The sequence below is a fragment of the Calliopsis andreniformis genome, unplaced genomic scaffold, assembly GCF_051401765.1.
Source record: "Calliopsis andreniformis isolate RMS-2024a unplaced genomic scaffold, iyCalAndr_principal scaffold0015, whole genome shotgun sequence".
NCBI lineage: Eukaryota > Metazoa > Arthropoda > Insecta > Hymenoptera > Andrenidae > Calliopsis > Calliopsis andreniformis.
The window spans coordinates 5,551,391-5,623,479 of record NW_027480428.1 but is presented as its reverse complement, the minus strand read 5'-3'; positions in this window follow the sequence as shown (position 1 = coordinate 5,623,479).

Genomic DNA, 72,089 nt, shown 5'->3' with positions numbered 1-72,089 from the left:
CCACCAGTTCAAACAGTTAGGGCCTTAGAAGCCAACGCCCGAGGCATAAAATACAAAATAAATAGAACAGTTTTTCCATTGTATAAAACGAATAATTGCTACCAGTGTAAACGCTATGGTCAATTCTACGTTCCGGGCAACCTAGGCTTCACCCTAGGGCGTTGTTCCAGCAGATTGAATAGTTCGGGCCTAAGAAGTGAACGCCAGAAGAATAAAATACAATATAAATATAACAGTTTTTCCATCGTATAAAACGAATAATAGCAACCAGTGCGAAAGTTGTGGTCATTGCTACGTTCCGGGCAACCTAGGTTTCACTCTAGGGCGTCGCTCCACCAGATCAAACTGTTAGGGCCCTAGAAGCCAACGCCCGAAGCATTAAATACAAAATAAGTAGAACAGTTTTTCCATTCTATAAAACGAATAATTGCTACCAGTGTAAAAGTTATGGTCATTTCTACGTTCCGGGCAACCTAGGCTTCACCCTAGGCCGTTGTTCTACCAGATCGAATAGTTAGGGCCTAAGAAGTGAACGCCAGAAGCATAAAATACAATATAAATACAACAGTTTTTCGATCATATAAAACGAATAATTGCAACCAGTATGAAAGTTATGGTCATTTCTACTTTCCGGGCAACCTAGGCTTCACCCTAGGGCGTTGCTCCACCAGATTGAATAGTTAGGGCCTTAGAAGTCAATGCCCGAAGCATAAAATGCAATATAAATACAACTGTTTTTCCATCGTATAACAGGATTAATTGCAACCAGTTTGAAAGTGACGGTCATTTCTACGTTCCGGGCAACCTAGGCTTCACTCTAGGGCGTTGCTCCACCAGATCGAATAGTTAGGGCCTAAGAAGTGAACGCCAGAAGCATAAAATACAATATAAATGCAACAGTTTTTCCATCGTATAAAACGAATAATTGCAACCAGTGTGAAAGTAATGGTCATTTCTACGTTCCGAGCACCCTAGGGGTCACTCTAGGGCGTTGCTCCACCACATCTAATAGCTACGGCCTTAGAAGTCAATGCCAGAGGCATAAAATACAGTATAAATACAACAGCTTTTCCATCGTATAAAACGAATGATTGCAACCAGTGTGAAGGTAATGGTCATTTCTACATTCCGAGCAACCTAGGCTTCACGCTAGGGCGCTGTTGCACCAGATCGAATAGTTAGGTCCTTAGATGTCAACGCCAGAAGCATAAAGTACGATATAAATACAACAGCTTTTCCATTGTATAAAAGGAGTAATTGCAAACAGTGTGAAAGTAATGGTTATTTCTACGTTCCGGGCAACCTAGGCTTCACTCTACGGTGTTGTTCCACCAGATCGAATAGTTAGGGCCTAAGAAGTGAACGCCAGAAGCATAAAATACAATATAAATCTAACAGTTTTTCCATCGTATAAAACGAATAATAGCAACCAGTGTTAATGTTATGGTCATCTCTACGTTCCGGGCAAGCTAGGCTTCACCCTAGGGCGTTGCTCCACCAGATCAAACAGTTAGGGCCTTAGAAGTCAACGCCCGAACCATAAAATACAGAATAAATAGAACAGTTTTTCCATTGTATAAAACGAATAATTGCTGCCAGTGTGAAAGTTATGGTCATTTCTACTTTCCGGGCAACCTAGGCTTCATCCTAGGGCATTGCTCCAACAGATTGAATAGTTAGGGCCTTAGAAGTCAATGCCCGAAGCATAAAATACAATATAAATACAACAGTTTTTCCATCATAAAAAACGAATAATTGCAACCAGTATGAAGGTTATGGTCATTTCTACTTACCGGGCAACGTACGCGTCACTCGAGGGCGTTGCTCCACCAGATCGAATAGTTAGGGCTTTAGAAGTCAAAGCCCGAAGCATAAAATACAAGATAAATAGAACAGTTTTTCCATCGTATAAAACGAATAATTGCTACCAGTGTAAAAGTTATGGTCATTTCTACGTTCCGGGCGACCTAGGCTTCTCCCTAGGCCGTTGTTCCACCAGATCGAATAGTTAGGGCCTAAGAAGTGAACGCCAGAAGCATAAAATACAATATAAATACAACAGTTTTTCCATCATATAAAACGAATAATTGCAACCAGTATGAAAGCTTTGGTCATTTCTACTTTCCGGGCAACCTAGGCTTCACCCTAGGGCGCTGCTCCAACAGATTGTATAGTTAGGGCCTTAGAAGTCAATGCCCGAAGCATAAAATGCAATAAAAATACAACAGTTTTTCCATCATATAACAGGAATAATTGCAACCAATTTGAAAGTGATGGTCATTTATACGTACCGGGCAACCTAGGCTTCACTCGAGGGCATTGCTGCACCAGATCGAATAGTTAGGGCCTTAGAAGTCAACGCCCGAAGCATAAAATACAGAATAAATAGAACAGTTTTTCCATTGCATAGAACGAATAATTGCTACCAGTGTGAAAGTTATGGTCATTTCTACTTTCCGGGCAACCTAGGCTTCACCCTAGGGCGTTGCTCCAACAGATTGAATAGTTAGGGCCTTAGAAGTCAATGCCCAAAGCATAAAATACAATATAAATACAACAGTTTTTCCATCATATAAAACGAATAATTGCAACCAGTATGAAGGTTATGGTCATTTCTACTTGTCGGGCAACCAAGGCTTCACCCTAGGGCGTTGCTCCAACAGATTGCGTAGATAGGGCCTTAGAAGTCAATGCCCGAGGCATAAAATGCAATAAAAATACAACAGTTTTTCCATCGTATAACACGGTTAATTGCAACCAGTTTGAAAGTTATGGTTATTTCTACCTTCCGGGCAACCCAGGCTTCACACTAGGTCGTTGCTCCACTAGATCGAATAGCTAGGGCCTTAGAAGTCAACGCCAGAAGCATAAAATACAATATAAATACAACACATTTTCCATCGTATAAAGCGAATAATTGCAACCAGTATGAAACTTACGGTCATTTCTACTTTCCGAGCAACCTACACTTCACCCTAGGGCGATGCTCCAACAGATTGAATAGTTAGGGCCTTAGAAGTCAACGCCCGAAGCATAAAATGCAATAAAAATACAACCGTGTTTCCATCATATAACAGGAATAATTGCAACCAGTTTGAATGTGATGGCCAATTCCACGTTCCGGGCAACCTAGGCTTCACTCTAGGGCGTTGCTCCACCAGATCGGATAGTTAGGGCCTTAGAAGTCAACGCCCGAAGCATAAAATACAGAATAAATAGAACAGTTTTTCCATCGTATAAAACGAATAATTGCTACCAGTGTGAAAGTTATGGTCATTTCTACTTTCCGGGCAAGCTAGGCTCCACTCTAGGGCGTTGCTCCACCAAACCGAATAGCTAGGTCCTTAGAAGTCAACGAAAGAAGCATAAAATACAATAAAGATGCAAAAGTTTTTCCATCGTATAACAGGAATAACTGCAAACAGTATGAAAGTACTGGTCATTTCTACGTTCTGGGTAACCTAGGTTTCACGCTAGGGCGTTGCTCCACCAGATCGAATAGCTAGGGACTTAGAATTCAACGCCTTAAGAATAAAATACAATATAAGTACAACAGTTTTTCCATCGTATGAAATGAATAATTGCAACCAGTGTGAAAGTTATGGTCATTTGCACATTTCGAGCGACCTAGGCTTCACTCTAGGGCGTTGTTCCACCAGATCGAATAGGTAGGGCCTAAGAAGTGAACGCCAGAAGCATAAAATACAATATAAATACAACAGTTTTTCCATCGTTTAAAACGAATAATTGCAACCACAATGAAACTTATGGTCATTTCTACGTTCCGGGCAACCTAGGCTTCACTCTACGGCGTTCTTCCACCACATCGAATAGCTACGGCCTCAGATGTCAACACCTGAAGTCTAAAATACAATAAAAATACAACAGTCTTTCCATCCTATAACAGGAATAATTGCAACCAGTTTGAAAGTGATGGTCATTTCTACGTACCGGGCAACCTAGGCTTCACGCTAGGGCGTTGTTCCACCAGATCGAATAGTTAGGGCCTAAGAAGTCAACGCCAGAAGCATAAAATACGATATAAATACAACAACTTTTCCATCGTATAAAACGAATAATTGCAACCAGTTTGAAAGTGATGGTCATTTCTACGTACCGGGCAACCTAGGCTTCACTATAGGGCGTTGCTCCACCAGGTCAAACAGTTAGGGCCTTAGAAGCCAACGCCCGAAGCATTAAATACAAAATAAATAGAACAGTTTTTCCATTGTATAAAACGAATAATCGCTACCAGTGTAAAAGTTATGGTCATTTCTACGTTCCGGGCAACCTAGGCTTCACCCTAGGCCGTTGTTCCACCAGGTCGAATAGTTAGGGCCTAAGAAGTGAACGCCAGAAGCATAAAATACAATATAAATACAACAGTTTTCCATCATATAAAACGAATAATTGGAACCAGTATGAAAGTAATGGTCATTTCTACGTTCCGAGCACCCTAGGCGTCACTCTAGGGCGTTGCTCCACCAGATCGAATAGATACGTCCTTAGAAGTCAACGCCAGAAGCATAAAATACGATATAAATACAACAGCTTTTCCATCGTATAAAACGAATAATTGCTACCAGAGTGAAAGTTATGGTCATTTCTACTTTCCGGGCAACCTAGGCTTCACCCTAGGGCGTTGTTCCACCTGATGGAATAGTTAGGGCCCAAGAAGTCAACGCCAGAAGCATAAAATACGATATAAACACAACAGCTTTTCCATCGTATAAAACGAATAATTGCAACCAGTTTGAAAGTGATGGTCATTTCTACGTACCGGGCAACCTAGGCTTCACTATAGGGCGTTGCTCCACCAGTTCAAACAGTTAGGGCCTTAGAAGCCAACGCCCGAAGCATTAAATACAAAATAAATAGAACAGTTTTTCCATTGTATAAGACGAATAATTGCTACCAGTGTAAAAGTTATGGTCATTTCTACGTTCCGGGCGACCTAGGCTTCACCCTAGGCCGCTCTTCCACCAGATCGAATAGTTAGGGCCTAAGAAGTGAACGCCAGAAGCATAAAATACAAAATAAATACAACAGTTTTTCCATCATATAAAACGAATAATTGCAACCAGTATGAAAGTTATGGTCATTTCTACTTTCCGGGCAAGCTAGGCTTCACCCTAGGGCGCTGCTCCAACAGATTGAATAGTTAGGGCCTTAGAAGTCAACGCCCGAAGCATAAAATGCAATAAAAATACAACAGTGTTTCTATCATATAACAGGAATAATTGCAACCAGTTTGAAAGTGATGGCCAATTCTACATTCCGGGCGACCTAGGCTTCACTCTAGGGCGTTGTTCCACCAGGTCGGATAGTTAGGGCCTTAGAAGTCAACGCCCGAAGCATAAAATACAGAATAAATAGAACAGTTTTTCCATCGTATAAAACGAATAATTGCAACCAGTATGAAACTTATGGTCATTTCTACTTTCCGAGCAACCTACGCTTCACCCTAGGGCGATGCTCCAACAGATTGAATTGTTAGGGCCTTAGAAGTCAATGCCCGAAGCATAAAATACGATATAAATAAAACAGTTTTTCCATCGTATAAAACGAATAATTGCTACCAGTGTGAAAGTTATGGTCATTTCTACGTTCCGCGCAACCTGGGCTTTACCCCAGGGCGTTATTCCACCAGACGGAATAGTTAGGGTTTGGAAGAAGTCAACGCCAGAAGCATAAAATACGATATAAATACAACAGCTTTTCCATCGTATATAATGTATATTTGCAAACAGTGTCAAAGTAATGGTCATTTCTACGTACCTGGCAAGCTAGGCTCCACTCTAGGGCGTTGCTCCAACAGATTGAGTAGTTAGGGCCTTAGAAGTCAATGCACGAAGCATAAACTACAATATAAATACAACAGTTCTTCCATCATATATAACGAATAATTGCAACCAGTATGAAGGTTATGGTCATTTCTACTTGCCGGGCAACCTAGGCTTCACCCTAGGGCGCTGCTCCAACAGATTGTATAGTTAGGGCCTTAGAAGTCAATGCCCGAAGCATAAAATGCAATAAAAATACAACAGTTTTTCCATCATATAACAGGAATAATTGCAACCAATTTGAAAGTGATGGTCATTTATACGTACCGGGCAACCTAGGCTTCACTCGAGGGCGTTGCTCCACCAGATCGAATAGTTAGGGCTTTAGAAGTCACTGCCCGAAGCATAAAATACAAGATAAATAGAACAGTTTTTCCATCGTATAAAACGAATAATTGCTGCCAGTGTGAAAGTTATGGTCATTTCTACTTGCCGGGCAGCCTAGGCTTCACGCTAGGGCGTTGTTCCGCCTGATGGAATAGTTAGGGCCTAAGAAGTCAACGCCAGAAGCATAAAATACGATATAAATACAACAGTTTTTCCATCGTATAAAACGAATAATTGCAACCAGTGTGAAAGTAATGGTCATTTCTACGTTCCGAGCACCCTAGGCGTCACTCTAGGTCGTTGCTCCACCACATCTAATAGCTACGGCCTTAGAAGTCAACGCCAGAGGCATAAAATGCAGTATAAATACAACAGCTTTTCCATCGTATAAAACGAATGATTGCAACCAGTGTGAAAGTAATGGTCATTTCTACATTCCGAGCAACCTAGGCTTCACGCTAGGGCGCTGCTGCACCAGATCGAATAGTTAGGGCCTTAGAAGTCAACGCCCGAGGCATAAAATACAAAATAAATAGAACAGTTTTTCCATTGTATAAAACGAATAATTGCTACCAGTGTAAACGCTATGGTCAATTCTACGTTCCGGGCAACCTAGGCTTCACCCTAGGGCGTTGTTCCAGCAGATTGAATAGTTCGGGCCTAAGAAGTGAACGCCAGAAGAATAAAATACAATATAAATATAACAGTTTTTCCATCGTATAAAACGAATAATAGCAACCAGTGCGAAAGTTGTGGTCATTGCTACGTTCCGGGCAACCTAGGTTTCATTCTAGGGCGTCGCTCCACCAGATCAAACTGTTAGGGCCCTAGAAGCCAACGCCCGAAGCATTAAATACAAAATAAGTAGAACAGTTTTTCCATTCTATAAAACGAATAATTGCTACCAGTGTAAAAGTTATGGTCATTTCTACGTTCCGGGCAACCTAGGCTTCACCCTAGGCCGTTGTTCTACCAGATCGAATAGTTAGGGCCTAAGAAGTGAACGCCAGAAGCATAAAATACAAAATAAGTAGAACAGTTTTTCCATTCTATAAAACGAATAATTGCTACCAGTGTAAAAGTTATGGTCATTTCTACTTTCCGGGCAACCTAGGCTTCACCCCAGGGCGTTGCTCCACCAGATTGAATAGTTAGGGCCTTAGAAGTCAATGCCCGAAGCATAAAATGCAATAAAAATACAACAGTTTTTCCATCGTATAACAGGATTAATTGCAACCAGTTTGAAAGTGACGGTCATTTCTACGTTCCGGGCAACCTAGGCTTCACTCTAGGGCGTTGCTCCACCAGATCGAATAGTTAGGGCCTAAGAAGTGAACGCCAGAAGCATAAAATACAATATAAATGCAACAGTTTTTCCATCGTATAAAACGAATAATTGCAACCAGTGTGAAAGTAATGGTCATTTCTACGTTCCGAGCACCCTAGGGGTCACTCTAGGGCGTTGCTCCACCACATCTAATAGCTACGGCCTTAGAAGTCAACGCCAGAGGCATAAAATACAGTATAAATACAACAGCTTTTCCATCGTATAAAACGAATGATTGCAACCAGTGTGAAGGTAATGGTCATTTCTACATTCCGAGCAACCTAGGCTTCACGCTAGGGCGCTGTTGCACCAGATCGAATAGTTAGGTCCTTAGATGTCAACGCCAGAAGCATAAAGTACGATATAAATACAACAGCTTTTCCATTGTATAAAAGGAGTAATTGCAAACAGTGTGAAAGTAATGGTTATTTCTACGTTCCGGGCAACCTAGGCTTCACTCTACGGTGTTGTTCCACCAGATCGAATAGTTAGGGCCTAAGAAGTGAACGCCAGAAGCATAAAATACAATATAAATCTAACAGTTTTTCCATCGTATAAAACGAATAATAGCAACCAGTGTTAATGTTATGGTCATCTCTACGTTCCGGGCAAGCTAGGCTTCACCCTAGGGCGTTGATCCACCAGATCAAACAGTTAGGGCCTTAGAAGTCAACGCCCGAACCATAAAATACAGAATAAATAGAACAGTTTTTCCATTGTATAAAACGAATAATTGCTGCCAGTGTGAAAGTTATGGTCATTTCTACTTTCCGGGCAACCTAGGCTTCATCCTAGGGCGTTGCTCCAACAGATTGAATAGTTAGGGCCTTAGAAGTCAATGCCCGAAGCATAAAATACAATATAAATACAACAGTTTTTCCATCATAAAAAACGAATAATTGCAACCAGTATGAAGGTTATGGTCATTTCTACTTACCGGGCAACGTACGCGTCACTCGAGGGCGTTGCTCCACCAGATCGAATAGTTAGGGCTTTAGAAGTCAAAGCCCGAAGCATAAAATACAAGATAAATAGAACAGTTTTTCCATCGTATAAAACGAATAATTGCTGCCGGTGTGAAAATTATGGTCAGTTCTATTTGCCGGGCAACCTAGGCTTCACCCTAGGGCGTTGCTCCAACAGATTGAATAGTTAGGGCCTTAGAAGTCAATGCCCAAAGCATAAAATACAATGTAAATACAACAGTTTTTCCATCATATAAAACGAATAATTGCAACCAGTATGAAGGTTATGGTCATTTCTACTTGTCGGGCAACCAAGGCTTCACCCTAGGGCGTTGCTCCACCAGGTCAAACAGTTAGGGCCTTAGAAGCCAACGCCCGAAGCATTAAATACAAAATAAATAGAACAGTTTTTCCATTGTATAAAACGAATAATTGCTACCAGTGTAAAAGTTATGGTCATTTCTACGTTCCGGGCGACCTAGGCTTCACCCTAGGCCGTTGTTCCGCCAGATCGAATAGTTAGGGCCTAAGAAGTGAACGCCAGAAGCATAAAATACAATATAAATACAACAGTTTTTCCATCATATAAAACGAATAATTGCAACCAGTATGAAAGCTTTGGTCATTTCTACTTTCCGGGCAACCTAGGCTTCACCCTAGGGCGCTGCTCCAACAGATTGTATAGTTAGGGCCTTAGAAGTCAATGCCCGAAGCATAAAATGCAATAAAAATACAACAGTTTTTCCATCATATAACAGGAATAATTGCAACCAATTTGAAAGTGATGGTCATTTATACGTACCGGGCAACCTAGGCTTCACTCGAGGGCATTGCTGCACCAGATCGAATAGTTAGGGCCTTAGAAGTCAACGCCCGAAGCATAAAATACAGAATAAATAGAACAGTTTTTCCATTGCATAGAACGAATAATTGCTACCAGTGTGAAAGTTATGGTCATTTCTACTTTCCGGGCAACCTAGGCTTCACCCTAGGGCGTTGCTCCAACAGATTGAATAGTTAGGGCCTTAGAAGTCAATGCCCAAAGCATAAAATACAATATAAATACAACAGTTTTTCCATCATATAAAACGAATAATTGCAACCAGTATGAAGGTTATGGTCATTTCTACTTGTCGGGCAACCAAGGCTTCACCCTAGGGCGTTGCTCCAACAGATTGCGTAGATAGGGCCTTAGAAGTCAATGCCCGAGGCATAAAATGCAATAAAAATACAACAGTTTTTCCATCGTATAACACGGTTAATTGCAACCTGTTTGAAAGTTATGGTCATTTCTACCTTCCGGGCAACCCAGGCTTCACACTAGGTCGTTGCTCCACTAGATCGAATAGCTAGGGCCTTAGAAGTCAACGCCAGAAGCATAAAATACAATATAAATACAACACATTTTCCATCGTATAAAGCGAATAATTGCAACCAGTATGAAACTTACGGTCATTTCTACTTTCCGAGCAACCTACACTTCACCCTAGGGCGATGCTCCAACAGATTGAATAGTTAGGGCCTTAGAAGTCAACGCCCGAAGCATAAAATGCAATAAAAATACAACCGTGTTTCCATCATATAACAGGAATAATTGCAACCAGTTTGAATGTGATGGCCAATTCCACGTTCCGGGCAACCTAGGCTTCACTCTAGGGCGTTGCTCCACCAGATCGGATAGTTAGGGCCTTAGAAGTCAACGCCCGAAGCATAAAATACAGAATAAATAGAACAGTTTTTCCATCGTATAAAACGAATAATTGCTACCAGTGTGAAAGTTATGGTCATTTCTACTTTCCGGGCAAGCTAGGCTCCACTCTAGGGCGTTGCTCCACCAAACCGAATAGCTAGGTCCTTAGAAGTCAACGAAAGAAGCATAAAATACAATAAAGATGCAAAAGTTTTCCCATGGTATAACAGGAATAACTGCAAACAGTATGAAAGTACTGGTCATTTCTACGTTCTGGGTAACCTAGGTTTCACGCTAGGGCGTTGCTCCACCAGATCGAATAGCTAGGGACTTAGAATTCAACGCCTTAAGAATAAAATACAATATAAGTACAACAGTTTTTCCATCGTATGAAATGAATAATTGCAACCAGTGTGAAAGTTATGGTCATTTGCACATTTCGAGCGACCTAGGCTTCACTCTAGGGCGTTGTTCCACCAGATCGAATAGGTAGGGCCTAAGAAGTGAACGCCAGAAGCATAAAATACAATATAAATACAACAGTTTTTCCATCGTTTAAAACGAATAATTGCAACCACAATGAAACTTATGGTCATTTCTACGTTCCGGGCAACCTAGGCTTCACTCTACGGCGTTCTTCCACCACATCGAATAGCTACGGCCTCAGATGTCAACACCTGAAGTCTAAAATACAACAAAAATACAACAGTCTTTCCATCCTATAACAGGAATAATTGCAACCAGTTTGAAAGTGATGGTCATTTCTACGTACCGGGCAACCTAGGCTTCACGCTAGGGCGTTGTTCCACCAGATCGAATAGTTAGGGCCTAAGAAGTCAACGCCAGAAGCATAAAATACGATATAAGTACAACAGTTTTTCCATCGTATGAAATGAATAATTGCAACCAGTGTAAAAGTTATGGTCATTTCTACGTTCCGGGCAACCTAGGCTTCACCCTAGGCCGTTGTTCCACCAGGTCGAATAGTTAGGGCCTAAGAAGTGAACGCCAGAAGCATAAAATACAATATAAATACAACAGTTTTCCATCATATAAAACGAATAATTGGAACCAGTATGAAAGTAATGGTCATTTCTACGTTCCGAGCACCCTAGGCGTCACTCTAGGGCGTTGCTCCACCAGATCGAATAGATACGTCCTTAGAAGTCAACGCCAGAAGCATAAAATACGATATAAATACAACAGCTTTTCCATCGTATAAAACGAATAATTGCTACCAGAGTGAAAGTTATGGTCATTTCTACTTTCCGGGCAACCTAGGCTTCACCCTAGGGCGTTGTTCCACCTGATGGAATAGTTAGGGCCCAAGAAGTCAACGCCAGAAGCATAAAATACGATATAAACACAACAGCTTTTCCATCGTATAAAACGAATAATTGCAACCAGTTTGAAAGTGATGGTCATTTCTACGTACCGGGCAACCTAGGCTTCACTATAGGGCGTTGCTCCACCAGTTCAAACAGTTAGGGCCTTAGAAGCCAACGCCCGAAGCATTAAATACAAAATAAATAGAACAGTTTTTCCATTGTATAAAACGAATAATTGCTACCAGTGTGAAAGTTATGGTCATTTCTACGTTCCGCGCAACCTGGGCTTTACCCCAGGGCGTTATTCCACCAGACGGAATAGTTAGGGTTTGGAAGAAGTCAACGCCAGAAGCATAAAATACGATATAAATACAACAGCTTTTCCATCGTATATAATGTATATTTGCAAACAGTGTCAAAGTAATGGTCATTTCTACGTACCTGGCAAGCTAGGCTCCACTCTAGGGCGTTGCTCCAACAGATTGAGTAGTTAGGGCCTTAGAAGTCAATGCACGAAGCATAAACTACAATATAAATACAACAGTTCTTCCATCATATATAACGAATAATTGCAACCAGTATGAAGGTTATGGTCATTTCTACTTGCCGGGCAACCTAGGCTTCACCCTAGGGCGCTGCTCCAACAGATTGTATAGTTAGGGCCTTAGAAGTCAATGCCCGAAGCATAAAATGCAATAAAAATACAACAGTTTTTCCATCATATAACAGGAATAATTGCAACCAATTTGAAAGTGATGGTCATTTATACGTACCGGGCAACCTAGGCTTCACTCGAGGGCGTTGCTCCACCAGATCGAATAGTTAGGGCTTTAGAAGTCACTGCCCGAAGCATAAAATACAAGATAAATAGAACAGTTTTTCCATCGTATAAAACGAATAATTGCTGCCAGTGTGAAAGTTATGGTCATTTCTACATGCCGGGCAACCTAGGCTTCACGCTAGGGCGCTGCTGCACCAGATCGAATAGTTAGGGCCTTAGAAGTCAACGCCCGAGGCATAAAATACAAAATAAATAGAACAGTTTTTCCATTGTATAAAACGAATAATTGCTACCAGTGTAAACGTTATGGTCAATTCTACGTTCCGGGCAACCTAGGCTTCACCCTAGGGCGTTGTTCCAGCAGATTGAATAGTTCGGGCCTAAGAAGTGAACGGCAGAAGAATAAAATACAATATAAATATAACAGTTTTTCCATCGTATAAAACGAATAATAGCAACCAGTGCGAAAGTTGTGGTCATTGCTACGTTCCGGGCAACCTAGGTTTCACTCTAGGGCGTCGCTCCACCAGATCAAACTGTTAGGGCCCTAGAAGCCAACGCCCGAAGCATTAAATACAAAATAAGTAGAACAGTTTTTCCATTCTATAAAACGAATAATTGCTACCAGTGTAAAAGTTATGGTCATTTCTACGTTCCGGGCAACCTAGGCTTCACCCTAGGCCGTTGTTCTACCAGATCGAATAGTTAGGGCCTAAGAAGTGAACGCCAGAAGCATAAAATACAATATAAATACAACAGTTTTTCGATCATATAAAACGAATAATTGCAACCAGTATGAAAGTTATGGTCATTTCTACTTTCCGGGCAACCTAGGCTTCACCCTAGGGCGTTGCTCCACCAGATTGAATAGTTAGGGCCTTAGAAGTCAATGCCCGAAGCATAAAATGCAATAAAAATACAACAGTTTTTCCATCGTATAACAGGATTAATTGCAACCAGTTTGAAAGTGACGGTCATTTCTACGTTCCGGGCAACCTAGGCTTCACTCTAGGGCGTTGCTCCACCAGATCGAATAGTTAGGGCCTAAGAAGTGAACGCCAGAAGCATAAAATACAATATAAATGCAACAGTTTTTCCATCGTATAAAACGAATAATTGCAACCAGTGTGAAAGTAATGGTCATTTCTACGTTCCGAGCACCCTAGGGGTCACTCTAGGGCGTTGCTCCACCACATCTAATAGCTACGGCCTTAGAAGTCAACGCCAGAGGCATAAAATACAGTATAAGTACAACAGCTTTTCCATCGTATAAAACGAATGATTGCAACCAGTGTGAAGGTAATGGTCATTTCTACATTCCGAGCAACCTAGGCTTCACGCTAGGGCGCTGTTGCACCAGATCGAATAGTTAGGTCCTTAAATGTCAACGCCAGAAGCATAAAATACGATATAAATACAACAGCTTTTCCATTGTATAAAAGGAGTAATTGCAAACAGTGTGAAAGTAATGGTTATTTCTACGTTCCGGGCAAGCTAGGCTTCACCCTAGGGCGTTGCTCCACCAGATCAAACAGTTAGGGCCTTAGAAGTCAACGCCCGAACCATAAAATACAGAATAAATAGAACAGTTTTTCCATTGTATAAAAGGAGTAATTGCAAACAGTGTGAAAGTAATGGTTATTTCTACGTTCCGGGCAAGCTAGGCTTCACCCTAGGGCGTTGCTCCACCAGATCAAACAGTTAGGGCCTTAGAAGTCAACGCCCGAACCATAAAATACAGAATAAATAGAACAGTTTTTCCATTGTATAAAACGAATAATTGCTGCCAGTGTGAAAGTTATGGTCATTTCTACTTTCCGGGCAACCTAGGCTTCATCCTAGGGCGTTGCTCCAACAGATTGAATAGTTAGGGCCTTAGAAGTCAATGCCCGAAGCATAAAATACAATATAAATACAACAGTTTTTCCATCATAAAAAACGAATAATTGCAACCAGTATGAAGGTTATGGTCATTTCTACTTACCGGGCAACGTACGCGTCACTCGAGGGCGTTGCTCCACCAGATCGAATAGTTAGGGCTTTAGAAGTCAAAGCCCGAAGCATAAAATACAAGATAAATAGAACAGTTTTTCCATCGTATAAAACGAATAATTGCTGCCGGTGTGAAAATTATGGTCAGTTCTATTTGCCGGGCAACCTAGGCTTCACGCTAGGGCGTTGTTCCGCCTGATGGAATAGTTAGGGCCTAAGAAGTCAACGCCAGAAGCATAAAATACGATATAAATACAGCAGCTTTTCCATCGTATAAAACGAATAATTGCAACCAGTTTGAAAGTGATGGTCATTTCGACGTACCGGGCAACCTAGCCTTCACTCTAGGGCGTTGCTCCACCAGATCAAACAGTTAGGGCCTTAGAAGTCAACGCCCGAAGCATAAAATACAAAATAAATAGAACAGTTTTTCCATTGTATAAAACGAATAATTGCTACCAGTGTAAAAGTTATGGTCATTTCTACGTTCCGGGCAACCTAGGCTTCACCCCACGCCGTTGTTCCACCAGATCGAATAGTTAGGGCCTAAGAAGTGAACGCCAGAAGCATAAAATACAATATAAATACAACAGTTTTTCCATCATATAAAACGAATAATTGCAACCAGTATGAAAGTTATGGTCATTTCTACTTTCCGGGCAACCTAGGCTTCACTCTAGGGCGTTGCTCCACCAGATCGAATAGTTAGGGCCTAAGAAGTGAACGCCAGAAGCATAAAATACAATATAAATGCAACAGTTTTTCCATCGTATAAAACGAATAATTGCAACCAGTGTGAAAGTAATGGTCATTTCTACGTTCCGAGCACCCTAGGCGTCACTCTAGGGCGTTGCTCCACAACATCTAATAGCTACGGCCTTAGAAGTCAACGCCAGAGGCATAAAATACAGTATAAATACAACAGCTTTTCCATCGTATAAAACGAATGATTGCAACCAGTGTGAAAGTAATGATCATTTCTACATTCCGAGCAACCTAGGCTTCACGCTAGGGCGCTGCTGCACCAGATCGAATAGTTAGGTCCTTAGATGTCAACGCCAGAAGCATAAAATACGATATAAATACAACAGCTTTTCCATTGTATAAAAGGAGTAATTGCAAACAGTGTGAAAGTAATGGTTATTTCTACGTTCCGGGCAACCTAGGCTTCACTCTACGGTGTTGTTCCACCAGATCGAATAGTTAGGGCCTAAGAAGTGAACGCCAGAAGCATAAAATACTATATAAATATAACAGTTTTTCCATCGTATAAAACGAATAATAGAAACCAGTGTTAAAGTTATGGTCATTTCTACGTTCCGGGCAAGCTAGGCTTCACTCTAGGGCGTTGCTCCACCAGATCAAACAGTTAGGGCCTTAGAAGTCAACGCCCGAAGCATAAAATACAAAAAAAATGCAACAGTGTTTCCATCATATAACAGGAATAATTGCAACCAGTTTGAAAGTGATGGTCATTTCTCCTTTCCGGGCAACCTAGGCTTTACTCTAGGACGTTGCTCCACTAGATCGAATAGCTAGGGCCTTAGAAGTCAACGCCAGAAGCATAAAATACAATATAAATACAACATCTTTTCCATCGTATAAAACGAATAACTGCATCCAGTATGAAAGTTATGGTCATTTCTACTTTCCGGGAAACCTAGGCTTCACCCTAGGGCGTTGCTCCAACAGATTGAATAGTTAGGGCCTTAGAAGTCATGCCCGAAGCATAAAATGCAATAAAAATACAACAGTTTTTCCATCATATAACAGGAATAATTGCAACCAATTTGAAAGTGATGGTCATTTCTACGTACCGGGCAACCTAGGCTTCACTCGAGGGCGTTGCTCCACCAGATCGAATAGTTAGGGCCTTAGAAGTCAACGCCCGAAGCATAAAATACAGAATAAATAGAACACATTTCCATCGTATAAAACGAATAATTGCTGCCAGTGTGAAAGTTATGGTCATTTCTACTTTCCGGGCAACCTAGGCTTCACCCTAGGGCGTTGCACCACCAGATCAAACAGTTAGGGCATTAGAAGCCAACGCCCGAAGCATTAAATACAAAATAAATAGAACAGTTTTTCCATTGTATAAAACGAATAATTGCTACCAGTGTAAAAGTTATGGTCATTTCTACGGTCCGGGCAACCTAGGCTTCACCCTAGCCCGTTGTTCCACCAGATCGAATAGTTAGGGCCTTAGAAGTCATGCCCGAAGCATAAAATGCAATAAAAATACAACAGTTTTTCCATCATATAACAGGAATAATTGCAACCAGTTTGAAAGTGATGGCCAATTCTACGTTCCGGGCAACCTAGGTTTCACCCCAGGGCGTTGCTCCACCAGATCGAATATTTAGGGCCTAAGAAGTGAACGGCAGAAGCATAAAATACAATATAAATGCAACAGTTTTTCCATTGTATAAAACGAATAATTGCTACCAGTGTAAAAGTTATGGTCATTTCTACGGTCCGGGCAACCTAGGCTTCACCCTAGCCCGTTGTTCCACCAGATCGAATAGTTAGGGCCTTAGAAGTCATGCCCGAAGCATAAAATGCAATAAAAATACAACAGTTTTTCCATCATATAACAGGAATAATTGCAACCAGTTTGAAAGTGATGGCCAATTCTACGTTCCGGGCAACCTAGGTTTCACCCCAGGGCGTTGCTCCACCAGATCGAATATTTAGGGCCTAAGAAGTGAACGGCAGAAGCATAAAATACAATATAAATGCAACAGTTTTACCATCTTATAAAACGAATAATTGCAACCAGTGTGAAAGTAATGGTCATTTCTACGTTCCGAGCACCCTAGGCGTCACTCTAGGGCGTTGCTCCACCACATCTAATAGCTACGGCCTTAGAAGTCAACGCCAGAGGCATAAAATACAGTATAAATACAACAGCTTTTCCATCGTATAGAACGAATGATTGCAACCAGTGTGAAAGTAATGGTCATTTCTACATTCCGAGCAACCTAGGCTTCACGCTAGGGCGCTGCTGCACCAGATCGAATAGTTAGGTCCTTAGATGTCAACACCAGAAGCATAAAATACGATATAAATACAACAGTTTTTCCACCATATAACAGGAATAATTGCAACCAATTTGAAAGTGATGGTCAGTTCTACGTACCGGGCAACCTAGGCTTCACTCGATGTCGTTGCTCCACCAGATCGACTAGTTAGGGCCTTAGAAGTCAACACCAGACGAATAAAATACAAAATAAATACAACAGCCTTTACACCGTATAAAACGAATAATTGCAACCTGTGTGAAGGTTATGGTCATTTCTACGTTCCGGGCAACCTAGGTTTCACTCTAGGGCGTTGCTCCACCAGATCAGACAGTTAGGGACTTAGAAGTCAACGCCCGAAGCATAAAATACAAAATAAATAGAACAGTTTTTCCATCGTATAAAACGAATAATTGCTGCCAGTGTGAAAGTTATGGTCATTTCTACTTTCCGGGCAACCTAGGCTTCACACTAGGGCGTTGCTCCACCAGTTCAAACAGTTAGGGCATTAGAAGCCAACGCCCGAAGCATTAAATGCAAAATAGATAGAACAGTTTTTCCATTGTATAAAACGAATAATTGCTACCAGTGTAAAAGTTATGGTCATTTCTACGTTCCGGGCAACCTAGGCTTCACCCTAGGCCGTTGTTCCACCAGATCGAATAGTTAGGGCCTAAGAAGTGAACTCCAGAAGCATAAAATACAATATAAATACAACAGTTTTTCCATCATATAAAACGAATAATTGCAACCAGTATGAAAGTTATGGTCAATTCTACGTTCCGGGCAACCTAGGCTTCACCCTAGGGCGTTGTTCCAGCAGATTGAATAGTTCGGGCCTAAGAAGTGAACGGCAGAAGAATAAAATACAATATAAATATAACAGTTTTTCCATCGTATAAAACGAATAATAGCAACCAGTGCGAAAGTTGTGGTCATTGCTACGTTCCGGGCAACCTAGGTTTCACTCTAGGGCGTCGCTCCACCAGATCAAACTGTTAGGGCCCTAGAAGCCAACGCCCGAAGCATTAAATACAAAATAAGTAGAACAGTTTTTCCATTCTATAAAACGAATAATTGCTACCAGTGTAAAAGTTATGGTCATTTCTACGTTCCGGGCAACCTAGGCTTCACCCTAGGCCGTTGTTCTACCAGATCGAATAGTTAGGGCCTAAGAAGTGAACGCCAGAAGCATAAAATACAATATAAATACAACAGTTTTTCGATCATATAAAACGAATAATTGCAACCAGTATGAAAGTTATGGTCATTTCTACTTTCCGGGCAACCTAGGCTTCACCCTAGGGCGTTGCTCCACCAGATTGAATAGTTAGGGCCTTAGAAGTCAATGCCCGAAGCATAAAATGCAATAAAAATACAACAGTTTTTCCATCGTATAACAGGATTAATTGCAACCAGTTTGAAAGTGACGGTCATTTCTACGTTCCGGGCAACCTAGGCTTCACTCTAGGGCGTTGCTCCACCAGATCGAATAGTTAGGGCCTAAGAAGTGAACGCCAGAAGCATAAAATACAATATAAATGCAACAGTTTTTCCATCGTATAAAACGAATAATTGCAACCAGTGTGAAAGTAATGGTCATTTCTACGTTCCGAGCACCCTAGGGGTCACTCTAGGGCGTTGCTCCACCACATCTAATAGCTACGGCCTTAGAAGTCAACGCCAGAGGCATAAAATACAGTATAAGTACAACAGCTTTTCCATCGTATAAAACGAATGATTGCAACCAGTGTGAAGGTAATGGTCATTTCTACATTCCGAGCAACCTAGGCTTCACGCTAGGGCGCTGTTGCACCAGATCGAATAGTTAGGTCCTTAAATGTCAACGCCAGAAGCATAAAATACGATATAAATACAACAGCTTTTCCATTGTATAAAAGGAGTAATTGCAAACAGTGTGAAAGTAATGGTTATTTCTACGTTCCGGGCAAGCTAGGCTTCACCCTAGGGCGTTGCTCCACCAGATCAAACAGTTAGGGCCTTAGAAGTCAACGCCCGAACCATAAAATACAGAATAAATAGAACAGTTTTTCCATTGTATAAAAGGAGTAATTGCAAACAGTGTGAAAGTAATGGTTATTTCTACGTTCCGGGCAAGCTAGGCTTCACCCTAGGGCGTTGCTCCACCAGATCAAACAGTTAGGGCCTTAGAAGTCAACGCCCGAACCATAAAATACAGAATAAATAGAACAGTTTTTCCATTGTATAAAACGAATAATTGCTGCCAGTGTGAAAGTTATGGTCATTTCTACTTTCCGGGCAACCTAGGCTTCATCCTAGGGCGTTGCTCCAACAGATTGAATAGTTAGGGCCTTAGAAGTCAATGCCCGAAGCATAAAATACAATATAAATACAACAGTTTTTCCATCATAAAAAACGAATAATTGCAACCAGTATGAAGGTTATGGTCATTTCTACTTACCGGGCAACGTACGCGTCACTCGAGGGCGTTGCTCCACCAGATCGAATAGTTAGGGCTTTAGAAGTCAAAGCCCGAAGCATAAAATACAAGATAAATAGAACAGTTTTTCCATCGTATAAAACGAATAATTGCTGCCGGTGTGAAAATTATGGTCAGTTCTATTTGCCGGGCAACCTAGGCTTCACGCTAGGGCGTTGTTCCGCCTGATGGAATAGTTAGGGCCTAAGAAGTCAACGCCAGAAGCATAAAATACGATATAAATACAGCAGCTTTTCCATCGTATAAAACGAATAATTGCAACCAGTTTGAAAGTGATGGTCATTTCGACGTACCGGGCAACCTAGCCTTCACTCTAGGGCGTTGCTCCACCAGATCAAACAGTTAGGGCCTTAGAAGTCAACGCCCGAAGCATAAAATACAAAATAAATAGAACAGTTTTTCCATTGTATAAAACGAATAATTGCTACCAGTGTAAAAGTTATGGTCATTTCTACGTTCCGGGCAACCTAGGCTTCACCCCACGCCGTTGTTCCACCAGATCGAATAGTTAGGGCCTAAGAAGTGAACGCCAGAAGCATAAAATACAATATAAATACAACAGTTTTTCCATCATATAAAACGAATAATTGCAACCAGTATGAAAGTTATGGTCATTTCTACTTTCCGGGCAACCTAGGCTTCACTCTAGGGCGTTGCTCCACCAGATCGAATAGTTAGGGCCTAAGAAGTGAACGCCAGAAGCATAAAATACAATATAAATGCAACAGTTTTTCCATCGTATAAAACGAATAATTGCAACCAGTGTGAAAGTAATGGTCATTTCTACGTTCCGAGCACCCTAGGCGTCACTCTAGGGCGTTGCTCCACAACATCTAATAGCTACGGCCTTAGAAGTCAACGCCAGAGGCATAAAATACAGTATAAATACAACAGCTTTTCCATCGTATAAAACGAATGATTGCAACCAGTGTGAAAGTAATGATCATTTCTACATTCCGAGCAACCTAGGCTTCACGCTAGGGCGCTGCTGCACCAGATCGAATAGTTAGGTCCTTAGATGTCAACGCCAGAAGCATAAAATACGATATAAATACAACAGCTTTTCCATTGTATAAAAGGAGTAATTGCAAACAGTGTGAAAGTAATGGTTATTTCTACGTTCCGGGCAACCTAGGCTTCACTCTACGGTGTTGTTCCACCAGATCGAATAGTTAGGGCCTAAGAAGTGAACGCCAGAAGCATAAAATACTATATAAATATAACAGTTTTTCCATCGTATAAAACGAATAATAGAAACCAGTGTTAAAGTTATGGTCATTTCTACGTTCCGGGCAAGCTAGGCTTCACTCTAGGGCGTTGCTCCACCAGATCAAACAGTTAGGGCCTTAGAAGTCAACGCCCGAAGCATAAAATACAAAAAAAATGCAACAGTGTTTCCATCATATAACAGGAATAATTGCAACCAGTTTGAAAGTGATGGTCATTTCTCCTTTCCGGGCAACCTAGGCTTTACTCTAGGACGTTGCTCCACTAGATCGAATAGCTAGGGCCTTAGAAGTCAACGCCAGAAGCATAAAATACAATATAAATACAACATCTTTTCCATCGTATAAAACGAATAACTGCATCCAGTATGAAAGTTATGGTCATTTCTACTTTCCGGGAAACCTAGGCTTCACCCTAGGGCGTTGCTCCAACAGATTGAATAGTTAGGGCCTTAGAAGTCATGCCCGAAGCATAAAATGCAATAAAAATACAACAGTTTTTCCATCATATAACAGGAATAATTGCAACCAATTTGAAAGTGATGGTCATTTCTACGTACCGGGCAACCTAGGCTTCACTCGAGGGCGTTGCTCCACCAGATCGAATAGTTAGGGCCTTAGAAGTCAACGCCCGAAGCATAAAATACAGAATAAATAGAACACATTTCCATCGTATAAAACGAATAATTGCTGCCAGTGTGAAAGTTATGGTCATTTCTACTTTCCGGGCAACCTAGGCTTCACCCTAGGGCGTTGCACCACCAGATCAAACAGTTAGGGCATTAGAAGCCAACGCCCGAAGCATTAAATACAAAATAAATAGAACAGTTTTTCCATTGTATAAAACGAATAATTGCTACCAGTGTAAAAGTTATGGTCATTTCTACGGTCCGGGCAACCTAGGCTTCACCCTAGCCCGTTGTTCCACCAGATCGAATAGTTAGGGCCTTAGAAGTCATGCCCGAAGCATAAAATGCAATAAAAATACAACAGTTTTTCCATCATATAACAGGAATAATTGCAACCAGTTTGAAAGTGATGGCCAATTCTACGTTCCGGGCAACCTAGGTTTCACCCCAGGGCGTTGCTCCACCAGATCGAATATTTAGGGCCTAAGAAGTGAACGGCAGAAGCATAAAATACAATATAAATGCAACAGTTTTTCCATTGTATAAAACGAATAATTGCTACCAGTGTAAAAGTTATGGTCATTTCTACGGTCCGGGCAACCTAGGCTTCACCCTAGCCCGTTGTTCCACCAGATCGAATAGTTAGGGCCTTAGAAGTCATGCCCGAAGCATAAAATGCAATAAAAATACAACAGTTTTTCCATCATATAACAGGAATAATTGCAACCAGTTTGAAAGTGATGGCCAATTCTACGTTCCGGGCAACCTAGGTTTCACCCCAGGGCGTTGCTCCACCAGATCGAATATTTAGGGCCTAAGAAGTGAACGGCAGAAGCATAAAATACAATATAAATGCAACAGTTTTACCATCTTATAAAACGAATAATTGCAACCAGTGTGAAAGTAATGGTCATTTCTACGTTCCGAGCACCCTAGGCGTCACTCTAGGGCGTTGCTCCACCACATCTAATAGCTACGGCCTTAGAAGTCAACGCCAGAGGCATAAAATACAGTATAAATACAACAGCTTTTCCATCGTATAGAACGAATGATTGCAACCAGTGTGAAAGTAATGGTCATTTCTACATTCCGAGCAACCTAGGCTTCACGCTAGGGCGCTGCTGCACCAGATCGAATAGTTAGGTCCTTAGATGTCAACACCAGAAGCATAAAATACGATATAAATACAACAGTTTTTCCACCATATAACAGGAATAATTGCAACCAATTTGAAAGTGATGGTCAGTTCTACGTACCGGGCAACCTAGGCTTCACTCGATGTCGTTGCTCCACCAGATCGACTAGTTAGGGCCTTAGAAGTCAACACCAGACGAATAAAATACAAAATAAATACAACAGCCTTTACACCGTATAAAACGAATAATTGCAACCTGTGTGAAGGTTATGGTCATTTCTACGTTCCGGGCAACCTAGGTTTCACTCTAGGGCGTTGCTCCACCAGATCAGACAGTTAGGGACTTAGAAGTCAACGCCCGAAGCATAAAATACAAAATAAATAGAACAGTTTTTCCATCGTATAAAACGAATAATTGCTGCCAGTGTGAAAGTTATGGTCATTTCTACTTTCCGGGCAACCTAGGCTTCACACTAGGGCGTTGCTCCACCAGTTCAAACAGTTAGGGCATTAGAAGCCAACGCCCGAAGCATTAAATGCAAAATAGATAGAACAGTTTTTCCATTGTATAAAACGAATAATTGCTACCAGTGTAAAAGTTATGGTCATTTCTACGTTCCGGGCAACCTAGGCTTCACCCTAGGCCGTTGTTCCACCAGATCGAATAGTTAGGGCCTAAGAAGTGAACTCCAGAAGCATAAAATACAATATAAATACAACAGTTTTTCCATCATATAAAACGAATAATTGCAACCAGTATGAAAGTTATGGTCATTTCTACTTTCCGGGCAACCTAGGCTTCACCCTAGGGCGTTGCTCCAACAGATTGCATAGTTAGGGCCTTAGAAGTCAAGGCCCGAAGCATAAAATGCAATAAAAATACAACAGTTTTTCCATCGTATAACAGGATTAATTGCAACCAGTTTGAAAGTGATGGTCATTTCTACGTTCCGGGCAACCTAGGCTTCGCTTTAGGGCGTTGCTCCACCAGATCGAATAGTTAGGGCCTAAGAAGTGAACGCCAGAAGCTTAAAATACAATATAAATACAACAGTTTTTCCATCGTATAAAACGAATAATAGCAACCAGTGTGGAAGTTATGGTCATTTCTACTTTCCGGGCAACCTAGGCTTCACCCTTGGGCGTTGTTCCACCTGATGGAATAGCTAGGGCCCAAGAAGTCAACGCCAGAGGCATAAAATACGATATAAATACAACAGCTTTTCCATCGTATAAAACGAATAATTGCAGCCAGTTTGAAAGTGATGGTCATTTCTACGTCCCGGGCAACCTAGGCTTCACTATAGGGCGTTGCTCCACCAGGTCAAACAGTTAGGGCCTTAGAAGCCAACGCCCGAAGCATTAAATACAAAATAAATAGAACAGTTTTCCATTGTATAAAACGAATAATTGCTACCAGTGTAAAAGTTATGGTCATTTCTACGTACCGGGCGACCTAGGATTCACCCTAGGCCGTTGTTCCACCAGATTGAATAGTTAGGGCCTAAGAAGTGAACGCCAGAAGCATAAAATACAATATAAATACAACAGTTTTTCCATCATATAAATCGAATGATTGCAACCAGTATGAAGGTTATGGTCATTTCTACTTGCCGGGCAACCTAGGCTTCACTCGAGGGCGTTGCTCCACCAGATCGAATAGTTGGGGCCTTAGAAGTCAACGCCCGAAGCATAAAATACAGAATAAATAGAACAGTTTTTCCATTGTATAAAACGAATAATTGCTACCAGTGTGAAAGTTATGGTCATTTCTACTTTCCGGGCAACCTAGGCTTCATCCTAGGGCGTTGCTCCAACAGATGAAATAGTTAGGGCCTTAGAAGTCAATGCCCGAAGCATAAAATACAATATAAATACAACAGTTTTTCCATCATATAAAACGAATAATTGCAACCAGTATGAAGGTTATGGTCATTTCTACTTGCCGGGCAACCTAGGCTTCACCCAAGGGCGTTGCTCCAACAGACTGAATTGTTAGGGCCTTAGAAGTCAATGCCCGAAGCATAAAATGCAATAAAAATACAACAGTTTTTCCATCATATAACAGGAATAATTGCAACCACTTTGAAAGTGATGGTCATTTCTACGTACCGGGCAACCTACGCTTCACTCGAGGGCGTTGCTCCACCAGATCGAATAGTTAGGGCTTTAGCAGTCAACGCCCGAAGCATAAAATACAAGATAAATAGAACAGTTTTTTCATCGTATAAAACGTATAATTGCTGCCAGTGTGAAAGTTATGGTCATTTCTACTTGCTGGGCAACCTAGGCTTCACGCTAGGGCGTTGTTCCGCCTGATGGAATAGTTAGGGCCTAAGAAGTCAACGCCAGAAGCATAAAATACGATATAAATACAACAGCTTTTCCATCGTATAAAAGAATAATTGCAACCAGTTTGAAAGTGATGGTCATTTCTACGTACCGGGCAACCTAGGCTTCACTCGAGGGCGTTGCTCCACCAGATCGAATAGCTAGGGCCTTAGAAGTCAACGCCAGAAGCATAAAATACAATATAAATACAACATCTTTTCCATCGTATAAAACGAATAATTGCAACCAGTGTGAAAGTAATGGTCATTTCTACGTTCCGAGTACCCTAGGCGTCACTCTAGGGCGTTGCTCCACCACATCTAATAGATACGGCCTTAGAAGTCAACGCCAGAGACATAAAATACGATATAAATACAAGTGCTTTTCCATCGTATAAAACGAATAATTGCAACCAGTTTGAAAGTGATAGTCATTTCTACGTACCGGGCAACCTAGGCTTCACTCTAGGGCGTTGCTCCACCAGATCAAACAGTTAGGGCCTTAGAAGTCAACGCCCGAAGCATAAAATACAAGATAAATAGAAGAGTGTTTCCATTGTATAAAACGAATAATGGCTACCAGTGTAAATGTTATGGTCATTTCTACGTTCCGGGCTACCTAGGCTTCACCCCAGGGCGTTGTTCCACCAGATCGAAAAGTTCGGGCCTAAGATGTGAACGCCAGAAGAATAAAATACAATATAAATATAACAGTTTTTCCATCGTATAAAACGAATAATAGCAACCAGTGTGAAAGTTATGGTCATTACTACGTTCCGGGCAACCTAGGCTTCACTCTAGGGCGTTGCTCCACCAGATCAAACAGTTAGGGCCTTAGAAGTCAACGCCCGAAGCATAAAATACAAGATAAATAGAAGAGTTTTTCCATTGTATAAAACGAATAATTGCTACCAGTGTAAAAGTTATGGCCATTTCTACGTTCCGGGCTACCTACGCTTCACCCTAAGCCGTTGTTCCACCAGATCGAATAGTTAGGGCCTAAGGAGTGAACGCCAGAAGCATAAAATACAATATAAATACAACAGCTTTTCCATCATATAAAACGAATAATTGCAACCAGTACGAAAGTTATGGTCATTTCCACTTTTCGGGCAACCTAGGCTTCACCCTGGGGCGTTGCTCCAACAGATTGAATAGTTTGGGCCTTAGAAGTCAATGCCCGAAGCATAAAATGCAATAAAAATACAACAGTTTTTCCATCGTATAACAGGATTAATTGCAAACAGTGTGAAAGTAATGGTCATTTCTACGTTCCGGGCAACCTAGGCTTCACTCTACGGCGTTGTTCCACCAGATCGGATAGTTAGGGCCTAAGAAGTCAACACCAGAAGAATAAAGTACAAAATAAATACAACAGCCTTTACACCGTATAAAACGAATAATTGCAACCTGTGTGAAGGTTATGGTCATATCTACGTTCCGGGCAACCTAGGGTTCACTGTAGGGCGTTGCTGCACCTGATCGAAATGTTAGGGCCTAAGAAGTCTACGCCCGAAGCATAAAATACGATATAAATACAACAGCTTTTCCATCGTATTAAATGTATAATTGCAACCACTATGAAACTTATGGTCATTTCTGCGTTCCGGGCAACCTAGGCTTCACTCTATGGCGTTCTTCCACCACATCGAACAGCTACGGCCTCAGAAGTCAACACCTGAAGTCTAAAATACAATAAAAATACAACAGTCTTTCCATCCTATAACAGGAATAATTGCAACCCGTGTGAAGGTGATGGTCATATCTGCGTTCCAGGCAACCTACGCTTCACGCTAGGGCGTTGTTCCACCAGATCGAATAGTTAGGGCCTAAGAAGACAACGCCAGAAGCATAAAATACAATATAAATATAACAGTTTTTCCATCGTATAAAACGAATAATAGCAACCAGTGTGAAAGTGATGGTTATTTCTACGTATCGGGCAACCTAGACTTCACTCGGGGGCGTTGCTCCACCATATCGAATAGTTAGGGCCTTAGAAGTCAACGCCCGAAGCATAAAATACAGAATAAATAGAACAGTTTTTCCATCATATAAAACGAATAACTGCAACCAGTATGAAAGTTATGGTCATTTCTACTTTCCGGGCAACCTAGGCTTCACCCTAGGGCGTTGCTCCAACAGATTGAATAGTTAGGGACTTAGAAGTCAACGCCCGAAGCATAAAATACAAAATAAATAGAACAGTTTTTCCATCGTATAAAACGAATAATTGCTGCCAGTGTGAAAGTTATGGTCATTTCTACTTTCCGGGCAACCGAGGCTTCACCCTAGGGCGTTGCTCCACCAGATCAAACAGTTAGGGCATTAGAAGCCAACGCCCGAAGCATTAAATGCAAAATAGATAGAACAGTTTTTCCATTGTATAAAACGAATAATTGCTACCAGTGTAAAAGTTATGGTCATTTCTACGTTCCGGGCAACCTAGGCTTCACCCTAGGCCGTTGTTCCACCAGATCGAATAGTTAGGGCCTAAGAAGTGAACGCCAGAAGCATAAAATACAATATAAAAACAACAGTTTTTCCATCATATAAAACGAATAATTGCAACCAGTATCAAAGTTATGGTCATTTCTACTTTCCGGGCAACCTAGGCTTCACCCTAGGGCGTTGCTCCAACAGATTGAATAGTTAGGGCCTTAGAAGTCAAGGCCCGAAGCATAAAATGCAATAAAAATACAACAGCTTTTCCATCGTATAAAACGAATAATTGCAGCCAGTTTGAAAGTGATGGTCATTTCTACGTCCCGGGCAACCTAGGCTTCACTATAGGGCGTTGCTCCACCAGGTCAAACAGTTAGGGCCTTAGAAGCCAACGCCCGAAGCATTAAATACAAAATAAATAGAACAGTTTTCCATTGTATAAAACGAATAATTGCTACCAGTGTAAAAGTTATGGTCATTTCTACGTACCGGGCGACCTAGGATTCACCCTAGGCCGTTGTTCCACCAGATTGAATAGTTGGGGCCTAAGAAGTGAACGCCAGAAGCATAAAATACAATATAAATACAACAGTTTTTCCATCATATAAATCGAATGATTGCAACCAGTATGAAGGTTATGGTCATTTCTACTTGCCGGGCAACCTAGGCTTCACTCGAGGGCGTTGCTCCACCAGATCGAATAGTTGGGGCCTTAGAAGTCAACGCCCGAAGCATAAAATACAGAATAAATAGAACAGTTTTTCCATTGTATAAAACGAATAATTGCTACCAGTGTGAAAGTTATGGTCATTTCTACTTTCCGGGCAACCTAGGCTTCATCCTAGGGCGTTGCTCCAACAGATTGAATAGTTAGGGCCTTAGAAGTCAATGCCCGAAGCATAAAATACAATATAAATACAACAGTTTTTCCATCATATAAAACGAATAATTGCAACCAGTATGAAGGTTATGGTCATTTCTACTTGCCGGGCAACCTAGGCTTCACCCAAGGGCGTTGCTCCAACAGACTGAATTGTTAGGGCCTTAGAAGTCAATGCCCGAAGCATAAAATGCAATAAAAATACAACAGTTTTTCCATCATATAACAGGAATAATTGCAACCACTTTGAAAGTGATGGTCATTTCTACGTACCGGGCAACCTACGCTTCACTCGAGGGCGTTGCTCCACCAGATCGAATAGTTAGGGCTTTAGCAGTCAACGCCCGAAGCATAAAATACAATATAAATATAACAGTTTTTCCATCGTATAAAACGAATAATAGCAACCAGTGTGAAAGTGATGGTTATTTCTACGTACCGGGCAACCTAGACTTCACTCGGGGGCGTTGCTCCACCATATCGAATAGTTAGGGCCTTAGAAGTCAACGCCCGAAGCATAAAATACAGAATAAATAGAACAGTTTTTCCATCATATAAAACGAATAACTGCAACCAGTATGAAAGTTATGGTCATTTCTACTTTCCGGGCAACCTAGGCTTCACCCTAGGGCGTTGCTCCAACAGATTGAATAGTTAGGGACTTAGAAGTCAACGCCCGAAGCATAAAATACAAAATAAATAGAACAGTTTTTCCATCGTATAAAACGAATAATTGCTGCCAGTGTGAAAGTTATGGTCATTTCTACTTTCCGGGCAACCTAGGCTTCACCCTAGGGCGTTGCTCCACCAGATCAAACAGTTAGGGCATTAGAAGCCAACGCCCGAAGCATTAAATGCAAAATAGATAGAACAGTTTTTCCATTGTATAAAACGAATAATTGCTACCAGTGTAAAAGTTATGGTCATTTCTACGTTCCGGGCAACCTAGGCTTCACCCTAGGCCGTTGTTCCACCAGATCGAATAGTTACGGCCTAAGAAGTGAAAGCCAGACGCATAAAATACAATATAAATAGAACAGATTTTCCATTGTATAAAACGAATAATTGCTACCAGTGTAAAAGTTATGGTCATTTCAACGTTCCGGGCAACCTAGGCTTCACCCTAGGGCGTTGTTCCACCAGATCGAATAGTTCGGGCCTAGGAAGTGATCGCCAGAAGCATAAAATACAATATAAATACAACAGTTTTTCCATCGTATAAAACGTATAATTGCAACCACTATGAAACTTATGGTCATTTCTGCGTTCCGGGCAACCTAGGCTTCACTCTATGGCGTTCTTCCACCACATCGAACAGCTACGGCCTTAGAAGTCAACACCTGAAGTCTAAAATACAATAAAAATACAACAGTCTTTCCATCCTATAACAGGAATAATTGCAACCCGTGTGAAGGTGATGGTCATATCTGCGTTCCAGGCAACCTACGCTTCACGCTAGGGCGTTGTTCCACCAGATCGAATAGTTAGGGCCTAAGAAGACAACGCCAGAAGCATAAAATACAATATAAATATAACAGTTTTTCCATCGTATAAAACGAATAATAGCAACCAGTGTGAAAGTGATGGTTATTTCTACGTACCGGGCAACCTAGACTTCACTCGGGGGCGTTGCTCCACCAGATCGAATAGTTAGGGCCTTAGAAGTCAACGCCCGAAGCATAAAATACAGAATAAATAGAACAGTTTTTCCATCATATAAAACGAATAACTGCAACCAGTATGAAAGTTATGGTCATTTCTACTTTCCGGGCAACCTAGGCTTCACCCTAGGGCGTTGCTCCAACAGATTGAATAGTTAGGGACTTAGAAGTCAATGCCCGAAGCATAAAATACAAAATAAATAGAACAGTTTTTCCATCGTATAAAACGAATAATTGCTGCCAGTGTGAAAGTTATGGTCATTTCTACGTTCCGGGCAACCTAGGCTTCACCCTAGGGCGTTGCTCCACCAGATCAAACAGTTAGGGCATTAGAAGCCAACGCCCGAAGCATTAAATGCAAAATAGATAGAACAGTTTTTCCATTGTATAAAACGAATAATTGCTACCAGTGTAAAAGTTATGGTCATTTCTACGTTCCGGGCAACCTAGGCTTCACCCTAGGCCGTTGTTCCACCAGATCGAATAGTTAGGGCCTAAGAAGTGAACGCCAGAAGCATAAAATACAATATAAATACAACAGTTTTTCCATCATATAAAACGAATAATTGCAACCAGTATGAAAGTTATGGTCATTTCTACTTTCCGGGCAACCTAGGCTTCACCCTAGGGCGTTGCTCCAACAGATTGAATAGTTAGGGCCTTAGAAGTCAAGGCCCGAAGTATAAAATGCAATAAAAATACAACAGCTTTTCCATCGTATAAAACGAAAAATTGCAGCCAGTTTGAAAGTGATGGTCATTTCTACGTCCCGGGCAACCTAGGCTTCACTATAGGGCGTTGCTCCACCAGGTCAAACAGTTAGGGCCTTAGAAGCCAACGCCCGAAGCATTAAATACAAAATAAATAGAACAGTTTTCCATTGTATAAATCGAATAATTGCTACCAGTGTAAAAGTTATGGTCATTTCTACGTACCGGGCGACCTAGGATTCACCCTAGGCCGTTGTTCCACCAGATTGAATAGTTAGGGCCTAAGAAGTGAACGCCAGAAGCATAAAATACAATATAAATACAACAGTTTTTCCATCATATAAATCGAATGATTGCAACCAGTATGAAGGTTATGGTCATTTCTACTTGCCGGGCAACCTAGGCTTCACTCGAGGGCGTTGCTCCACCAGATCGAATAGTTGGGGCCTTAGAAGTCAACGCCCGAAGCATAAAATACAGAATAAATAGAACAGTTTTTCCATTGTATAAAACGAATAATTGCTACCAGTGTGAAAGTTATGGTCATTTCTACTTTCCGGGCAACCTAGGCTTCATCCTAGGGCGTTGCTCCAACAGATTGAATAGTTAGGGCCTTAGAAGTCAATGCCCGAAGCATAAAATACAATATAAATACAACAGTTTTTCCATCATATAAAACGAATAATTGCAACCAGTATGAAGGTTATGGTCATTTCTACTTGCCGGGCAACCTAGGCTTCACCCAAGGGCGTTGCTCCAACAGACTGAATTGTTAGGGCCTTAGAAGTCAATGCCCGAAGCATAAAATGCAATAAAAATACAACAGTTTTTCCATCATATAACAGGAATAATTGCAACCACTTTGAAAGTGATGGTCATTTCTACGTACCGGGCAACCTACGCTTCACTCGAGGGCGTTGCTCCACCAGATCGAATAGTTAGGGCTTTAGCAGTCAACGCCCGAAGCATAAAATACAAGATAAATAGAACAGTTTTTTCATCGTATAAAACGAATAATTGCTGCCAGTGTGAAAGTTATGGCCATTTCTACTTGCTGGGCAACCTAGGCTTCACGCTAGGGCGTTGTTCCGCCTGATGGAATAGTTAGGGCCTAAGAAGTCAACGCCAGAAGCATAAAATACGATATAAATACAACAGCTTTTCCATCGTATAAAAGAATAATTGCAACCAGTTTGAAAGTGATGGTCATTTCTACGTACCGGGCAACCTAGCCTACACTCTAGGGCGTTGCGCCACCAGATCAAACAGTTAGGGCCTTAGAAGTCAACGCCCGAAGCATAAAATACAAAATAAATAGAACTGTTTTTCCATTGTATAAAACGAATAATTGCTACCAGTTTAAACGTTATGGTCAATTCTACGTTCCGGGCAACCTAGGCTTCACCCTAGGGCGTTGTTCCACCAGATCGAATAGTTCGGGCCTAAGAAGTGAACGCCAGAAGAATAAAATACAATATAAATATAACAGTTTTTCCATCGTATAAAACGAATAATACCAACCTGTGTGAAAGTTGTGGTCATTGCTACGTTCCGGGCAACCTAGGTTTCACTCTAGGGCGTGCTCCACCAGATCAGACAGTTAGGGCCTTAGAAGTCAACGCCCGAAGCATAAAATTCAAAATAAATAGAACAGTTTTTCCATTGTATAAAACGAATAATTGCAACCAGTTTGAAAGTGATGGTCATTTCTACGTACCGGGCAACCTAGGCTTCACTCTAGGTCGTTGCTCCACCAGATCAAAAAGTTAGGGCCTTAGAAGTCAACGCCCGAAGCATAAAATACAAAATAAATAGAACAGATTTTCCATTGTATAAAACGAATAATTGCTACCAGTGTAAAAGTTATGGTCATTTCAACGTTCCGGGCAACCTAGGCTTCACCCTAGGGCGTTGTTCCACCAGATCGAATAGTTCGGGCCTAAGAAGTGAACGCCAGAAGAATAAAATACAATATAAATATAACAGTTTTTCCATCGTATAAAACGAATAATACCAACCTGTGTGAAAGTTGTGGTCATTGCTACGTTCCGGGCAACCTAGGTTTCACTCTAGGGCGTGCTCCACCAGATCAGACAGTTAGGGCCTTAGAAGTCAACGCCCGAAGCATAAAATGCAAAATAAATAGAACAGTTTTTCCATTGTATAAAACGAATAATTGCAGCCAGTTTGAAAGTGATGGTCATTTCTACGTACCGGGCAACCTAGGCTTCACTCTAGGGCGTTGCTCCACCAGATCAAACAGTTAGGGCCTTAGAAGTCAACGCCCGAAGCATAAAATACAAAATAAATAGAACAGATTTTCCATTGTATAAAACGAATAATTGCTACCAGTGTAAAAGTTATGGTCATTTCAACGTTCCGGGCAACCTAGGCTTCACCCTAGGGGGTTGTTCCACCAGATCGAATAGTTCGAGCCTAAGAAGTGATCGCCAGAAGAATAAAATACAATATAAATACAACAGTTCTTCCATCATATAAAACGAATAATTGCAACCAGTATGAAAGTTATGGTCATTTCTACATTCCGGGCAACCTAGGCTTCACCCTAGGGCGTTGTTCCACCAGATCGAATAGTTCGGGCCTAAGAAGTGATCGCCAGAAGAATAAAATACAATATAAATGCAACAGTTTTTCCATCGTATAAAACGAGTAATTGCAACCAGTGTGAAAGTAATGGTCATTTCTACGTTCCGAGCACCCTAGGCTTCACGCTAGGGCGCTGCTGCACCAGATCGAATAGTTAGGGCCTTAGAAGTCAATGCCCGAAGCATAAAATACAATATAAATACAACAGTTTTTCCATCATATAAAACGAATAATTGCAACCAGTATGAAAGTTATGGTCATTTCTACTTTCCGTGCAACCTAGGCATCACCCTAGGGCGTTGCTCCGACAGATTGAATAGTTAGGGCCTTAGAAGTCAATGCCCGAAGCATAAAATACAAAATAATTAGAACAGTTTTTCCATCGTATAAAACGAATAATTGCTGCCAGTGTGAAAGTTATGGTCATTTCTACTTTCCGGGCAACGTAGGCTTCACCCTAGGGCGTTGCTCCACCAGATCAAACAGTTAGGGCATTAGAAGCCAACGCCCGAAGCATTAAATACAAAATAAATAGAACAGTTTTTCCATTGTATAAAACGAATAATAGCAACCAGTGTGAAAGTTATGGTCATTTCTACATTCCGAGCAACCTAGGCTTCACCCTAGGCCGTTGTTCCACCAGATCGAATAGTGAGGGCCTAAGAAGTGAACGCCAGAAGCATAAAATACAATTAAATACAACAGTTTTTCAATCACATAAAACGAATAATTGCAACCAGAATGAAAGTTATGGTCATTTCTACTTTCCGGGCAACCTAGGCTTCACCCTAGGGCGTTGCTCCAACAGATTGAATAGTTAGGGCCTTAGAAGTCAAGGCCCGAAGCATAAAATGCAATAAAAATACAACAGTTTTTCCATCGTATAACAGGATTAATTGCAACCACTTTGAAAGTGATGGTCATTTCTACGTTCCGGGCAACCTACGCTTCGCTCTAGGGCGTTGCTCCACCAGATCGAATAGTTAGGGCGTTAGAAGTCAACGCCCGGAGCATAAAATACAGAATAAATAGAACAGTTTTTCCATCGTATAAAACGAATAATTGCTACCAGTGTGAAAGTTATGGTCATTTCTACTTTCCGGGAAACCTAGGCTTCACCCTAGGGCGTTGCTCCACCAGATCAAACAGTTAGGGCATTAGAAGCCAACGCCCGAAGCATTAAATACAAAATAAATACAACAGTTTTCCCATTGTATAAAACGGATAATTGCTACCAGTGTAATACTTATGGTCATTTCTACTTTCCGGACAACCTAGGCTTCACCCTAGGGCGTTGCTCCAATAGATTGAATAGTTAGGGCCTTAGAAGTCAACGCCCGAAGCATAAAATGCAATAAAAATACAACAGTTTTTCCATCGTATAACAGGATTAATTGCAACCAGTTTGAAAGTGATGGTCATTTCTACGTTCCGGGCAACCTAGGCTTCGCTCTAGGGCGTTGCCCCACCAGATCGAATAGTTAGGGCCTAAGAAGTGAACGCCAGAAGCATAAAATACAATATAAATACACCAGTTTTTCCATCGTATAAAACGAATAATAGCAACCAGTGTGAAAGTTATGGTCATTTCTACTTTCCGGGCAACCTAGGCTTCACCCTAGGGCGTTGCTCCGACAGATTGAATAGTTAGGGCCTAAGAAGTCAATGCCCGAAGCATAAAATGCAATAAAAATACAACAGTTTTTCCATCATATAACAGGAGTAATTGCAACCAGTTTGAAAGTGATGGTCATTTCTACGTACCGGGCAACCTAGGCTTCACTCGAGGGCGTTGCTCGACCAGATCGAATTGTTAGGGCCTTAGAAGTCAACGCCCGAAGCATAAAATACAGAATAAATAGAACAGTTTTTCCATCGTATAAAACGAATAATTGCTGCCAGTATGAAACTTATGGTCATATCTACTTTCCGAGCAACCTAGGCTTCACCCTAGGGCGTTGCTCCACCAGATCGAATAGTTAGGGCCTTAGAAGTCAACGCCCGAAGCATAAAATACAGAATAAATAGAACAGTTTTTCCATCGTATAAAACGAATAATTGCTACCAGTGCGAAAGTTATGGTCATTTCTACTTTCCGGGCAACCTAGGCTTCACCCTAGGGCGTCGCTCCAACAGATTGAATAGTTAGGGCCTTAGAAGTCAATGCCCGAAGCATAAAATACAATCTAAATACAACAGTTTTTCCATCATATAAAACGAATAATTGCAACCAGTATGAAAGTTATGGTCATTTCTACTTTCCGGGCAACCTAGGCATCACCCTAGGGCGTTGCTCCGACAGATTGAATAGCTAGGGCCTTAGAAGTCAATGCCTGAAGCATAAAATGCAATAAAAATACAACAGTTTTTCCATCATATAACAGGAATAATTGCAACCAGTTTGAAAGTGATGGTCATTTCTACCTACCGGGCAACGAAGGCTTCACTCGAGGGAGTTGCTCGACTAGAACGAATAGTTAGGGACTTAGAAGTCAACGCCCGAAGCATAAAATACAAAATAAATAGAACAGTTTTTCCATCGTATAAAACGAATAATTGCTGCCAGTGTGAAAGTTATGGTCATTTCTACTTTCTGGGCAACCTAGGCTTCACCCTAGGGCGTTGCTCCACCAGATCAAACAGTTAGGGCATTAGAAGCCAACGCCCGAAGCATTAAATACAAAATAAATAGAACAGTTTTTCCATTGTATAAAACGAATAATTGCTACCAGTGTAAAAGTTATGGTCATTTCTACGTTCCGGGCAACCTAGGTTTCACCCTAGGGCGTTGCTCCACCAGATCAAACAGTTAGGGCCTTAAAAGCCAACGCCCGAAGCATTAAATACAAAATAAATAGAACAGTTTTTCCATCATATAAAACGAATAACTGCAACCAGTATGAAAGTTATGGTCATTTCTACTTTCCGGGCAGCCTAGGCTTCACCCTAGGGCGTTGCTCCAACAGATTGAATAGTTAGGGCCTTAGAAGTCAATGCCCGAAGCATAAAATGCAATAAAAGTACAACAGTCTTTCCATCATATAACAGGAATAATTGCAACCAATTTGAAAGTGATGGTCATTTCTACGTTCTGGGCAACCTAGGCTTCACCCTACGCCGTTGTTCCACCAGATCGAATAGTTAGGGCCTACGAAGTGAACGCCAGAAGCATAAAATACAATATAAATACAACAGTTTTTCCATCATATAAAACGAATAATCGCAACCAGTATGAAAGTTATGGTCATTTCTACGTTCCGGGCAACCTAGGCTTCACTCTAGGGCGTTGCTCCACCAGATCGTATAGTTAGGGCCTTAGATGTCAACGCCCGAAGCATAAAATACAAAATAAATAAAACAGTTTTTCCATCGTATAAAACGTATAATTGCTACCAGTGTGAAAGTTATGGTCATTTCTACTTTCCGGGCAACCTACGCTTTACCCTAGGGCGTTGTTCCACCAGATGGAATAGTTACGGCCTAAGAAGTCAACGCCAGAAGCATAAAATACGATATAAATACAACAGCTTATCCACCGTATAAAACGAATAATTGCAACCAGTGTGAAAGTTATGGTCATTTCTAAGTTGCGGGCAACCTAGGATTCACCCTAGGGCGTTGTTCCACCACATCGAATAGCTACGTCCTCAGAAGTCAACGACAGAAGCATAAAATACAATATAAATATAACAGTTTTTCCATCGTATATAACGAATAATAGCAACCAGTGTGAAAGTTATGGTCATTTCTATGTTCCCGGCAACCTAGGCTTCACTCTAGGGCGTTGCTCCACCAGATCAAACAGTTAGGGCCTTAGAAACCAACGCCCGAAGCATTAAATACAAAATAAATAGAACAGTTTTTCCATTGTATAAAACGAATAATTGCTACCAGTGAAAAAGTTATGGTCATTTCTACGTTCCGGGCAACCTAGGCTTCACCCTCGGCCGTTGTTCCACCAGATCGAATAGTTCGGGCCCAAGAAGTGAACGCCAGAAGCATAAAATACAATATAAATACAACAGTTTTTCCATCGTATAAAACGAATAATTGCAACCAGTATGTAACTTATGGTCATTTATATTTTCCGGGCAACCTAGGCTTCACCCTAGGGCATTGCTCCAACAGACCAAACAGTTAGGGCCTTAGTAGTCAACGCCCGAAGCATAAAATGCAATAAAAATACAACAGCTTTTCCATCATATAACAGGAATAATTGCAACCAGTTTGATAGTGATGGTCATTTCTATGTACCGGGCAACCTAAGCTTCACTCTACGGCGTTGATCCACTAGATCGAATAGTTAGTGCCTTAGAAGTCAACGCTAGATGCATAAAATACAATATAAATACAACAGTTTTTCCAACGTATAAAACGAATAATTCCAACCACTATGAAAGTTAACGTCATTTCTACTTTCCGAGCAACCTAGGCTTCACCCTAGGGCGTTGCTCCAACAGATTGAATAGTTAGGGCCTTAGAAGTCAACGCCCGAAGCATAAAAGGCAATAAAAATACAACAGTTTTTCCATCGTATGACAGGATTAATTGCAACCAGTTTGAAAGTGATGGCCAATACTACGTTCCGGGCAACCTAGGCTTCACCCTAGGGCGTTGCTCCACCAGATCGAATGGTTGGAGCCTTAGAAGTCAACGCCAGAAGCATAAAATACAATATAAATACAACAGTTTTTCCAATGTATAAAACGAATAATTGCAACCAGTATGAAACTTATGGTCATTTCTACTTTCCGAGCAACCTAGGCTTCACCCTAGGGCGTTGCTCCAACAGATTGAATAGTTAGGGCCTTAGAAGTCAATGCCCGAATCATTAAATGAAATAAAAATACAACAGCTTTTCCATTGTATAACAGGAATAATTGCAACCAGTGTGAAGGTAATGGTATGTTCTTCGTTCCGGGCAACCTAGGCTTCACTCTAGGGCGGTGCTCCACCAGGTTAAATAGTTAGGGCCTAAGAGGTCAACGCCAGAAGCATAAATGCAATATAAGTACAACAGTTTGCCATCGTATAAAATGAATAATTGCAAACATTGTGAAAGTAATGGTCATTTCTACGTGCCGGGCAACCTAGGCGTCACTCTAGGGCGTTGCTCCACCACAGCTAAAAGCTACGGCCTAAGAAGTCAACGCCAGAAGCATAAAATACAATAAATATGCAACTGATTTTCCATCGTATAGCATGACTAATTGCAACCAGTGCGAAAATAATGACCATTTCGACGTTTCGGGCATCCTAGGCTTAACTCTGAGGCGTTGCTCCACCAAATCGAAGAGATAGGGCCTTAGAAGTCAACGCCAGAAGCATAAAATACAATATCAATACAACAGCTTTGCCATCGTATAAAATGAATTATTGCAAACAGTGTGAAGGTAATGGTCATTTCTACGTTCCGAGCAACCTAGGTTTCACTGTAGGGTGTTGCTCCGCCAGATCGAATAGGTAGGGCCTTAGAAGTCAACGCTAGAAGCATAAAAAACAAAATAAATAGAACAGTTTTTCCATGTATAAAACGAATAATTGCTACCAGTGTGAAAGTTATGGTCATTTCTACGTTCCGGGCAACCTAGGATTCACCCTAGGGCGTTGTTCCACCACATCGAATAGCTACGTCCTCAGAAGTCAACGACAGAAGCATAAAATACAATAAAGATGCAACAGTTTTTCCATCGTATGACAGGAATAATTGCAACCAGTGTGAAGGTAATGGTATGTTCTACGTTCCAGGCAACCAAGGCTTCACTCTAGGGCGGTGCTGCACCAGGTTAAATAGTTAGGGCCTAAGAAGTCAACGCCAGAAGCATAAAATACAATATAAATACAACAGCCTTTCCATCGTATACAATGTATATTTGCAAACAGTTTGGAAGTAATGGTCATTTCTACGTTCCTGGCAACCTAGGCTTCACTCTAGGGCGTTGTTCCACCAGATCGAATAGTTAGGGCCTAGGAAGTCAACGCCAGAAGAATAAAATGCAATATAAGTACAACAGTTTACCATCGTATAAAATGAATAATTGCAAACATTGTGAAAGTAATGGTCATTTCTACGTGCCGGGCAACCAAGGCGTCACTCTAGGGCGTTGCTCCACCACATCGAATAGCTACGGCCTTAGAAGTCAACGCCTGAAGCAAAAAATGCAATTAAAATACAACAGTTTTTTCATCGTGTAACAGGAATAATTGCAACCAGTGTGAAAGTGATGGTCATTTCTGCGTTCCGGGCAACCTAGGCTTCACTCTAGGGCGTTGTTCCACCAGATCGAATTGTTAAGGCCTAAGAAGTCAACGCCAGGAGCATGAGATACAATATAAATATAACAGTTTTTTCCATCGTATAGAACGAATAATAGCATCCAGTGTGAAAGTTATGGTCATTTCTACGTTCCGGGCAACCTAGGCTTCACTCTAGGGCGTTGCTAAACCAGATCCAACAGTTAGCGCCTTAGAAGTCAACGCCCGAAGCATAAAATACAAAATAAATAGAACAGTTTTTCCATTGTATAACACGAATAATTGCTACCAGTGTAAAAGTTATGGTCATATCTACGTTCCGGGCAACCTAGGCTTCACTCTAGGGCGTTGCTCCACCAGATCGAATAGTTAGGGCCTTAGAAGTCAACGCCCGAAGCATAAAATACAAAATAAATAGAACGGTTTTTCCATTGTATAAAACGTATAATTGCTACCAGTGTGAAAGTTATGGTCATTTCTACGTTCCGGGCAACCTAGGCTACACCCTAGGGCGTTGCTCCAACAGATTGAATAGTTAAGGCCTTAGAAGTGAATGCCCGAAGGAAAAAATTCAATAAAAATACAACAGTTTTTCCACCATATAACAGGAATAATTGCAACCAGTTTGAAAGTGATGGTCATTTCTACGTTCCGGGCAACCTCGGCTTCACTCTAGGGCATTGCTCCACCAGATCGAATAGTTAGGGCCTAGGAAGTGAACGCCAGAAGCATAAAATACAATATAAATACAACAGTCTTTCCATCATATAAAACGAGTAATTGCAACCAGTATGAAAGTTGTGGTCATTTCTACGTTCCGGGCAACCTAGGCTTCACTCTAGGCGGTTGCTCCACCAGATCGAATAGCTAGGGAATTAGACGTCAGCGCCCGAAGCATAAAATACAATAAAGTTGCAACAGTTGTTCCATCGTATGACAGGAATAACTGCAAGCAGTGTGAAAGTACAGGTCATTTCTACGTTCCGGGTAATCCAGGTTTCACTCTAGGGCGTTGCTCCACCAGATCGAATAGCTAGGGACTTAGAATTCAACGCCAGAAGAATAAAATACAATCTAAGTACAACAGTTTTTCCACCGAATAAAATGAATAATTGCATACATTGTGAATACAATGGTCATTTCTACGTTCCGGGCAACCTAGGCTTCACTCTAGGGCGTTGCTCCACCAGATCGAATAGCTAGGGACTTAGAATTCAATGCCAGAAGCATAAAATGCAATATATATATAACAGCTTTTCCATGTATAAAGCGAATAATTGCTACCAGTGTGAAAGAGTTGGTCATTTCTACGTTCCGGGCAACCTAGGCTTCACCCAAGGGCGTTGTTCCACCAGATGGAATAGTTAGGGCCTAAGAAGTCAACGCCAGAAGCATAAAATACAATAAAGATGCAACAGTTTTTCCATCGTATGACAGGAATAATTGCAACCAGTGTGATGGTAATGGTATGTTCTACGTTCCGGGCAACCAAGGCTTCACTCTAGGGCGGTGCTGCACCAGGTTAAATAGTTAGGGCCTAAGAAGTCAACGCCAGAAGCATAAAATACAATATAAATACAACAGCCTTTCCATCGTATACAATGTATATTTGCAAACGGTTTGAAAGTAATGGTCATTTCTACGTTCCTGCAACCTAGGTTTCACTCTAGCGCGTTGTTCCACCAGATCGAATAGTTAGGGCCTAGGAAGTCAACGCCAGAAAAATAAAATGCAATATAAGTACAACAGTTTACCATCGTATAAAATGAATAATTGCAAACATTGTGAAAGTAATGGTCATTTCTACGTGCCGGGCAACCAAGGCGTCACTCTAGGGCGTTGCTCCACCACATCGAATAGCTACGGCCTTAGAAGTCAACGCCTGAAGCAAAAAATGCAATTAAAATACAACAGTTTTTTCATCGTGTAACAGGAATAATTGCAACAAGCGTGAAGGTAATGATCATTTCTACGTTCCGGGCATCGCAGGCTTCACTCTAGGGCGTTGTTCCACCAGATCGAATAGTTAGGGCCTAAGAAGTCAACGCCAGAAGCATAAAATGCAATATAAATATAACAGTTTTTCCATCGTGTGAAACGAATAATAGGAACCAGTGTGAAGTTATGGTTATTTCTACGTACCGCGCAACCTAGGCTTCACTCGAGGTCGTTGCTGCACCAGAACGAATGGTTAGGGCCTTAGAAGTCAACGCCAGATGCATAAAATACAAAATAAATAGAACAGCCTTTCCATCGTGTAAAATGAATAATTTCAACCTGTGTGAAGGTTATGGACATATCTTCGGTCCGTGCAACCTAGGCTTCACTGTAGGGTGTTGCTCTACCAGATCGAATAGGTAGGGCCATAGAAGTCAACGCCCCAGGCATAAAATACGATAAATATACAAGAGTTTTTCCATCGTATAACAGGAATTATTGCAACCAGTGTGAAAGTGATGGTCATTTCTACGTTCCGGGCAACGTAGGCTTCACTCTGGGGCGTTGTTCCACCGGATCGAATAGTTAGGGCCTAAGAAGTCAACGCCAGAAGCATAAAATACAATATAAATATAACAGTTTTTCCATCGTATAAAACGAATAATAGCAACCAGATGAAAGCTATGGTCATTTCTACGTTCCGGACAACCTAGGCTTCACCGTAGGGCGTTGTTCCACCAGATGGAATAGTTGGGGCCTTAGAAGTTATCGCCCGAAGCATAAAATACAATAAAAATACAACAATTTTTCCATCGTATAACAGGAATAATTGCAACCAGTGTGAAAGTGATGGTCACTTCTACGTTCCCGGCAACCTAGGCTTCACTCTAGGGCGTTGCTCCACCAGATCAAACAGTTAGGGCCTAAGAAGTGAACGCCAGGAGCATAAAATACAATATAAATACAACAGTTTTTCCATCATATAAAACGAGTAATTGCAACCAGTATGAAAGTTATGGTCATTTCTACTTTCCGGTCAAACTAGGCTACACCCTAGGGCGTTGCTCCAACAGATTGAATAGTTAGGGCCTTAGAAGTCAATGCCCGAAGCATAAAATGCAATAAAAATACAACAGGTTTTCCATCGTATAACCGGAATAATTGCAACCAGTTTGAAAGTGATGGTCATTTCTACGTTCCGGGCAACCTAGGCTACACCCTAGGGCGTTGCTCCAACAGATTGAATAGTTAGGGCCTTAGAAGTCAATGCCCGAAGCATAAAATGCAATAAAAATTCAACAGTTTTTCCGCCATATAACAGGAATAATTGCAACCAGTTTGAAAGTGATGGTCATTTCTACGTTCCGGGGAACCTCGGCTTCACTCTAGGGCGTTGCTCCGCCAGATCGAACAGTTAGTGCATTAGAAGTCAACGCCAGAATCATAAAATGCAATATAAATACAACAGTTTTTCTATCGTATAAAACGAATAATTGCAACCAGTATGAAAGTTAACGTCATTTCTTATTTCCGGGCAACCTAGGCTTCACCCTTGGGCGTTGCTCCAACAGATTGAATAGTTAGGGTCTTAGAAGTCAACGCCGGAAGCATAAAATGCAATAAAAATACAACAGTTTTTCCATCGTATAAAAGGATTAATTGCAACCAGTTTGAAAGTGATGGTCATTTCTACGTTCCGGGCAACCTGGGCTTCACTCTAGGGCGTTGCTCCACCAGATCGAATAGTTAGGGCCTTAGAAGTCAACGCCAGAAGCATAAAATACAATAAAGATGCAACAGCTTTTCCATCGTATAAAACGAATAATTTCAGCCAGTGAGAATGTTATGGTAATTTTTACATTCCGAGCAACCTAGGCTTCACTCTAGGGTGTTGATCCACCAGATAGAATAGTTAGGTCCTTAGAAGTCAACGCCAGAAGCATAAAATTCAATAAAGATGCAACAGTTTTTCCATCGTATAACAGGAGTAACTGCAAACAGTGTGAAGGTACTGGTCATTCCTACGTTCCGGGTAACCTAGGCTTCACTCTAGGGCGTTGTTCCACCAGATCGAACAGTTAGGGCCTGAGAAGGCAACTCCAGAAGCATAAAATACAATATAAATATAACAGTTTTTCCATCGTATAAAGCGAATAATAGCAACCAGTGTGAAAGTTATGGTCATTTCTACGTTCCGGGCAACCTAGGCTTCACCACAGGGCGTTGCTCCACCAGATCGAATAGTTAGTGCCTTAGAAGTCAACGCCCGATGCATAAAATACAAAATAAATAGAACAGTTTTTCTATCGTGTAAAACGAATAATTGCTACCGGTGTGAAAGTTATGGTCATTTCTACGTTCCGGTCAACCTAGGCTTCACCATAGGGCGTTGTTCCACCAGAGCGAATAGTTAGGGCCTAAGAAGTGAACGCCAGAAGCATAAAATACAATATAAATCCAACAGTTTTTCCATCATATAAAACGTATAATTGCAACCAGTATGAACGTGATGGTCATTTGTACGTACCGGGCAACCTAGGCTTCGCTCTAGGCCGTTGCTCCACCAGATCGAAATGTGAGGGCCTAAGAAGTCAACGCCCGAAGCATAAAATACGATATAAATACAACAGCTTTTCCATCATATTAAACGAATAATTGCAACCAGTGTGGAAGTTATGGTCACTTCTACGTTCCGGGCAACCTAGGCTTCACTTTAGGGCGTTGCTCCACCAGATCAAATAGTTAGGGCCTAAGAAGTCAACGCCAGAAGCATAAAATACAACATAAATACAACAGATTTTCCATCGTATATAATGTATATTTGCAAACAGTGTGAAAGTAATGGTCATTTCTACGTACCGGGCAATCTAGGCTTCACTCTAGGGCGTTGCACCTCCAGATCAATCAGCTAGGGCCTTAGAAGTCAACGCCCGGAGCATAAAATGCAAAATAAATAGAACAGTTTTTCCATTGTATAAAACGAATACATGCAAGCAGTGTAATAGTTATTGTCATTTCTACGTTCCGGGCAACCTAGGCTTCACCCTAGGGCGTTGTTCCACCAGATCGAATAGTTAGGGCCTAAGAAGTGAACGCCAGAAGCATAAAATACAATATAAATACAACAGTTTTTCCATCATATAAAACGAATAATTGCAACCAGTATGAAAGTGATGGTCATTTCTACGTACCGGGCAACCTAGGCTTCGCTCTAGGCCGTTGCTCCACCAGATCGAATAGTTAGGGCCTTAGAAGTCAACGCCCGAAGCATAAAATGCAATATAAATACAACAGTTTTTCCATCGTATAAAACGAATAATTGCAACCAGTATGAAAGTTAACGTCATTTCTTCTTTCCGGGCAACCTAGGCTTCACCCTTGGGCGTTGCTCCAACAGATAGAATAGTTAGGGTCTTAGAAGTCAACGCCGGAAGCATAAAATGCAATAAAAATACAACAGTTTTTCCATCGTATAAAAGGATTAATTGCAACCAGTTTGAAAGTGATGGTCATTTCTACGTTCCGGGCAACCTAGGCTACACTCTAGGGCGTTGCTCCACCAGATCGAAATGTTAGGGCCTAAGAAGTCAACGCCCGAAGCATAAAATACGATATAAATACAACAGCTTTTCCATCATATTAAATGAATAATTGCAAACAGTGTGAAAGAAGTGGTCATTTCTACGTTCCGAGCAACCTAGGCTTCACTCTAGGGCGGTGCTCCAACATATCGAATAGCTACGGCCTTAGAAGCCTACGCCTGAGGCACAAAGTACAATAAAAATACAACAGTCTTTTCATGGTATAACAGGAATAATTGCAACAAGCGTGAAAGTAATGATCATTTCGGCGTTTCGGGCATCCTAGACTTAACTCTGAGGCATTGCTCCGCCAGATCGAATAGTTAGGGCCTAAGAAGTCAACGCCAGAAGCATAAAATACAATATAAATGCAACAGCATTGCCATCGTATAAAATGAATAATTGCAAACCGTGTGAAAGATATGTACATTTCTACGTTCCGGGCAACCTAGGCTTCACTCTATGGAGTTCATCCAACACATCCAATGGCTACGGCCTCAGAAATCAACGCGTGAAGCATAAAATACAATAAAAATACAACAGTCTTTCCAACCTATAACAGGAATAATTGCAACCCGTGTGAAAGTGATGGTTATTTGTACGTTACAGGCAACCTAGGCTTCACTCTAGGGCGTTGTTCCGCCAGATCGAATTGTTAGGGCCTAAGAAGTCAACGCCAGAAGCATAAGATACAATATAAATATAATAGTTTTTCCATCGTATAGAACGAATAATAGCAACCAGTGTGAAAGTTATGGTCATTTCTACGTTCCGGGCAACCTAGGCTTTACTCTATGGCGTTGCTCCACCAGATCAAACAGTTAGGGCCTTAGATGTCACCGCCCGAAGCAGAAAATACAAAATAAATAGAACAGTTTTTCCATTGTATAAAACGTATAAATGCTACCAGTGTAAAAGTTATGGTCATTTCTACGTTCCGGGCAACCTAGGCTTCACCCTAGGGCGTTGTTCCACCAGATCGAATAGTTAGGGCCTAAGAAGTGAACGCCAGCAGCATAAAATACAATATAAATACAACAGTTCTTCCATCATATAAAACGAATAATTGCAGCCAGTATGAAAGTTATGGTCATTTCTACGTTCCGGGCATCCTAGGCTTCACTCTATGGCGTTCTTCCACCACATCGAATAGCTGCGGCCTCAGAAGTCAACGCCTGAAGCATAAGATACAATAAAAATACAACAGTCTTTCCATCCTATAACAGGAATAATTGCAACCCGTGTGAAAGTGATGGTCATTTGTACGTTCCAGGCAACCTAGGCTTCACTCTAGGGCGTTGTTCCACCAGATCGAATTGTTAGGGCCTAAGAAGTCAACGCCAGAAGCATAAGATACAATATAAATATAACAGTCTTTCCATCGAATAGAACGGATAATAGCATCCAGTGTGAAAGTTTTGGTCATTTCTACGTTCCTGGCAACCTAGGCTTCATTCTAGGGCGTTGCTCCACCAGATCAAACAGTTAGGGCCTTAGAATTCAACGCCCGAAGCATTAAATACAAAATAAATACAACAGTTTTTCCATCGTATAAAACGAATAATAGCAACCAGTGTCAAAGTTATGGTCATTCCTACGTTCCGGGCAACCTAGGCTCCACCCCAGGGCGTTGTTCCACCATATCGAATAGTTAGGGCCTCAGAAGTGAACGCCAGCAGCATAAAATACAATATAAATACAACAGTTTTTCCGTCGCATAAAACGAATAATAGCAACCAGTGTGAAAGTAATGGACATTTCTACGTTCCGGGCAACCTGGGCGTCACTCTACGGCGTTGCTCCACCACATCTAATAGCTACGGCCCTAGAAGTCAACGCCAGAAGCATAAAATACAATAAAGATGCAACAGTTTTTCCATCGAATAACAGGAATAACTGCAAGCAGTGTGAAAGTACTGGTCATTTCTACGTTCCGGGTAACCTAGGTTTCATTCTAGGGCGTAGGTCCACCACAACTAATAGCTACGGCCTTAGAAGTCAACGACAGAAGCATAAAATACAATATAAATACAACAGCTTTTCCATCGTATAACAGGAATAATTGCAACCAGTGTGAAAGTAAAGGTTATTTCTACGTTCCGGGCAACCTAGGCTTCACTCTAAGGCGTTGCTCCACCAGATAGAGTAGTTAGGGCCTTAGAAGTCCACGGCCGAAGCATAAAATACAAAATAAATAGAACAGTTTTTCCATTGTATAAAACGAATAATTGCTGCAAGTGTGAAAGTTATGTTTATTTCTACGTTCCAGGCAACCTAGGCTTAACTGTTGGGTGTTGCTCCAACAGATCGAATTGGTAGGGCCATAGAAGTCAACGCCCGAAGCATAAAATACAATAAATATACAAGAGTTTTTCCATCGTATAACAGGAATAATTGCAACCAGTGTGAAAGTGATGATCATTTCTACGTTCCGGGCAACCTAGGCTTCACTCTAGGGCGTTGCTCCACCAGATCGTATAGTTAGGTCCTTAGAAGTCAACGCCAGGAGCATAAAATACGATATAAATACAACAGCTTTTCCATCGTATAAAGGGAATAATTGCAAACAGTGTGAAAGTAATGGTCATTTCTACGTTCCGGGCAACCTAGGCTGCACTCTACCGCGTTGTTCCTCCAGATCGAATAGTTAGGGCCTAAGAAGTCAACACCAGAAAAATAAAATACAAAATAAAGACAACAGCCTGTACACCGTATAAAACGAATAATTGCAACCTGTGTGAAGGTTATGGTCATATCTACGTTCCGGGCAACCTAGGCTTCACTGTAGGGCGTTGCACCACCAGATCGAAAGGTTATGGCCTAAGAAGTCAACGCCCGAAGCATAAAATACGATATAAATACAACAGCTTTTCCATCATATTAAATGAATAATAGCAACCAGTGTGGAAGTTATGGTCACTTCTACGTTCCGATTACCCTAGGCGTCACTCTAGGGCGTTGCTCCACCACATCTAATAGCTACGGCCTTAGAAGTCAACGCCAGAGGCATAAAATACAATATAAATACAACAGCTCTTCCATCGTATAAAACGAATAATTGCTACCAGTGTAAAAGTTATGGTCATTTCTACGTTCCGGGCAACCTAGGCTTCACTGTAGGGTGTTGCTCCACCAGATCGAATAGCTAGGGACTTAAAATTAAACGCCAGAAGCATAAAATACAATAAAAGTACAACAGTTTTTCCATCGTATAACAGGTGTAATTGCAGCCAGTGTTAATGTAATGGTATGTCCTACGTTCCGGGCAACCTAGGCTTCAGTCTAGGGCGTTGTTCCACCAGATCGAATAGTTAGGGCCTAAGAAGTCAACGCCAGAAGCATAAAATACAATATAAGCAAAACAGTTTTTCCATCGTATAAAACGAATAATAGCAACCAGTGTGAAAGTAATGGACACTTCTACGTTCCGGGCAACCTGGGCGTCACTCTACGGCGTTGCTCCACCACATCTAATAGCTACGGCCTTAGAAGTCAACGCCAGAAGCATAAAATACAATAAAGATGCAACAGTTTTTCCATCGAATACCAGGAATAACTGCAAACAGTGTGAAAGTACTGGTCATTTCTACGTTCCGGGCAACCTAGGCTTCACTCTATGGCGGTGCTCCACCAGATCGAATAATTAGGGCCTAAGAAGTAAACGCCAGAAGCATAAAATACAATATAAATACAACAGCTTTTCCATCGTATATAATGTATATTTGCAAACAGTGTGATCGTAATGGTCATTGCTACGTTCCGGGCAACCTAGGCTTCACTCTAGGGCGTTGTTCCACCAGATCGAGTAGTTAGGGCCTAAGGAGTCAACGCCAGAAGAATAAAATACAATATAAGTACAACAGTTTTTCCATCGTATAAAATGAATAATTGCAAACATTGTGAAAGTAATCGTCATTTCTACGTTGCGGGCAACCTAGGCGTCACACTAGGGCGTCGCTCCACCACATCTACTAGCTACGGCCTTAGAAGTCAACGCCAGAAGCATAAAATACAATATAAATACAACAGCTTTTCCATCGTATAAAACGAATAATTGCAACCAGTGTGAAAGTAATGGTCATTTCTAGGTTCCGGGCAACCTAGGCTTCACTCTAGGGCGTTGCTCCACCACATCGAATAGCTACGGCCTTAAAATACAACGGCAGAAGCATAAAATACATACTAAATACAACAGTTTTTCCATCGTATAAGACGAATAATTGCAACCAGTGTGAAGATAATGTTCATTTCTACTTTCCGGGCACCCTAGGCTTCACTCTATGGCGCTGCTCCACCAGATCGAATAGCTAAGGCCTAGGAAGTCAACGCCATAAGCACCAAATACAAAATAAATACAACAGTTTTTCCATCGTATAAAACGAATAATTGCAGCCAGTGTGAAAGTAACGGTCATTTCAACGTTCCGGGCAACCTAGGCTTCTCTCTAGGGCATTGCTCCACCTGATGGAATAGTTTGTGCCTTAGAAGTCAACGCCAGAAGCATAAAATACGATATAAATACGACAGCCTTTCCATCGTATAACAGGAATAATTGCAACCAGTGTGAAAGTTATGGTCATTTCTACGTTCCGGGCAACCTAGGCTTCACCCCAGCGCGTTGTCCCACCAGATCGAATAGTTAGGGCCTAAGAACTGAACGCCAGCAGCATAAAATACAATATAAATACAACAGTTTTTCCAACATATAAAACGAATAATTGCCACCAGTATGAAAGTTATGGTCATTTCTACGTTCCGGGCAACCTAGGCTTCACTCTATTGCGTTCTTCCACCACATCGAATAGCTACGGCCTCAGAAGTCAACGCCTGAAGCATAAAATACAATAAAAATACAACAGTCTTTCCATCCTATAACAGGAGTAATTGCAACCAGTATGAAAGTTATGGTCATTTCTACTTTCCGGTCAAACTAGGCTACACCCTAGGGCGTTGCTCCAACAGATTGAATAGTTAGGGCCTTAGAAGTCAATGCCCGAAGCATAAAATGCAATAAAAATACAACAGGTTTTCCATCGTATAACCGGAATAATTGCAACCAGTTTGAAAGTGATGGTCATTTCTACGTTCCGGGCAACCTAGGCTACACCCTAGGGCGTTGCTCCAACAGATTGAATAGTTAGGGCCTTAGAAGTCAATGCCCGAAGCATAAAATGCAATAAAAATTCAACAGTTTTTCCGCCATATAACAGGAATAATTGCAACCAGTTTGAAAGTGATGGTCATTTCTACGTTCCGGGGAACCTCGGCTTCACTCTAGGGCGTTGCTCCGCCAGATCGAACAGTTAGTGCATTAGAAGTCAACGCCAGAATCATAAAATGCAATATAAATACAACAGTTTTTCTATCGTATAAAACGAATAATTGCAACCAGTATGAAAGTTAACGTCATTTCTTATTTCCGGGCAACCTAGGCTTCACCCTTGGGCGTTGCTCCAACAGATTGAATAGTTAGGGTCTTAGAAGTCAACGCCGGAAGCATAAAATGCAATAAAAATACAACAGTTTTTCCATCGTATAAAAGGATTAATTGCAACCAGTTTGAAAGTGATGGTCATTTCTACGTTCCGGGCAACCTGGGCTTCACTCTAGGGCGTTGCTCCACCAGATCGAATAGTTAGGGCCTTAGAAGTCAACGCCAGAAGCATAAAATACAATAAAGATGCAACAGCTTTTCCATCGTATAAAACGAATAATTTCAGCCAGTGAGAATGTTATGGTAAGTTTTACATTCCGAGCAACCTAGGCTTCACTCTAGGGTGTTGATCCACCAGATAGAATAGTTAGGTCCTTAGAAGTCAACGCCAGAAGCATAAAATTCAATAAAGATGCAACAGTTTTTCCATCGTATAACAGGAGTAACTGCAAACAGTGTGAAGGTACTGGTCATTCCTACGTTCCGGGTAACCTAGGCTTCACTCTAGGGCGTTGTTCCACCAGATCGAACAGTTAGGGCCTGAGAAGGCAACTCCAGAAGCATAAAATACAATATAAATATAACAGTTTTTCCATCGTATAAAGCGAATAATAGCAACCAGTGTGAAAGTTATGGTCATTTCTACGTTCCGGGCAACCTAGGCTTCACCACAGGGCGTTGCTCCACCAGATCGAATAGTTAGTGCCTTAGAAGTCAACGCCCGATGCATAAAATACAAAATAAATAGAACAGTTTTTCTATCGTGTAAAACGAATAATTGCTACCGGTGTGAAAGTTATGGTCATTTCTACGTTCCGGTCAACCTAGGCTTCACCATAGGGCGTTGTTCCACCAGAGCGAATAGTTAGGGCCTAAGAAGTGAACGCCAGAAGCATAAAATACAATATAAATCCAACAGTTTTTCCATCATATAAAACGTATAATTGCAACCAGTATGAACGTGATGGTCATTTCTACGTACCGGGCAACCTAGGCTTCGCTCTAGGCCGTTGCTCCACCAGATCGAAATGTGAGGGCCTAAGAAGTCAACGCCCGAAGCATAAAATACGATATAAATACAACAGCTTTTCCATCATATTAAACGAATAATTGCAACCAGTGTGGAAGTTATGGTCACTTCTACGTTCCGGGCAACCTAGGCTTCACTTTAGGGCGTTGCTCCACCAGATCAAATAGTTAGGGCCTAAGAAGTCAACGCCAGAAGCATAAAATACAACATAAATACAACAGATTTTCCATCGTATATAATGTATATTTGCAAACAGTGTGAAAGTAATGGTCATTTCTACGTACCGGGCAATCTAGGCTTCACTCTAGGGCGTTGCACCTCCAGATCAATCAGCTAGGGCCTTAGAAGTCAACGCCCGGAGCATAAAATGCAAAATAAATAGAACAGTTTTTCCATTGTATAAAACGAATACATGCAAGCAGTGTAATAGTTATTGTCATTTCTACGTTCCGGGCAACCTAGGCTTCACCCTAGGGCGTTGTTCCACCAGATCGAATAGTTAGGGCCTAAGAAGTGAACGCCAGAAGCATAAAATACAATATAAATACAACAGTTTTTCCATCATATAAAACGAATAATTGCAACCAGTATGAAAGTGATGGTCATTTCTACGTACCGGGCAACCTAGGCTTCGCTCTAGGCCGTTGCTCCACCAGATCGAATAGTTAGGGCCTTAGAAGTCAACGCCCGAAGCATAAAATGCAATATAAATACAACAGTTTTTCCATCGTATAAAACGAATAATTGCAACCAGTATGAAAGTTAACGTCATTTCTTCTTTCCGGGCAACCTAGGCTTCACCCTTGGGCGTTGCTCCAACAGATAGAATAGTTAGGGTCTTAGAAGTCAACGCCGGAAGCATAAAATGCAATAAAAATACAACAGTTTTTCCATCGTATAAAAGGATTAATTGCAACCAGTTTGAAAGTGATGGTCATTTCTACGTTCCGGGCAACCTAGGCTACACTCTAGGGCGTTGCTCCACCAGATCGAAATGTTAGGGCCTAAGAAGTCAACGCCCGAAGCATAAAATACGATATAAATACAACAGCTTTTCCATCATATTAAATGAATAATTGCAAACAGTGTGAAAGAAGTGGTCATTTCTACGTTCCGAGCAACCTAGGCTTCACTCTAGGGCGGTGCTCCAACATATCGAATAGCTACGGCCTTAGAAGCCTACGCCTGAGGCACAAAGTACAATAAAAATACAACAGTCTTTTCATGGTATAACAGGAATAATTGCAACAAGCGTGAAAGTAATGATCATTTCGGCGTTTCGGGCATCCTAGACTTAACTCTGAGGCATTGCTCCGCCAGATCGAATAGTTAGGGCCTAAGAAGTCAACGCCAGAAGCATAAAATACAATATAAATGCAACAGCATTGCCATCGTATAAAATGAATAATTGCAAACCGTGTGAAAGATATGTACATTTCTACGTTCCGGGCAACCTAGGCTTCACTCTATGGAGTTCATCCAACACATCCAATGGCTACGGCCTCAGAAATCAACGCGTGAAGCATAAAATACAATAAAAATACAACAGTCTTTCCAACCTATAACAGGAATAATTGCAACCCGTGTGAAAGTGATGGTTATTTGTACGTTACAGGCAACCTAGGCTTCACTCTAGGGCGTTGTTCCGCCAGATCGAATTGTTAGGGCCTAAGAAGTCAACGCCAGAAGCATAAGATACAATATAAATATAATAGTTTTTCCATCGTATAGAACGAATAATAGCAACCAGTGTGAAAGTTATGGTCATTTCTACGTTCCGGGCAACCTAGGCTTTACTCTATGGCGTTGCTCCACCAGATCAAACAGTTAGGGCCTTAGATGTCACCGCCCGAAGCAGAAAATACAAAATAAATAGAACAGTTTTTCCATTGTATAAAACGTATAAATGCTACCAGTGTAAAAGTTATGGTCATTTCTACGTTCCGGGCAACCTAGGCTTCACCCTAGGGCGTTGTTCCACCAGATCGAATAGTTAGGGCCTAAGAAGTGAACGCCAGCAGCATAAAATACAATATAAATACAACAGTTCTTCCATCATATAAAACGAATAATTGCAGCCAGTATGAAAGTTATGGTCATTTCTACGTTCCGGGCATCCTAGGCTTCACTCTATGGCGTTCTTCCACCACATCGAATAGCTGCGGCCTCAGAAGTCAACGCCTGAAGCATAAGATACAATAAAAATACAACAGTCTTTCCATCCTATAACAGGAATAATTGCAACCCGTGTGAAAGTGATGGTCATTTGTACGTTCCAGGCAACCTAGGCTTCACTCTAGGGCGTTGTTCCACCAGATCGAATTGTTAGGGCCTAAGAAGTCAACGCCAGAAGCATAAGATACAATATAAATATAACAGTCTTTCCATCGAATAGAACGGATAATAGCATCCAGTGTGAAAGTTTTGGTCATTTCTACGTTCCTGGCAACCTAGGCTTCACTCTAGGGCGTTGCTCCACCAGATCAAACAGTTAGGGCCTTAGAATTCAACGCCCGAAGCATTAAATACAAAATAAATACAACAGTTTTTCCATCGTATAAAACGAATAATAGCAACCAGTGTCAAAGTTATGGTCATTCCTACGTTCCGGGCAACCTAGGCTCCACCCCAGGGCGTTGTTCCACCATATCGAATAGTTAGGGCCTCAGAAGTGAACGCCAGCAGCATAAAATACAATATAAATACAACAGTTTTTCCGTCGCATAAAACGAATAATAGCAACCAGTGTGAAAGTAATGGACATTTCTACGTTCCGGGCAACCTGGGCGTCACTCTACGGCGTTGCTCCACCACATCTAATAGCTACGGCCCTAGAAGTCAACGCCAGAAGCATAAAATACAATAAAGATGCAACAGTTTTTCCATCGAATAACAGGAATAACTGCAAGCAGTGTGAAAGTACTGGTCATTTCTACGTTCCGGGTAACCTAGGTTTCATTCTAGGGCGTAGGTCCACCACAACTAATAGCTACGGCCTTAGAAGTCAACGACAGAAGCATAAAATACAATATAAATACAACAGCTTTTCCATCGTATAACAGGAATAATTGCAACCAGTGTGAAAGTAAAGGTTATTTCTACGTTCCGGGCAACCTAGGCTTCACTCTAAGGCGTTGCTCCACCAGATAGAGTAGTTAGGGCCTTAGAAGTCCACGGCCGAAGCATAAAATACAAAATAAATAGAACAGTTTTTCCATTGTATAAAACGAATAATTGCTGCAAGTGTGAAAGTTATGTTTATTTCTACGTTCCAGGCAACCTAGGCTTAACTGTTGGGTGTTGCTCCAACAGATCGAATTGGTAGGGCCATAGAAGTCAACGCCCGAAGCATAAAATACAATAAATATACAAGAGTTTTTCCATCGTATAACAGGAATAATTGCAACCAGTGTGAAAGTGATGATCATTTCTACGTTCCGGGCAACCTAGGCTTCACTCTAGGGCGTTGCTCCACCAGATCGTATAGTTAGGTCCTTAGAAGTCAACGCCAGGAGCATAAAATACGATATAAATACAACAGCTTTTCCATCGTATAAAGGGAATAATTGCAAACAGTGTGAAAGTAATGGTCATTTCTACGTTCCGGGCAACCTAGGCTGCACTCTACCGCGTTGTTCCTCCAGATCGAATAGTTAGGGCCTAAGAAGTCAACACCAGAAAAATAAAATACAAAATAAAGACAACAGCCTGTACACCGTATAAAACGAATAATTGCAACCTGTGTGAAGGTTATGGTCATATCTACGTTCCGGGAAACCTAGGCTTCACTGTAGGGCGTTGCACCACCAGATCGAAAGGTTATGGCCTAAGAAGTCAACGCCCGAAGCATAAAATACGATATAAATACAACAGCTTTTCCATCATATTAAATGAATAATAGCAACCAGTGTGGAAGTTATGGTCACTTCTACGTTCCGATTACCCTAGGCGTCACTCTAGGGCGTTGCTCCACCACATCTAATAGCTACGGCCTTAGAAGTCAACGCCAGAGGCATAAAATACAATATAAATACAACAGCTCTTCCATCGTATAAAACGAATAATTGCTACCAGTGTAAAAGTTATGGTCATTTCTACGTTCCGGGCAACCTAGGCTTCACTGTAGGGTGTTGCTCCACCAGATCGAATAGCTAGGGACTTAAAATTAAACGCCAGAAGCATAAAATACAATAAAAGTACAACAGTTTTTCCATCGTATAACAGGTGTAATTGCAGCCAGTGTTAATGTAATGGTATGTCCTACGTTCCGGGCAACCTAGGCTTCAGTCTAGGGCGTTGTTCCACCAGATCGAATAGTTAGGGCCTAAGAAGTCAACGCCAGAAGCATAAAATACAATATAAGCAAAACAGTTTTTCCATCGTATAAAACGAATAATAGCAACCAGTGTGAAAGTAATGGACACTTCTACGTTCCGGGCAACCTGGGCGTCACTCTACGGCGTTGCTCCACCACATCTAATAGCTACGGCCTTAGAAGTCAACGCCAGAAGCATAAAATACAATAAAGATGCAACAGTTTTTCCATCGAATACCAGGAATAACTGCAAACAGTGTGAAAGTACTGGTCATTTCTACGTTCCGGGCAACCTAGGCTTCACTCTATGGCGGTGCTCCACCAGATCGAATAATTAGGGCCTAAGAAGTAAACGCCAGAAGCATAAAATACAATATAAATACAACAGCTTTTCCATCGTATATAATGTATATTTGCAAACAGTGTGATCGTAATGGTCATTGCTACGTTCCGGGCAACCTAGGCTTCACTCTAGGGCGTTGTTCCACCAGATCGAGTAGTTAGGGCCTAAGGAGTCAACGCCAGAAGAATAAAATACAATATAAGTACAACAGTTTTTCCATCGTATAAAATGAATAATTGCAAACATTGTGAAAGTAATCGTCATTTCTACGTTGCGGGAAACCTAGGCGTCACACTAGGGCGTCGCTCCACCACATCTACTAGCTACGGCCTTAGAAGTCAACGCCAGAAGCATAAAATACAATATAAATACAACAGCTTTTCCATCGTATAAAACGAATAATTGCAACCAGTGTGAAAGTAATGGTCATTTCTAGGTTCCGGGCAACCTAGGCTTCACTCTAGGGCGTTGCTCCACCACATCGAATAGCTACGGCCTTAAAATACAACGGCAGAAGCATAAAATACATACTAAATACAACAGTTTTTCCATCGTATAAGACGAATAATTGCAACCAGTGTGAAGATAATGTTCATTTCTACTTTCCGGGCACCCTAGGCTTCACTCTATGGCGCTGCTCCACCAGATCGAATAGCTAAGGCCTAGGAAGTCAACGCCATAAGCACCAAATACAAAATAAATACAACAGTTTTTCCATCGTATAAAACGAATAATTGCAGCCAGTGTGAAAGTAACGGTCATTTCAACGTTCCGGGCAACCTAGGCTTCTCTCTAGGGCATTGCTCCACCTGATGGAATAGTTTGTGCCTTAGAAGTCAACGCCAGAAGCATAAAATACGATATAAATACGACAGCCTTTCCATCGTATAACAGGAATAATTGCAACCAGTGTGAAAGTTATGGTCATTTCTACGTTCCGGGCAACCTAGGCTTCACCCCAGCGCGTTGTCCCACCAGATCGAATAGTTAGGGCCTAAGAACTGAACGCCAGCAGCATAAAATACAATATAAATACAACAGTTTTTCCAACATATAAAACGAATAATTGCCACCAGTATGAAAGTTATGGTCATTTCTACGTTCCGGGCAACCTAGGCTTCACTCTATTGCGTTCTTCCACCACATCGAATAGCTACGGCCTCAGAAGTCAACGCCTGAAGCATAAAATACAATAAAAATACAACAGTCTTTCCATCCTATAACAGGAGTAATTGCAACCCGTGTGAAAGTGATGGTCATTTGTACGTTCCAGGCAACCTAGGCTTCACTCTAGGGCGTTGTTCCACCAGATCGAACAGCTAGGGCCTAAGAAGGCAAAGCCAGAAGCATAAAATACAATATAAATATAACAGTTTCTCCATCGTATAAAACGAATAATAGCGACCAGTGTGAAAGTTATGGTCATTTCTACGTTCCCGGCAACCTAGGGTTCACCCCAAGGCGTTGTTCCACCAGATCGAATAGTTAGGGCCTGAGAAGTGAACGCCAGAAGCATAAAATACAATATAAATACAACAGTTTTTCCATCATATAAAACGAATAATTGCAACCAGTATGAAAGCTATGGTCATTTCTACTTTACGGGCATGCTAGGCTACACCCTAGGGCGTTGCTCCTACAGATTGAATAGTTAGGGCCTTAGAAGTCATTGCCCGAAGCATAAAATGCAATAAAAATACAACAGTTCTTCCATCATATAACAGGAATATTTGCAACCAGTTTGAAAGTGATGGTAATTTCTACGTTCCGGGCAACTTAGGCTTCACTCTAGAGCGTTGCTCCACCAGATCGAATAGTTAGGGCCTAAGAAGGCAACGCCAGAAGCATAAAATACGATATAAATACAACAGCTTTTCCATCGTATAAAACGAATAATAGCAACCAGTGTGAAAGCTATGGTCATTTCTACGTTCCGGGCAAACTAGGCTTCAATCTAGGGCGTTGCTCCACCAGATCAAACAGTTAGGGCCTTAGAAGTCAACGCCCGAAGCATAAAATACAAAATAAATAGGACGGTTTTTCCATTGTATAAAACGAATAATTGCTACCAGTGTAAAAGTTATGGTCTTTTCTACATTCCAGGCAACCTAGGCTTCACACTAGGGCGTTGCTCCTCCAGATCAATCAGTTATGGGCCTCAGAAGTCAACGCCCGAAGCATAAAATGCAAAATAAATAGAACAGTTTTTCCATTGTATAAAACGAATAATTGCTACCAGTGTAGAAGTTATGGTCATTTCTACGTTCCGGGCAACCTAGGCTTCACCCTAGGGCGTTGTTCCACCAGATCGAATAGTTAGGGCCTAAGAAGTGAACGCCAGAAGCATAAAATACAATATAAATACAACAGTTTATCCATCATATAAAACGAATGATAGCAACCAGTGTGAAAATTATGGTCATTTCTACGTTCCGGGCAACCTAGGCTTCACTCTAGGGCGTTGCTCCACCAGATCAAACAGCTAGGGCCTTAGAAGTCAACGCCCGAAGCATAAAATACTAAATAAATAGAACAGTTTTTCCATTGTATAAAACGAATAATTGCTACCAGTGTAAAAGGTATGGTCAGTTCTCCGTTCCGGGCAACCTAGGCCTCACTCTAGGTCGTTGTTCCCACCAGATCGAATTGTTAGGGCCTAAGAAGTCAACGCCAGAAGCATAAGATACAATATAAATATAACAGTTTTTCCATCGTATAGAACGAATAATAGCAACCACTGTGAAAGTTAACGTCATTTCTACGTTCCGGGCAACCTAGGCTTCACTCTAGGGCATTGCTCCACCTGATGGAATAGTTTGTGCCTTAGAAGTCAACGCCAGAAGCATAAAATACAATATAAATACAACAGTTTTTCCATCGTATAAAACGAATAATAGCAACCAGTGTGAAAGTTATGGTCATTTCTACGTTCCGGCAACCTAGGCTTCACCCCAGCGCGTTGTCCCACCAGATCGAATAGTTAGGGCCTAAGAACTGAACGCCAGCAGCATAAAATACAATATAAATACAACAGTTTTTCCATCATATAAAACGAATAATTGCCGCCAGTATGAATGTTATGGTCATTTCTACGTTCCGGGCAACCTAGGCTTCACTCTATGGCGTTCTTCCACCACATCGAATAGCTACGGCCTCAGAAGTCAACGCCTGAAGCATAAAATACAATAAAAATACAACAGTCTTTCCATCCTATAACAGGAATAATTGCAACCCGTGTGAAAGTGATGGTCATTTGTACGTTCCAGGCAACGTAGGCTTCACTCTAGGGCGTTGTTCCACCAGTTCGAACAGCTAGGGCCTAAGAAGGCAAAGCCAGAAGCATAAAATACAATATAAATATAACAGTTTCTCCATCGTATAAAACGAATAATAGCGACCAGTGTGAAAGTTATGGTCATTTCTACGTTCCCGGCAACCTAGGCTTCACCCCAAGGCGTTGTTCCACCAGATCGAATAGTTAGGGCCTGAGAAGTGAACGCCAGAAGCATAAAATACAATATAAATACAACAGTTTTTCCATCATATAAAACGAATAATTGCAACCAGTATGAAAGCTATGGTCATTTCTACTTTACGGGCATCCTAGGCTACACCCTAGGGCGTTGCTCCTACAGATTGAATAGTTAGGGCCTTAGAAGTCATTGCCCGAAGCATAAAATGCAATAAAAATACAACAGTTTTTCCATCATATAACAGGAATATTTGCAACCAGTTTGAAAGTGATGGTAATTTCTACGTTCCGGGCAACTTAGGCTTCACTCTAGGGCGTTGCTCCACCAGATCTAATAGTTAGGGCCTAAGAAGGCAACGCCAGAAGCATAAAATACGATATAAATACAACAGCTTTTCCATCGTATAAAATGAATAATAGCAACCAGTGTGAAAGCTATGGTCATTCCTACGTTCCGGGCAACTTAGGCTTCAATCTAGGGCGTTGCTCCACCAGATCAAACAGTTAGGGCCTTAGAAGTCAACGCCCGAAGCATAAAATACAAAATAAATAGAACGGTTTTCCATTGTATAAAACGAATAATTGCTACCAGTGTAAAAGTTATGGTCTTTTCTACGTTCCGGGCAACCTAGGCTTCACACTAGGGCGTTGCTCCTCCAGATCAATCAGGTAGGGCCTTAGAAGTCAACGCCCGAAGCATAAAATGCAAAATAAATAGAACAGTTTTTCCATTGTATAAAACGAATAATTGCTACCAGTGTAGAAGTTATGGTCATTTCTACGTTCCGGGCAACCTAGGCTTCACCCTAGGGCGTTGTTCCACCAGATCGAATAGTTAGGGCCTAAGAAGTGAACGCCAGAAGCATAAAATACAATATAAATACAACAGTTTATCCATCATATAAAACGAATGATAGCAACCAGTGTGAAAATTATGGTCATTTCTACGTTCCGGGCAACCTAGGCTTCACTCTAGGGCGTTGCTCCACCAGATCAAACAGTTGGGGCCTTAGATGTCAACGCCAGAAGCATAAAATGCAACATAAATACAACTGATTTTCCATCGTATATAATGTATATTTGCAAACAGTGTGAAAGTAATGGACATTTCTACGTACCGGGCAACCTAGGCCCCACTCTAGGGCGTTGCTCCACCAAATCGAATAGCTAGGGCCTTAGAAGTCAACGCCGGAAGCATAAAATGCAATATAGATGCAAAAGTTTTTCCATCGTATAACAGGAATAACTGCAAACAGTGTGAAAGTACTGGTCATTTCTACGTTCCGGGCAACTTAGGCTTCACTCTAGGGCGTTGCTCCACCAGATCGAATAGTTAGGGCCTAAGAAGGCAACGCCAGAAGCATAAAATACGATATAAATACAACAGCTTTTCCATCGTATAAAACGAATAATAGCAACCAGTGTGAAAGCTATGGTCATTTCTACGTTCCGGGCAACCTAGGCTTCAATCTAGGGCGTTGCTCCACCAGATCAAACTGTTAGGGCCTTAGAGGTCAACGCCCTAAGCATAAAATACAAAATAAATAGAACGGTTTCTCCATTGTATAAAACGAATAATTGCTACCAGTGTAAAAGTTATGGTCTTTTCTACGTTCCGGGCAACCTAGGCTTCACACTAGGGCGTTGCTCCTCCAGATCAATCAGTTAGGGCCTCAGAAGTCAACGCCCGAAGCATAAAATGCAAAATAAATAGAACAGTTTTTCCATTGTATAAAACGAATAATTGCTACCAGTGTAGAAGTTATGGTCATTTCTCCGTTCCGGGCAACCTCGGCTTCACCCTAGGGCGTTGTTCCACCAGATCGAATAGTTAGGGCCTAAGAAGTGAACGCCAGAAGCATAAAATACAATATAAATACGACAGTTTATCCATCATATAAAACGAATGATAGCAACCAGTGTGAAAATTATGGTCATTTCTACGTTCCGGGCAACCTAGGCTTCACTCTAGGGCGTTGCTCCACCAGATCAAACAGCTAGGGCATTAGAAGTAAACGCCCGAAGCATAAAATACTAAATAAATAGAACAGTTTTTCCATTGTATAAAACGAATAATTGCTACCAGTGTAAAAGGTATGGTCAGTTCTCCGTTCCGGGCAACCTAGGCCTCACTCTAGGTCGTTGTTCCACCAGATCGAATTGTTAGGGCCTAAGAAGTCAACGCCAGAAGCATAAGATACAATATAAATATAACAGTTTTTCCATCGTATAGAACGAATAATAGCAACCAGTGTGAAAGTTATGGTCATTTCTACGTTCCGGCAACCTAGGCTTCACCCCAGCGCGTTGTCCCACCAGATCGAATAGTTAGGGCCTAAGAACTGAACGCCAGCAGCATAAAATACAATATAAATACAACAGTTTTTCCATCATATAAAACGAATAATTGCCGCCAGTATGAATGTTATGGTCATTTCTACGTTCCGGGCAACCTAGGCTTCACTCTATGGCGTTCATCCACCACATCGAATAGCTACGGCCTCAGAAGTCAACGCCTGAAGCATAAAATACAATAAAAATACAACAGTCTTTCCATCCTATAACAGGAATAATTGCAACCCGCGTGAAGGTGATAGTCATTTGTATGTTCCAGGCAACCTAGGCTTCACTCTAGGGCGTTGTTCCACCAGATCGAACAGCTAGGGCCTAAGAAGGCAAAGCCAGAAGCATAAAATACAATATAAATATAACAGTTTCTCCATCGTATAAAACGAATAATAGCGACCAGTATGAAAGTTATGGTCATTTCTACGTTCCGGGCAACCTAGGCTTCACCCCAAGGCGTTGTTCCACCAGATCGAATAGTTAGGGCGTGAGAAGTGAACGCCAGAAGCATAAAATACAATATAAATACAACAGTTTATCCATCATATAAAACGAATGATAGCGACCAGTGTGAAAATTATGGTCATTTCTACGTTCCGGGCAACCTAGGCTTCACTCTAGGGCGTTGCTCCACCAGATCAAACAGTTGGGGCCTTAGATGTCAACGCCACAAGCATAAAATGCAACATAAATACAACAGATTTTCCATCGTATATAATGTATATTTGCAAACAGTGTGAAAGTAATGGACATTTCTACGTACCGGGCAACCTAGGCCCCACTCTAGGGCGTTGCTCCACCAAATCGAATAGCTAGGGCCTTAGAAGTCAACGCCGGAAGCATAAAATACAATATAGATGCAAAAGTGTTTCCATCGTATAACAGGAATAACTGCAAACAGTGTGAAAGTACTGGTCATTTCTACGTTCCGGGTAACCTAGGTTTCACTCTAGGGCGATGCTCCACCAGATCAAATAGCTAGGGACTTAGAATTCAACGCAATAAGTACAAAATACAATATAAATATAACAGTTTTTCCACCGTATAAAACGAATATTAGCAACCAGTGTGAAAGTTATGGTCATTTCAACTTTCCGGGCAACCTAGGCTTCACTCTAGGGCGTTGCTCCACCACATCAAACAGTTAGGGCCTTAGAATTCAACGCCCGAAGCATCAAATACAAAATAAATACAACAGTTTTTCCATCGTATAAAACGAATAATAGCAACCAGTGTCAAAGTTATGGTCATTCCTACGTTCCGGGCAACCTAGGCTTCACCCCAGGGCGTTGTTCCACCATATCGAATAGTTAGGGCCTCAGAAGTGAACGCCAGCAGCATAAAATACAATATAAATACAACAGTTTTTCCGTCGTATAAAACGAATAATAGCAACCAGTGTGAAAGTAATGGACATTTCTACGTTCCGGGCAACCTGGGCGTCACTCCACGGCGTTGCTCCACCACATCTAATAGCTACGGCCTTAGAAGTCAACGCCAGAAGCATAAAATACAATAAAGATGCAACAGTTTTTCCATCGAATAACAGGAATAACTGCAAGCAGTGTGAAAGTACTGGTCATTCCTACGTTCCGGGTAACCTAGGTTTCATTCTAGGGCGTAGCTCCACCACAACTAATAGCTACGGCCTTAGAAGTCAACGACAGAAGCATAAAATACAATATAAATACAACAGCTTTTCCATCGTATAACAGGAATAATTGCAACCAGTGTGAAAGTAAAGGTTATTTCTACGTTCCGGGCAACCTAGGCTTCACTCTAAGGCGTTGCTCCACCAGATGGAGTAGTTAGGGCCTTAGAAGTCTACGGCCGAAGCATAAAATACAAAATAAATAGAACAGTTTTTCCATTGTATAAAACGAATAATTGCTGCAAGTGTGAAAGTTATGTTTATTTCTATGTTCCAGGCAACCTAAGCCCCACTCTAGGGCGTTGCTCCACCAAATCGAATAGCTAGGGCCTTAGAACTCAACGCCGGAAGCATAAATACAATATAGATGCAAAAGTTTTTCCACCGTATAACAGGAATAACTGCAAACAGTGTGAAAGTACTGGTCATTTCTACGTTCCGGGTAACCTAGGTTTCACTGTAGGGCGATGCTCCACCAGATCAAATAGCTAGGGACTTAGAATTCAACGCAATAAGTACAAAATACAATATAAATATAACAGTTTTTCCACCGTATAAAACGAATATTAGCAACCAGTGTGAAAGTTATGGTCATTTCAACTTTCCGGGCAATCTATGCTTCACTCTAGGGCGTTGCTTCTCCAGATCAATCAGTTAGGGCCTTAGAAGTCAACGCCAGAAGCATAAAATACAATAAAGATGCAACAGTTTTTCCATCGTATAACAGGAATAACTGCAAACTGTGTGAAAGTACTGGTAATTTCTACGTTCCGGGTAACCTAGGTTTCACTCTAGGGCGTTGCTCCACCAGATCAAATAGCTAGGGACTTAGAATTCAACGCCATAAGTATAAAATACAATATAAATATAACAGTTTTTCCATCATATAAAACGAATATTAGCAAACAGTGTGAAAGTACTGGTCATTTCTACGTTCCGGGCAACCTAGGCTTCACTTTAGGGCGTTGCTCCACCAGATCAAATAGTTAGGGCCTAAGAAGTCAACGCCAGAAGCATAAAATGCAACATAAATACAACAGATTTTCCACCGTATATAATGTATATTTGCAAACAGTGTGAAAGTAATGGACATTTCTACGTACCGGGCAACCTAGGCCCCATTCTAGGGCGTTGCTCCACCAAATCGAATAGCTAGCGCCTTAGAAGTTAACGCCAGAAGCATAAAATACAATAAAGATGCAACAGTTTTTCCATCTTATATCAGGAATAACTGCAAACAGTGTGAAAGGTATGGTCATTTCTACGTTCCGGCAACCTAGGCTTCACCCCAGCGCGTTGTCCCACCAGATCGAATAGTTAGGGCCTAAGAACTGAACGCCAGCAGCATAAAATACAATATAAATACAACAGTTTTTCCATCATATAAAACGAATAATTGCCACCAGTATGAAAGTTATGGTCAATTCTACGTTCCGGGCAACCTAGGCTTCACTCTATGGCGTTCTTCCACCACATCGAATAGCTACGGCCTCAGAAGTCAACGCCTGAAGCATAAAATACAATAAAAATACAACAGTCCTTCCATCCTATAACAGGAATAAATACAACCCGTGTGAAAGTGATAGTCATTTGTATGTTCCAGGCAACCTAGGCTTCACTCTAGGGCGTTGTTCCACCAGATCGAACAGCTAGGGCCTAAGAAGGCAAAGCCAGAAGCATAAAATACAATATAAATATAACAGTTTCTCCATCGTATAAAACGAATAATAGCGACCAGTGTGAAAGTTATGGTCATTTCTACGTTCCGGGCAACCTAGGCTTCACCCCAAGGCGTTGTTCCACCAGATCGAATAGTTAGGGCGTGAGAAGTGAACGCCAGAAGCATAAAATACAATAAAAATACAACAGTTTTTCCATCATATAAAACGAATAATTGCAACCAGTATGAAAGCTATGGTAATTTCTACTTTACGGGCATCCTAGCCTACACCCTAGGGCGTTGCTCCTACAGATTGAATAGTTAGGGCCTTAGAAGTCATTGCGCGAAGCATAAAATGCAATAAAGATACAACAGTTTTTCCATCATATAACAGGAATATTCGCAACCAGTTTGAAAGTGATGGTAATTTCTACGTTCCGGGCAACTTAGGCTTCACTCTAGGGCGTTGCTCCACCAGATCGAATAGCTAGGGCCTAAGAAGGCAACGCCAGAAGCATAAAATACGATATAAATACAACAGCTTTTCCATCGTATAAAACGAATAATAGCAACCAGTGTGAAAGCTATGGTCATTCCTACGTTCCGGGCAACCTAGGATTCAATCTAGGGCGTTGCTCCACCAGATCCAACAGTTAGGGCCTTAGAAGTCAACGCCCGAAGCATAAAATACATAATAAATAGAATGGTTTTTCCATTGTGTAAAACGAATAATTGCTACCAGTGTGAAAGTTATGGTCATTTCTATGTGCCGGGCAACCTAGGCTTCACTCTAGGGCGTTGCTCCACCAGATCGAATAGTTAGGGCCTTAGAAGTCAACGCCCGAAGCATAAAATGCAAAATAAATAGAACAGCTTTTCCATTGTATAAAACGAATAAATGCTAGCAGTGTAAAAGTTATGGTCATTTCTAGGTTCCGGGCAACCTAGGCTTCACCCTAGGGCGTTATTCCACCAGATCGAATAGTTAGGGCCTAAGAAGTGAACGCCAGAAGCATAAAACACAGTATAAATACAACAGTTTATCCATCATATAAAACGAATGATAGCAACAAGTGTGAAAGTTATGGTCATTTCTACGTTCCGGGCAACCTAGGCTTCACTCTAGGCCGTTGTTCCACCAGATCGAATAGTTAGGGCCTAAGAAGTGAACGCCAGACGCGTAAAATACAATATAAATACAACAGTTTTTCCATCATATAAAACGAATTATAGCAACCAGTGTGAAAGTTATGGTCATTTCTACGTGCCGGGCAATCTAGGCTTCACTCTAGGGCGTTGCTCCACCAGATCGAATAGTTAGGGCCTTAGAAGTCAACGCCCGAAGCATAAAATACAACATAAATACAACAGACTTTCCGTCGTATATATTGTATATTTGCAAACAGTGTGAAAGTAATGGTCATTTCTACGTACCGGGCAACCTAGGCTCCACTCTAGGGCGTTGCTCCACCAAATCGAATAGCTAGGGCCTTAGAAGTCAACGCCAGAAGCATAAAATACAATAAAGACGCAAAGGTTTTTCCACCGTATAACAGGAGTAACTGCAAACAGTATGAAAGTACTGGTCATTTCTACGTTCCGGGTAACCTAGGTTTCACTCTAGGGCGTTGCTCCACCAGATCGAATAGCTAGGGAATTAGAATTCAACGCCATAAGAATAAAATACAATATAAGTCCAACAGTTTTTCCATCGTATAAAATGAATAATTGCAACCAGTGTGAAAGTTATGGTCATTTCTACATTTCCAGCAACCTAGTCTTCACTCTAGGGCGTTGCTCCACCTGATCGATAAGTTAGGGCCTTAGAAGTCAACGCCAGAAGCATAAAATACAATAAAGGTGCAACAGTTTTTCCATCGTATAACAGGAATAACTGCAAACAGTGTCAAAGTACTGGGCATTTCTACGTTCCGGGTAACCTAGCTTTCACTTTAGGGCGTTGCTCCACCAGATCAAATAGCTACGGCCTTAGACGTCAACGCCAGAAGCATGAAATACAATATAAATACAACATTTTTTCCATCGTATAAAACGAATAATTGCAACCAGTGTGAAATTTATGGTCATTTCAACGTTCCGGGCAATCTAGGCTTCACTCTAGGGCGTTGCTCCTCCAGATCAATCAGTTAGGGCCTTAGAAGTCAACGCCCGAAGCATAAAATGCAAAATAAATAGAACAGCTTTTCCATTGTATAAAACGAATAAATGCTAGCAGTGTAAAAGTTATGGTCATTTCTACGTTCCGGGCAACCTAGGCTTCACCCTAGGGCGTTGTTCCACCAGATCGAATAGTTAGGGCCTAAGAAGTGAACGCCAGAAGCATAAAACACAGTATAAATACAACAGTTTATCCGTCATATAAAACGAATGATAGAAACCAGTGTGAAAGTTATGGTCATTTCTACGTTCCGGGCAACCTAGGCTTCACTCTAGGCCGTCGTTCCACCAGATCGAATAGTTAGGGCCTAAGAAGTGAACGCCAGAAGCATAAAATACAATATAAATACAACAGTTTTTCCATCATATAAAACGAATGATAGCAACCAGTGTGAAAGCTATGGTCATTTCTACGTGCCGGGCAACCTAGGCTTCACTCTAGGGCGTTGCTCCACCAGATCGAATAGTTAGGGCCTTAGAAGTCAACGCCCGAAGCATAAAATACAAAATAAATAAAACAGTTTTTCCATCATATAAAACGAATAATTGCTACCAGTGTGAAAGTTATCGTCATTTCTACGCTCCGCGCAACCTAGGCTTCACTCTAGGGCGTTGCTCCGCCAGATCGAATAGTTAGGGCCTTAGAAGTCAACGCCCGAAGCATAAAATACAAAATAAATAAAACAGTTTTTCCATCGTATAAAACGAATAATTGCTACCAGTGTGAAATGAATGGTCATTTCTACGTTCCGGGCAACCTAGGCTTCACGCTAGGGCGGTGCTCCACCAGATCAAATAGTTAGGGCCTAAGAAGTCAACGCCAGGAGCATAAAATACAACATAAATACAACAGACTTTCCGTCGTATATAATGTATATTTGCAAACAGTGTGAAAGTAATGGTCATTTCTACGTTCCGGGTAACCTAGGTTTCACTCTAGGGCGTTGCTCCACCAGATCGAATAGCTAGGGAATTAGAATTCAACGCCATAAGAATCAAATACAATATAAGTCCAACAGTTTTTCCAACGTATAAAATGAATAATTGCAACCAGTGTGAAAGTTATGGTTATTTCTACATTTCGAGCAACCTAGTCTTCACTCTAGGGCGTTGCTCCACCTGATCGAATAGCTATGGCCTTAGAAGTCAACGCCAGAAGCATAAAATACAATAAAGGTGCAACAGTTTTTCCATCGTATAACAGGAATAACTGCAAACAGTGTTAAAGTACTGGTCATTTCTACGTTCCGGGTAACCTAGGTTTCGCTCTAGGGCGTTGCTCCACCAGATCGAATAGCTAGGGACTCAGAATTCAACGCCATAAGAATAAAATGCAATATAAATATAACAGTTTTTCCATCGTATAAAACGAATATTAGCAACCAGAGTGAAAGATATGTTCATTTCAACGTTCCGGGCAATCTGGGCTTCACACTAGGGCGTTGCTCCTCCAGATCAATCAGTTAGGGCCTTAGAAGTAAACGCCCGCAGCATAAAATGCAAAATAAATAGAACAGTTTTTCCATCGTATAAAACGAATAATTGCTACCAGTGTGAAAGTTATGGTCATTTCTACTTTCCGGGCAACCTACGCTTCACCCTAGGGCGTTGTTCCACCAGATGGAATAGATAGGGCCTAAGAAGTCAACGCCAGAAGCATAAAATACGATATAAATACAACAGCTTTTCCATCGTATAAAACGAATAATTGCAACCAGTGTGAAAGTTATGGTCATTTCTACGTTCCGGGCAACCTAGGCTTCACCCAAGGGCGTTGCTCCAGCAGATTGAATAGTTAGGTCCTTAGAAGTCAATGCCCGAAGCATAAAATACAGAATAAATAGAACGGTTTTTCCATTGTATAAAACGAATAAATGCTACCAGTGTAAAAGTTATGGTCTTTTCTACGTCCCGGGCAACCTTAGCTTCACTCTAGGGCGTTGCTCCACCACATCGAATAGCTCCGGCCTTACAAGTCAACGCCTGAAGCATAAAATACAATAAAAGTACGACAGTTTTTCCATCGTATAGCATGAATAATTGCAACCAGTGTGAAGGTAATGGTCATTCCTACGTTCCGGGCAACCTAGGCTTCACTCCAGGGTGTTGCTCCACCTGATCGAATAGTTATTGCCTTAGAAATTAACGCCAGACGCATAAAATACATTATAAATGCAACAGTTTTCCATCGTATAAAACGAATAATTGCAACCAGTGCGAAAGTTATGGTCATTTCTAGGATCCGGGCAAGCTAGGCTTCACTCTAGGGCGTTGGTCCACCAGATCCAATAGTTAGGGCCATAGAAGTCAACGCCAGAAGCATAAAATACAATATAAATAAAAGTGTTTTTCCATCGTTTAACAGGAATAGTTGCAACAAGTGTGAAGGTAATGGTCATTTCTACGTTCCGGGAAACCTAGGCTTCACTCTAGGGCGTTGCTCAACCAGATCGACAAGTTAGGGCATAAGAAGTCAACGCCAGAAGCATAAAATACAATATAAATACAACAGCTTTTCCATCGTATAACAGGAATAATTGCAACCAGTGGGAAAGACATTGTCATTTCTACGTTCCGGGCATCCTAGGTTTCACTCTAGGGCGTTGCTCAGCCAGATCGAATAGTTAGGGCCTAAGAAGTCAACTCCAGAAGCATAAAATACAATAAAAATACAACAGTCCTTCCATCGTATAACAGGAATAATTGCAACCAATGTGGAAGTAATGGTCATTTCTACGTTCCTGGGCAATCTAGGCTTCACTCTAGGGCGTTGCTCCACCACATCGAATAGATACGGCCTTAGAAGTCAACGCCAGAAGCATAAAATACAATATAAATACAACAGTTTTTCATCGTATAACAGGAATAATTGCAACCAGTATGAAAGATATGGTCATTTCTACGTTCCGGGCAACCTAGGCTGCACTCTATGGCGTTGTTCCACCAGACCGAGCAGTTAGGGCCTTAGAAGTCGACGCCCGAAGCATAAAACACAATATAAATACAACAGCTTTTCCATCGTATAAAACGGATAATTGCAACCAGTGTGAAAGTTATGGTCATTTCTACGTTCCGGGCAACCTACGGTTCATTCTAGGGCGTTGCTCCACCACATCGAGTAGCTACGGCCTTAGACGTCAACGCCAGAAGCATGAAATACAATATAAATACAACATTTTTTCCATCGTATAAAACGAATAATTGCAACCAGTATGAAACTTATGGTCATTTCTACTTTCCGAGCAACATAGGCTTCACCCTAGGGCGTTGCTCCAACAGATTGAATAGTTACGGCCTTAGAAGTCAACGGCCGAAGCATAAAATACAAAATAAATAGAACGGTTTTTCCATTGTATAAAACGAATAATTGCTACCAGTGTAAAAGCTATGGTCATTTCTACGTTCCGGGCAACCTAGGCTTCACCCTAGGGCGTCGTTCCACCAGATCGAATAGTTAGGGCCAAAGAAGTGAACGCCAGAAGCATAAAATACAATATAAATACAACAGTTTTTCCATCGTATAGCAGGAATAATTGCAACCTGTGTGAAGGTTATGATCATATCTACGTTCCGGGCAACCTAGGCTTCACTGTCGGGCGCTGCTCCACCAGATCGAAATGTTAGGGCCTAAGAAGTCAACGCCCGAAGCATAAAATACGATATAAATACATCAGCATTTCCATCGTATTAAATGAATAATTGCAAACAGTGTGAAAGTAGTGGTCATTTCTACGTTCCGGGCAACCTAGGCTTCACTGTATGGCGTTGTTCCACCACATCGAATAGCTACGGCCTCAGAAGTCCATGCCTGAAGCATAAAATACAATAAAAATACAACAGTCTTTTCATCGCATAACAGGTATAATTGCAACAAGCGTGAAAGTAATGATCATTTCGGCGTTTCGGGCATCCTAGACTTAACTCTGAGGCATTGCTCCACCAGATCGAATAATTAGGGCCTGAGAAGTCAACGCCAGAAACATAAAATACAATATAAATACAACAGTTTTTCCATCGTATAAAACGAATTATTGCAACCAGTATGAAACTTATGGTCATTTCTACTTTCCGAGCAACCTAGGCTTCACCCTAGGGCTTTGCTCCAACAGATTGAATAGTTAGGGCCTTAGAAGTCAACGCCCGAAGCATAAAATACAAAATAAGTAGAACGGTTTTGCCATTGTATAAAACGAATAATTGCTACCAGTGTAAAAGCTATGGTCATTTCCACGTTCCGGGACCCCTAGGCTTCACCATATGGCGTTGTTCCACCAGATCGAATAGTTAGGGCCTAAGATGTGAACGCCAGAAGCATAAAATACAATATAAATATAACAGTTTTTCCATCATATAAAACGAATAATTGCAACCAGTATGAAAGCTATGGTCATTTCTACTTTTCGGGCAACCTAGGCTACACCCTAGGGCGTTGCTCCACCAGATCGAATAGTTAGTGCCTTAGAAGTCATCGCCAGAAGCATAAAATACAATAAAAATACAACAGT